The sequence below is a fragment of the Crocuta crocuta genome, unplaced genomic scaffold, assembly GCF_008692635.1.
Source record: "Crocuta crocuta isolate KB4526 unplaced genomic scaffold, BGI_CrCroc_1.0 scaffold124, whole genome shotgun sequence".
NCBI lineage: Eukaryota > Metazoa > Chordata > Mammalia > Carnivora > Hyaenidae > Crocuta > Crocuta crocuta.
Window position 1 is genome coordinate 11,245,597 of NW_027551573.1, and position 72,089 is coordinate 11,317,685.

The following is a 72,089-nucleotide window of genomic DNA, read 5'->3' on the forward strand; positions in this document are numbered from 1 at the left end:
CTCTTTATGTATTTTCAGTATTAATCCCTTGTCAGAAGTATGCTTTGCAAGTATTTTCTCCCATTTTGTAGGTTGTCTTTTTACTTTTTTGATAGCGTCCTTTGAGGCACAAAATTCTCCATTTTGATGAGGTCCAACTTACCTAATTTTTCTTTGATTTTTATTGTTAATTGTGGTAACATACAAAAAATATAAAATTTACCATCCTAATTATTTTTAAGTATATAGTTCATAGTATTAAGTACCTTCACATCTTTGTACTGTGGATCTCCAGAATCTTTTCATCTTCCCAAACTGAAACTCCCATCACCTTGGTGATGGCAACTCCCATTCCTCCTTCCCCCACTAGTCTCTGCTAACCTCTATTCTACTTTCTGTCTCTAAGAGTATGACTATTCTAGCTATGCCCTTTAAGTAGAATCACACAATATGTCTTTTTGTGACTGTTTTATTTCACTTACCATCATATCTTCATGGTTCATCTGTGTTGTAGGATGTGTCAGAATTTCCTTTCTCTCTTTTGTTTTTTAGAGAGAGAGATAGCAGGGGAGGAGCAGAGGGAGAAAGAGAATCTTAAGCAGGCTCCACTCTCAGCATGGATCCTGATGTGGAGCTCAATCCCACAACCCTAGGATCAAGACCTGAGCCAAAATCAAGAGTCAGATGCTCAACCAACTGAGCCATCCAGGCACCCCAGAACTTCCTTCTTTTTAAGGCTGAATAATATTCCATTGTATGTAATTACCACATTTTCTTTATCCATTTATTGGTTGATAGACACTTGGGTTGTTTCCACCTTTTGGCCATTGTGAATAATGATGCTGTGAATGTGGGTGTATAAATACCTCTTTGAGACTCTGTATTCAGTTCTTTTGGATATATTCCCAGAATTGGAATTATTGGATCATATGGTAATTCTGTTCTTAATTTTTGAGAAACCAACATGTTTTCCATAGAGGCTTGTATCATTTTCTGTTCTCACCAACTGTGCCCAAGGGTTCCACTTTCTCTATGTCTTTGCTAACATTTGTTATTTTCTCTTACTAGTAGCTGTCCTGTTGGGTGTGAGTTGATATCTCATTGTGGTTTTGATTTGCATTTCCCTAATGATTAATGATGTTGAGCATCTTACCAAATCCTTGTTGGCCTTGTGTATATTTTTGTTTAAGAAATATTTATTCAAGGGGTGCCTGGGTGGCTTAGTCAGTTAAGCGTCCTACTTTCGCTTAGGTCATGATCTCACAGTTTGTGGGTTCGAGCCCCGCTTCGGGCTCTGTGCTGACTGCCAGCTCAGAGCCTGGAGCCTGTTTCAGTCTGTGACTCCCTCTCTCTCTGACCCTCCCCTGCTCACGCTGTCTCTCTCTCTGTCTCCTAGAAATAAATAAACATTTTTAAAAAAATGAAATATTTATTCAAGTACTTTGCTCATTTTAAAATCTGGTTATTTGTGGGGTGCCTCAGAGGCTCAATCGGTATGGCATCCAACTTTGGCTCAGGTCATGAATTTGCGGTTCGTGGGTTTGAGTCCTACATTGGGCTTTGTGCTCACAGCTCAGAGCCTAGAGCCTGCTTTGGATTTTGTGTCTCCCTCTCTTCTCTATTCCCCCTTCCTGCTTGTGCTCTGTCTCTCAAAAATTAATAAGCGTTAATTTTTTTTTTAATCTAGCTATTTGTATTTTGTTGTTGAGTTGTAGGAGTTCTATATATATTCTGGATATTTATCCCTTATCAGATATGTGATTTGGAAATATTCTATTCTGTAGGTTGCCTCTTCACTATTAGTTGTGTCTTTTGCCCTGAAGTTTTAAATTTTGATGTAGTCCAGTTTACCTATTGTTACTTTTGTTGTCATATCCATTAAATTGTTGCCAAATCCAGTGCCATGATGATTTTCCTTAAAGTTCTCTTAAAGACTTTTGTAATTTTAGTTTTTACATTTAGGTCTTTGATCCATTTTTGAATTAATTCTTGTATAAGGTCTGGGTTAGGGTCCAACTTCATTCTTTTACCTGTGGATATATAGTTTTCTCAGTACCATTTGTTGAAAAACCATCCTTTCACACTGAATGGTCTTAACACCCTTGTTGAAAATCAGTTGACCATATGTGTGAGGGTTTCTTTCTAATCCATTGGTCTTTATATTTGTTCTTATGCCCATACCATATTGTTTTAATTATTGTGGCTTTGTAGTAAGTTTCAAAGTTGGGAAGTGTGAATTCTCCAACCTTACTCTTTTACAAGATTATTTTGATTATTCAGGGCCCCTTATGATTCCATATGAAAATGAGGATCTGCTTTTCCATTTCTGCCAAAAAGGCTATTGGACTTTTGATAGGGATTACGTTGAATTTGTAGATTGCTTAGGTAATACTGACATCTTAATGATGTTAAGTCTTCCTATCTATGAATATGATTGTCTTTTCATTTATTTAGATCTTAATTTCTTTCAGCAGTGTTTTCAGCATAAAATCTTACCTCCTTGTTTAGAGTTATTCGTAATTATTATTTTTGGTGCTGTTATAAGTGGAATTACTTTTTTAGTTTTCTCTTCAGGTTATTCATCACTGGTGTATAAAAGCAGAACTGATTTTTATTCTTGTATTTGACAACTTTGCTGAACTTTGGAAAGGTTTTGGAAACTTTTTTTTGGAAATGATCTACTTTTTTTCATGGAACAATGAATGATCCACTTTTAGCATTTCCCAAATGTCTACCCACTTGTCCCTGCACTATTATTAAAAGAGCCATCTTTATCCCCCACTAACATGAGTTAATTCCTATATGGTTGGTGTGTAGGCTTGCTAACTGAGACTTAAAATCCAGAAGCATTAAAAGAAAAGATTGATAAATTTCACTAAATTAAATTCTTGCATAGAAAAAAAAATCCCATAAGTAAAAATTTGTCAAAGAGAAACTGGGGGAAAAATTCACAATGTATACCCTTAAAAAGGACAATATTTTTTATATTTAAACAGCTCGTAAAATTTGAGGGACAAAAGCTTTTCAGGTTGCAGTGTCAGGCAGTGAGGAGCTCTTGTCCACACTGGCAGCCATGCAGTCCAGTGGCCCTCTGCAGTCCATGCAGGTCCTTGGACACAAGAAGATGGCCAGTGCACTTCTGGTGCATTGCAAACAGGGCAACAGCCTTATCCAGATGAACGGACAGCCCCTGGAGATGATCTGTCAGTGCACACTGTAGTACAAGCTACTGGAATCTGTTCTGCTTCTGGGCAAGGAATGATTTCCTGGGATGGATGTTTGAATCTGCGTGAATGGTGGTAGTCATGTGGTCCAGATTTGCACAGTTCACCAGTCTCAGCTCCAAAGCCCTGGTGTCCCTATTACTAGAAATACGTGGATGAGGCTTCCAAGGAGCCCACAGACATCCCCATCCAGTATGACTGGATCCTGCTGGTGGTAGTGGATCCCCATCACAGCAAATCCAAAAAGTTCGGAGGCCCTGGTACCCATATTTTCTACCAGAAATCCTATTGATAAGCCCATCATGAAGATTAGAGTTCACCTTGGTAATAAACAATGGTTATGAGATTTAAGGTTTCAAAATAAAACAAAACAAAAGATTTGAGGGACAGAGTTCCAAAAGCCTGATATAAAAATGTGAATCAGACATGAAGAGACAACTCAAAAAAATAAGACATGGTAATGGCCTGAAGTATATTAAAAAAACGTTCAAATTCACTCATAATTAGAGAAATGCAAATTAAAATAATACCTATCAATGAAAAAAATTGTTGAATATGACAGTATACTTTGTTGGTGAAGCTGTGGAGAAATGGATACTCCCATACATTGCTGTTGAGAACGTGAATTGTTATAATCCTTTGGAAGGGAAATTTGGTAATAACTAAAAATATGTATTTATTTACTTTCTTTAATAATGTTTTTATTTATTTCTGAGAGAGAAAGAGGCAGAGTGAGCAGGGAAGGGTCAGATAGAAGGAGATACAGAATCCGAAGCAGGCTCCAGGCTCTGAGCTAGCTGTCAGCACAGAGCCCGATGTGGGGCTCGAACCCATGAACTGTGAGATCATGACCTGGGCTGAAGTTGGACACTTAACTGACTGAGCCACCCAGGCGCCCCCGTATTTATTTACTTTTGACCCAGGAGGAAATGTGAACCTGGACAAACAGTTCTTTCATATACCTGAAATATTATTTTTATTCATTTACACCCAAAATTATGTATGAAGCCAAAGAAAGTGAAGCAATAAATTGAAAGAAGGATAATTCCATAGTAAATAAGGATTTAGAAAATGTAAAGAACACGTGAAGTAGCAGTCATTCAGATCATGTGAAACAGGGAAGAGGACACCTAAAAATACTTCTGTAAAAAAACATAAGAAACAGGTGTTTATGAGCCCATATGGGAGAATTTTTTTCTAAGCATTAAACTTATCTGAAATCTTAATTTGATAGTACAGAAAAAATTAGTGTGGCATTGAGTTCCTAGACTGAAAAGCACAACTTATATTTTAGTTCAAAATCATTTATTTTAAAGTAATATTTACAAAATTACTAGAAATTGTATTCTTATTGTAAAGTCATCTGCTTGATATAAACTGATGGCAGCAGAACACAGTGGTAAAAAAACGTGTGTTTTCCAGATGAAATTTCTAAGAACGTGTGTTCACCAGATGAAATTTCCGACATTTGACTAGTTGAAACTTGACCATGATTGGTAAAGTTGATATCAGGTCTGTTTTCAGGTATGTTGTTTAGTATTCATAATGATATTATGGTCTTCAGTTTTCTTCGATGGCTGAGTTTTTATTGTTTGTTTCCCCCACAGAAGTGGACTGTACCATATCTTTGAAAGATTTGCGAATACTGTTTTTATATGAATTTAAACTAGGACATAGTGCAGCCACGGCAAGTAGAAACATCAATTCTGTGTTTGGAGAAGGCTCTGTTAGTGAAAGGACTGTCCGGTGGTGGTTTGAAAAATTTCGTTCTGGGGATCTGAGTCTGAAAAATGAGCCTCGAGGGAGACCCAAATCTGTTTTAAATGAAGATCAATTGAGAGCCATGGTGGAAGCTAACCCCAAAACAGCAATTAGAGGCCTTGCAGCAGACTTAGGAGTTTCTGCTACAACAATTTCTCGACATCTGGCTGCAATAGGAAAGGTGAAAAAGTTGGACAAATGGGTAGGTACCACACCAACTGATGGATGATCATAAATGGAGATGATTAGAGATGTGCTCATACCTTAGGATTTGAAAGAGCAGAGACCTATTCTGGGGAGGATCATAAGCTTTGACAAAAAATGAAAGTGGTCTGGACAATGGCTGGATGTTGATGAAGTTTCCAAACGTGTGAAAATCATCATTGCAACCAAAATGAAGGTTCTAGTAATAATGGTGGTCTCCAAAGAGAATATTTATTACTTTTAACCCAGACAAAACTAACAGTAGCATCTTATTGTCAAGGGGTTGAAGTTATGTATAAAAGTGGACGTAAAAGCACTCTGCATTCATTAACAGACATGGACCTATACTTTTTGATGACAACATTTGACCACTGCAATTGCAGACCACCCTAGGGAATAACTGAATTAGGCCAAGAACTTTTGCCATATCCCTCACACTCACCTGACCTTTTTTCATCAGATTACCACCTTTTTCATCATTTGGAAGTCATCATTGGAAGAAACAACATTCTCCAATAGAGAACAAGGATTTGTATAACTGTTAACAATACTGAATTTTATACATATATAATTTAATATTTGGAGAAACTTGTCATTTGGAGAAAGCAGTTATGTGCTAACAGCACATATTTTGGTTGAATAAAACTTTTTCTGAAAAATATAACATTTTCATTTTTATATAAAGGCATATTCATATGGTTTAACCTAATAGCTTCCCAGACCATGGCAGAACATGAAGACTGAAAGGTACCAAATGTCCTGGAAAACTACAAGCTGTCTCTCAGTTTTGGGCAGTTTCTACATTGGAGGAATGTAGAACAACCCAAAGTGTATATAAGTTTGAAAGATGCTTAGGAGTCAGCCATGCAAAGATCTGGGTGTAAAGAGGGTTTTAGAGAGATGAGAAGCCTCATCAAAAGCTCTCAGGCTCTGAGAAAATATTTTCTGAATAAAGAAATGAAAGCATGTTTCTAACACCAAAACCCATGCACACAATAGACATGGCACAATAGTGCTTTTGAATGATAATACTTACTGTCACATAGAGCCAATCCCTTTCACATGTTTTCCATTCTTATTCTTTATTTTTTGATAAATAAAATATGACCTATTCTGGAGAGGAAAGTGTGACCATTATGTCAGAGACTATAATTAATGGGCTTTTTATGGTTTTGTAGCTAGGTTGCAGTTACTCCTTGGGGCATCCAGGGATTAAGTTGGGATAAAGATACTGATGGTCCTCTTCCTGATGTTCTCCCTTCTGACAACCGGCTATGTCTACTCCCTGAGGGAGAGTTAGGGAATCCTAAAAGCTAAGAGGTGAGAGAAGGATATCCTGGAATGGATCTTACTTGGAGAGAGAGACAGAAAGAGGGAAGAAGGGAGAGGAATGGAAGGAAAGCTGGAATGGAAATTCCCTAAAGTAGAATTGACTATGAGCCAAAGAATTAAAGACCATGGGATGCATTACTGCAAATTTAAAAAAAAAAAAAAAAAGTGTCCTTTTCTTTGGGTTGCAGCCCTGCACTATGACAGAGGCTTTGTGAGCAGAGTGCCTTTCAGTTCTAATTTACTCTCCTGGCTGGATGCCCTGGTCTGAAGTCACCTGCTCATTTTACTGCCCCATCCTTGGATTGTCCAGGAATCTATTTGGTGTTTTTGTGGGCTTTTGCTTACTCTCAAGAGAGAATGAAGCCTAAGATTTAGCTCAAACTGATAGGGTAACCAGGCTGAAACCAGTAGTATGGGAAGGACTTTATATGAAAGGCAGCAAGTACAAGGGTGAGGTCAAATGGTCACAGAGGATTGCCCAATGTGAAAGAAAGTGGTGTATAGTTACTTAGTCTGAGTAGTAGTTGCTTTATGGCCATCCACCCTTTCCTCATTTCTCAGACCCCTTGTCAGACTTCCAGAGCTGGATCCTAGACTTTTGTCTAAAACAGCTAGTAGATATCCTTGTTCAGCCCAAATGAGTGGTTTGGGGATGGGTAGGCAACCCAAAAAGAAGCAGTGAAATGTGATGAGACATGGAAAGGAGCAGTTACAGAATGTTCAGTTATCCTAGCAATAATCCTTACCACCTCCAAGAAAGGGTATAGACTTGAGAGGCAGAAATGACTCCTGGATTGAGTTGTGCCTTTAGTGGCACACAGCTATTAGTGTATTTTGGTTATGTGAGATGGCAAGTCCTCTTTTTGCTTAAACTATTTTGGAGAGCTGGGCTATCTATTTTGGCAGAAGAAAGTTTCCTGACTCGATACTCTCCCCTGAGCTTTACTTAACTATAAAATGAAGTTCATGATACCACCTTGCAAGGTTTGGGGATCAAGAGGGGACAATATAAAACACAGACATGGAGTAGATGCCCAATAAGTAGTATTTAATACTATGAAAAGTAAGAGCAGAAGAAACAAAGTAAGGTGTGTGGGATACCTCTGGAGGCCCTTCTGTGTCCAGGGTAGCTAGTTGGGCTGAGTTCAGTGCTCACTGAAGGCTGGTGCCTGGCTTGGACTGTCCAGAGTTACTCAGCTATAGAAGAGGGCTGACCTTTTCAGTCACTTTGAGCCTGTGGCTTTTCTGTAAATAGCAACTACAACTTTTTTGTTTTAAGATTATTTTGAGAGAGCACAAGTGGGGGAAAGGCACAAGAGAGAGGGAGAGAGGGAGAGAGAGAATCCCAAGCAGCTAACAGGGCAAAGTCCAACATGGGACTCCATCTCACAAACTGAGATCATGACCAGAGCCAAAATCAAGAGTTGAACACTCAATCAACTGAGCTACCTATGTGCCCGAAACTACAGCTTTAAATTTGTAACTAGGAGCTATATTAGATTTTCAAGAAAAATGAGTAATTTTATACACATAAAGTCCTGCCAAGCATCCCAGCATGCTTATTCTCCTTTCCACTTGGGGGGTGGGAGGAGCTTTAAGAGGTTCCTTGGTAGAAACTTTGGTTTGAGTGTCAAAATAAAGGAATGAGATGGAAGCTGCTACATCTCATCTCCCTGTCATGTCCCTGAAGTAGCTTGGGTCCTGATTATAAAAGGGAATATTTGATTTACTTATGTGACTCTTGATCTCAGTGTTGTGAGTTAGAGCCCTGTGTTGGGGGTAGAATTTACTTAAAACAAAAAACAAAGTGGCTTTGAATAGCCATTTTGGTTTATTAAGTATGTAATTGCCATTATTAAAGAAGCTCCTGCCTAGTCTGATTGCTTCTTGTGAGACTAGAGCACCTACAGTTACTTTAATAGCATGCATGAAAGATCTTGGGTAAAGTTAGAGATAGGATCAAAGACCAGTGGAAAGTAGACTCTCTTCCAGGACCTGTCAGTAGGTTGGACTCTCCTTTCTGTTGGTGCTTTGGTCACAAAGCCTCCTTTCACTTCCTCTTAGCTAATCTGCCCATGTTGCTACTGTTCTTCACCTTATTACCTCTACCCATCATGCACATTTCCCCCATGATGCATTACCTGATTACTCCACCCCACTACAGGTCAGGTCTCCTTGTCAGTGGCCTTAGAGCCCCAGTATGTTTCCTTGTAATTGTCATCACAGTAGTTACATATTTATTGGTTTGATAGTATGTGTTTGTCATCTCTGCTAGATTATAAGATTCACAACAATAGGGACTTTTTTCCTCACAAGATCATAACACCATCAAGAGCACAAGGTCCAGCACATGGTAGGTACCTAGTAAATGTTTGTTAAATGAATGAATAAGTGTTAGGGCCAGTGTCATTCACTTTATAGAAAATCCTTGTTTTCGAGTGCCTGGGTGGCTCAGTCGGTCAAGCTTCTGACTTCGGCTCAGGTCATGATCTCAGGGTTTGTGAGTTTGAGCCCCTCATCAGGCTCTGTGCTTACAGCCTTGCCTTGGAGCCTGCTTTGGGTTCTGTGTCTCCCTCTCTCTCTACCCCTCCCCTGTTCGTACTCTGTCTCTCTCTCTCTAAAATAAACATTAAAAAAATTTTTTTAAAATCCTTGTTTTGGTATCAGTGTAAGGAATATGTTGATAACAAATTGAAAATGTAATGAACGGTGGCTCAAATAAATTGGTTTTGTTTCCTGTAACTTCTGAAAATTTTCAAACATACAAATTACCTAAACTTTGCAGTGAACACCTATATGCCAGCCACCTAGATTGACATTACTTTACTTTATGATTATACTTTATCACTTATCTACCCATGTAGCTATCCTTTATTTTTATGCATTTCAATGTAAAGTTGCAGGCATTAGCACATTTCACCCTTAATACTTTATCATACATATCATTACCTAGAGTTCACTATTTGTTTAAGGTTCTTGTTCTCATAAATTTAAATTTGATAAAATGCTCAAATCTTCATTGTACTATTCAGCATGTTTTGATAAATGCAAACACAAACCTCTCTGAAGATACAGATTATTACTATCAGCCCAGAAAGTTCTGTCATACCCCTTTTCATGTTATCCCCTCTCTTACAAGACCCCAAGAGGCAAACACTGCTCTGATTTTCTTCTACCATGGAATAGTTTTGCCTATTCTAGAATTACACATAAGCAGAATTGTACAGGATGTGCTCTTTTGTGTAAGGCTTCTTTTACTAAGCATAATGTTTTTGAAATTAATCCATCTTGTGTATATCAATATTTCGTTCCTTTTAAAAGCTGATTAGTATTCCATGAAGGAAATATAACAATTTATCTATTTACCTGTTTGATGGATATTTGTGGGGGTTTTTTCCACAGTTTGAGCCTATTAGGAATAAAGCTCTTATGAACATTCTTGCACAAGTCTTTTTGTGGAATATCTTTTCGTATCTCTTGGATAATTATCTAAGATTGGAAATACTGGGTCATAGGCATATGTATATTTACTTTTCCTAGACCTTTTCTCAAAGTGATTACACTATTTTATACCCCCCCCACACACACACACACACAACATTTGATGTCACTCTTCTGGTGGGCATGGAGCTGTAACTTATTTTGAGCTGCTTTCCTCTTTTCACATTATAAGGAAAATAGGGAGGCAAGCTATACTGGAGTAGGCACTTAACAGTGCTCCTGGAGACCCACACACTTTCTAGCTTTTTGTTCATCCTTAGTGGATTTTGATATAGTTCTATGCATGGCTTCTAGGGTAGTCAGCCCAGTGAGTGTGGGCTGGGTTTCGTGACTAGCTTAGTGACTAGAATATAGCAGAAGCAATGGGATGCCATTTCTGAGATTAAATTATAAAGTGAGTGTGGCTTCTGTCATGAGCATTCTCTTTTTTGGATCACTGATTCTAGGGAAAGCCAAATTGGTATATTGTGAGGCAGGTCACAATTGCCATGTTGTAAAGGGATGATATGATGAGGGACAGTATAGTGTGCCAACAATCAAAAGAGTGAGCTTAGAAATAGATCTCCCCCTTGTTGAGCATTCAGATGAGACTGCAGAACCACTCCTGGATTCCTAACCCAGAGAAACCAAGATAATACATGTTTGTTTCTTTGTGTCACCAAGTTTTGGGGTAGTTTGTTATGTAACAATAGATAACTAATACAACACCTCATTGTCTCATCCTAAGATGCTTATACCTTCAGGGTCTCTTATTCATGCTCCAGATAGTACGAAAAAGTATGAAAGGCAAATGACAAAGTTTGGTTTTTTTTTTTTAACATGAATCTGTTCATTAAAGACATTTTTTTAAACATTTATTTATTTTTAAGAGAAAGAGGCAGAGTGGGAGAGGGGCAGAGAGGGGGAGACACAGAAGCAGAAGCAGGCTCCAAGCTCTGAGCTGTCAGCACAGAGCTCGATGCAAGGCTCGAACTCATGAGTGGTGAGATCTTGACCTAAGCCAAAGTTGGACACTCAACCGACTGAGCCAACCAGGCGCCCCAAATCTGTTCATTTTTATCAGGAACTCAGAACCTTTTCAGAAAATCCCACTCAGCAGAATTTAGTTTATATTTTATTGGCCAGATAACGCCACATGACCACTCTTAGCTAGAGGGCATCTAGAGAGAAGTGGGGACCTAGATGGAGTTTGTGTCAGCCAACTGTCAGTGTCTGCCACATTTACCATTTCGGAAACTCCACAGAATTAAAGACGTTAAAAGACCTCTTCATTAACACCTACTCCAGCCAAGTGACCTTTTGAGGAAATTTCCAGAAAAAGGAAATGAAACTTTCAGAAAACTCCTCAGGGCTTGGATTGCAGGGCCTCGGTTTCTGACTCATGCTCCACACCATTCATGGAAAACTACAGCACTATCTTCCATTGCTACTTCTAGTCCTCCAGTCCTTTGTAATAGAAACTTCACAGTCATCCTGGAAATACCTCTGATAACCCCTTGCCACAGCAAAATGTCTTCTCAAGTTTTGCTAACATTATGGCCTTAATATTTTTTTAATCCCTCTCCTCTCCTTTACTGACCTTTCTTTCCTCCTGCCTTAGGTCTGATACTTGCCTTTTGCAGGACCAAACATTCCCAAATTCAAATCTAATGCTGTTATTCTCCAACTTAAAACCCTTGTTGCCCCATTGACCTCAGGATGAATCCTGAACTTCTTCCCATGGTAGCAAAGACCCTGCATAACTGGATAAGGCTCACCTCCCCAGCACTTTGCCTTGCACTTGGTGTTCCCACACCAAATTGCTGACTTCTCTGTCTTTGCTTACAGTGGCCCACCTGCCTGGTAGACCTTCACTTTTGATTGAGAACTCCACTTGACATCCTTAGGGATTCAACTTTGGAGACAACTTTTCTAGAAAACTTTCTAGAACTACTAACTCCCTCAACAGTGGGGCAGATGGCTTCCTCAGTAGCTCAGTAGTTGTTACAAATCCTTTTCTCTTTATGGGGGAAAAGGCCATACTAGGTTGATCTAGTAGGAAATTCAAATAATACAATAGGATATAATGAAAAATAAATCTCCTTCCTATTCCTGCTGTCGTTTATTTTCTCGTTTCTTAATGAATGTGCAAGTATAAATTCATTTTCATATTATTTTTACAAGGTGTTCTGTACCTTGTTTTTCCAACTAACGCTGTATTTTGTTGTTTTTAATTTTTTTTTTAATATTTATTTTTGAGAAGGAGAACACGAACAGGAGAGGGACAGAGAGATGAGACAAGGAATTCGAAGCAGGCTGCAGGCTCTGAGCTGTCAGCAGAGCCGTACGCGGGGCTAGAACTTGTGAACCGTGAGATCATGACCTGAGCTGAAGTTGGATGCTTAACTGACTGAGCTACCTAGGAGTCTCAACATGGTATTTTGGAGATCATTATATCACTTCATACAGATACAACTCATTCTTTAAAGAGCTGCAGCGATATTCTGTTGCATGCATGCCTTAATTTGCCCAAGCAATTTGTTGTTGGACACCTGGGCTGTTTCCGATTTTGCTCTGAGAAGTAGTGCTGCAAAGTGCAACATCTTTTCACAAATGGATTTGAGTACAGGTGTAAAATACCTTTTCCACCATTTCTTAGGGGTGAATTGCTAGATTATAAGGCTAGGTCAATGGCAATGTGGATTTAAAACTTTGATATGAAGCTCTAAATAGCCAAACGATTTACTCTTCCTATCAACAGCCCAGCTCTGCTGTATTCTAATATTAGGCCATGTACCACAGTAGACTGCATATTTTTTTTAGGGCAGGCACTTCCTAGTATTCACATTTGTCTGGCTGGCAGAATTTGCCTTCAATAAATCTTTGAGTTAACGTTGAATTTTATATCTCTTAGCGCCTATTCCAGGCTTGTCATATAGCAGACTCAGCATGTATCTAATACAATTCCTCAATAATTAGAGTGGCTAACACGTACTGAAGTGTATTAAATGCCGGGACTTGTGCTAAGCGCTTTGCCTTCCACCACTTTCACTCAAGTTCTCCTTCCTCCGGGGGGAGGGCGTGTCCAGCACCACGACCCGCCCTCTCTGTGCATTCGTTGGTCGAGCCCGTCGCCCGTTACCGCCGAGTCCCGCCCAAACCACGCCCCCACGTATTCCGCAGGGCCAGGAGAAGGCGTGGTCATTGTGCCGCTGGACCATCAAGACGGTCTCCTCTCGTGAGAATCGGGACGTTCTCGAAGACCGGCACCGTGAGGGTGGGAGCGCGTGCCGCGGTCCCGCGGAGTCAGCGCTAGAGGTCTGCCGTCGCTGCTGGCGCGTGCCGCGCCCCATCCCGCCCCGGCACGCAGGCTCCGCGCGAATTCGCGCACGCGCGCGCGCACCCGCCCAAGCCTCGGTCTGGCCCGCGGGGACTCGGCTGGNGCCGCCGCCGCTGTCGCCGCCGCCGCAGTCGCCGGAGAGGAGCATGTCTGCAACTCGAGCCAAGAAAGTGAAGATGGCCACCAAATCGTGCCCCGAGTGCGACCAACAGGTGGGCGCCGAGGGCCTGGCGNCCGGCCGGTGCCCACCTGGCGGCGTCAGCCGGGCGACTGTGTGTGTCCCGCGGAGCGGGAGGGAGGCGTGGGTTTGTCTGGAGCAGATGAGGCGCCCCGTCTGGACCCTCCCCGAGTCGCCTGGCAGGCTCCTGGTGACAGCGGCGGGAGTGTGGGGGCAGCGGCCCAAGTGGACAAGCACAGCCCGTTCAGCTCCCTTCTACCCCGACGAGAATTCCCGATGTGCCCGGCTCCAGGCTCCGAAAACCACTCCTGCCGCTCAGGGTTGCTTTGTTCACATAAGATATATATGGTGAACCCCCAAAACTGTTCTACCGCGAGCTAGGCGGACGCTTAATATGACAAAAGGAGCCGCAATGCAATGGTTTCAAGTTTAGGTGAATTTGAACCGTTTTTTTTTCTTCTAAATATATATTCCTTATATTTTTGACAGAAATAATCGTGAATCTTGACATTGTTTTGTGTGGAACATTATTGAATAACGCCCCCATTGAAGCCCTTGCCTTCAGGGCACGCTTCACTTCCCCCGCCCGCCGTCGTATCGGCTGTTAAAAATTTGGCGTTTCTGCTTCCAGATCTTTTAAAAAATGTATATGTGGTTTTAGGAGTTTTAAATGACTTCTTTCTGCACAGAATTAATAGTGACAGCTGTAATTTTTAAAATCTCATTTTACTGTTAGTTTTATGCATACCTCATTCTTTGCTAGAATAATGGACGTTGCTATAAGTCTTACAATCTGTTGAGTTAAAACTCTCAATTAAAACCATCTGAAGGCCCTTATTCCATGCCAGTGTGCAGATCTGGGTGTGATTTTTTTCTTTTCTACTGAGACAATTTTTTCAAAATGGTTATCTTTCTCTTCACCTTTTCTTTAAAAATTTTTATTATTTTTTTTTAAAACAGGAGTAATTTGTCTCCAGTAAATAGCTGGAGAGCTTTTTAAAAAAATAACATGCTGACATTAAGAGCATTCTAGTACGCTGATAATCTAGTAAAAGAAATGTTACAAGTTTCATTCGGTATATTTTTTGTGGGCAGTGATAGAAATGCAAGGAAGATTGTGTAAGGAGAATTACAGTTTATTCATCTTTTGAGTTTATGGAGTATGCAGTATAAAAACAATTTAGCCATGTTTTTTGAAGTAGAGTTAAACTTCTGTTCTTACCATTAAAATTTGTTAAATCTGACAAAATTGGATTTTGTGATTTAAGTCTCTTTGCAGGAGATTTTATCCATATTTAAATCATTTCCATTTGTTCCAATTAACTGCAGTATAAAGTTTACATGGTATGCTTCATGCATTCCAGTTTTTGTAGGGCACAAGTTATTGCAAGTCTTGACCTTATTTTACTTGGCATAATGGAACCTTTTGGGAAAAATAACCTGGTTTTAATATTCTGGTTAAAGAAAAAGGAAAGAATAATAAACTTGTTAGGAGTCCCTGTAATTGTTCAGCAAAATGGGATCAGCATTTTATTTGGAAACATACATTAATTTTGTTATACACACACAAAACTTCCCCCTCTAGCTGCTGTTACAAAATACCATATATTAGGTGGCTCAAATAGTAGTAATTTGTTTTTTCACAGTTCTGGAGGCTGGGAGTAGCACATCCTGACAGAGAGTGAACTTTCTGGTACTGTTCTTTTTTATAAGGGCACTAATCCTATCATGAGGCCCCACCCTCGGCATTTTAAACCTGATTATCTAATTTCCAAATACCTTCAAATTGAGGATTAGGATTTCAATTTATGAATTTTTGGAGGAACATGATTCAGTCCATGGCAAGCTACTACATAATTTAAAATGTTGGTTTTGTTCTTTATTCTAAATATACACAAAGACTAATTAAAATTTTTGGTGATTCTTGGGGCTTCTGGATGGCTCAGTCGGTTAAGGGTGTGACTCTTGATTTTGGTCCAGGCCATGATCTCATGGTTTGTGAGTTCAGCCACGCCTCAGGCTCTGCGCGACAGTGAGGAACTTGCTTGGGATTATCTCTCCTTCTCTCTTTGTCCCTCTCCTGCTTCTGTGCTCTCTTAAAAATAAATAAACATTAAAAAACACTTTTTGGTGATTCTTAAAAATAATTTATCTTTTACTAAAGGCAATTGGATTGAAGGAAATAAAAGATTAATTTTAGATTTCTGTTTATTGGAGAGTACAAGCTTTTTATAGTTACAAATGAAAAAAATTATAACCTAGAAAGCCATTTAAAAAAAAATGTTTATTAATTTATTTTGAGAGATAGTTTATGCATGCGTGTGGGGGAGGGGCCCAGAGAGAGAAGGAAAGAGAAAATGCCCAGCAGGCTCTGTACTGTCAGCATGGAGCCCGACTCTGCTCCAGAACTTTCATGACCTGAGCGGAAATCAAGAGCTTAACCGACTGAGCCACCCAGGGACCCCCAGAAGACCATTTTTTAAACATCATTAGACTACGATTCTAAGTTGTTTGATGAATATTAAAATAGAATTTAGGTATAGTTTATAAAGATAAATGTAAAATCTTTAAACTTTGAGATTGTACCACTTTAATAGATTCCATATGTTCTTTGTCTGTGTATAAGTTTAAAAACAGATCAGCGAGCAAGAAAGACCTAGATTTTCATTTGCTTTATAACATCCCCTTTGTATCCTGTATTGAAAATAAGATTCTGAAACATCTAAACCGCAGTACTTTTCATTTTCGAGAGGTTTCACATCCAGTAGCTCAAATTATTGAACCATTTTATATATAGGAATATTCAAGATTCTTATTAGTTGTTTGGTGTCTTTTGTGAGTCTGTTTTTGCCTTAAAATTTTTAATAGAGAAGGTTTTTTTCCTATTTATAGGAAATTTTATGTGTTATGTAGCAAACATGTCCAATATAGGTCACTTTGGTTCTGTTAGCAATGAAATGTAAATAAGTTCTCTATAATGGGGTTATTTTGAACTTTTGGAAATGAATGAAACAATATAGGACCAGGGTCTTGTTTTTTGCACTTTTTTTTTTTTAAACTTTAACCTAATGGGGGGCTCAAACTCATTAACTGTGAGATCATGACCCTAGCCAAAGTCAGAGCCAAAATCAGACGCTCAACCTACTGAGCCACCCAGGGGCCCCTGTTTTTACCTGTAAACAATCTGAATGCACTTTTCAAGGGATAAATTGAGGGGCGCCTGGGTGGCTCAGTTGGTTGAGCTTCCGACTTCAGCTCAGGTCATGATCTCACGGTTTGTGGGTTCGAGCCCTGAGTCTCTGGTTCATCCTTATGGGGTATTGTCCATGCTGGTCGAGAAGGCTCTTTCTGTTTCTCTTAATATCAGTCTCCATTTCATGTCATCTTTTTCATCTTGCACCACACATTCATTCATTGCAGACCTCAAACCCATGAGCCATGAGATCATGTCCTGAGCCAAAGTTGAAGCTGGATGCTTAGGGGTGCCTGGGTGGCTCACTTGGTCAAGCGCCAACTTTGGCTCAGGTCATGATCTCATGGTTTGTGGGTTCGAGCCCTGAGTCGGGCTTTGTGCTGACAGCCAGCTCAGAGCCTGGAGCCTGTTTCAGATTCTGTGTCTCCCTCTCTCTCTGACCCTCCCCTGCTCTCTCTCTCCTCACGCGCTCTCTCTCTCTCTCTCTCAGAAATAAATAAAACATTAAAAAAATTTTTTAAAAAGGGATAAATTGATGCACAGTAAGTCATCAGTAAACAAAACTTTGGGTTTTTTTATTATTTTTTTTTTATTTTAAAATCCTGAGACAATAGCATTAGAACTTTTGTTGGTATCATCTTTGGCGTTACAACTGAAATTTAAAGGAAATTTAGGATTTTTTGTTTAAAATCCAAATTGTACTATAAAAGATTAGTATTACTAAAGTCCACCCTATTTAATATTATTTTCCTGGGATCTGGGTTGTGGTGGTTGGCTGTGTTTTTATCAGAGTTGCAATTAGGGGAAGAAACTTTCCATTTAAAAGGGACTTTAGGGTAAATTAGCTCAGGCGCATGAATGTTTCTTGATCATAAAACACGTATGAAGGGGTGAAAATCTGCCTATCAATTAGTGTTTGTACATTCTTTATCCCAAAGGCAAATGCATGTATCTCATGTAGGTACAGCCCTCTGTTAGTTAATTCTGGATATGGGTTGGTATTTTTCTTGTGTGTAAGACAAAGACCTAAATTTAAATTTGTTTGGTTTTAGTAACTGGAAGAATATCCTTGCTCAGTAGCAAAGGATCTTTTGAATAAGAACATCATGTTTCTGTGTTTTTTGGATAGCACTAATTTAAAACAGTTTACCTTACAGTGAATGCCCTTAATAGTGTAAGTGTAAAGGAAATGAGTCAGTACCTATGAGGTTAGTTTCTGTGAAGATGTGAAATTTTAAAAATGTCAAACATCTATTTTGGGTACGTTTTACAGTATTAAAAACTATAACATTATATTTTCTGTCCTGATTTGAAAGAATTTCATCACATTCTTGATAAAGCATGCTGTTTGACCTATCTGGAGTTTGTTGATTTTTATAGGATTTATTGTTATTTTCCTTAAGTGCAAAGTAGAGAACCTTTGTGTAGTAATTTCATGTAAAAAAAAGATTCTACCAAAATAGTAATTTAGCTTAATCAGATCAAGTATTTATATTTTAGACCATGAAGCGTTCTTTATATACATGGATAAAAAGCAAATTGTAGCTAAGCTTTCACACAAGCAGAACAATGGGCAATGGAATTTATCTTAAAAAGTGAATTGCAATTTTCTGACCATAATTCTGTTAGTACTTTTTATTGAGATTAATTTCTGGTTTTTGATGAACATGTGTTGATTTCAAGGATCATTAAGGCTAATATTAGTGAAACAACTTTGCAAAATCAAACTTTTTAAAATGATTTTTAATAACATTTAGCTTTTGAAAAATCATTATAGACTTGAAATGGAGAAAGCCACTTGTAAGTAATTTACACATTTAGAAACAGAAGTTTGGGGGTGCCTGGGTGGCTCAGTGCTGACTTTGGCTCAGGTCATGATCTCATGGCTTGTGGGTTCGAGCCCCTCCTTGGGCTCTGTGCTGACAGCTCAGCCTGGAACCAGTTTAGGATTCTGTGTCTTCCTGTCTCTGCCCCTTCCCTGCTCGGGCTTGCTGCGGGAGCTCTCTCTCAAAAATGAATAAAAACATTTTAAAAAGATCTAGATCTTGACTCCTATAGTCTCTTTAGTTTGTGCTATACTTTTGCCCCTCAAAGTGATTATTGTAAACTATTCTGTCGGTGGCAATTGGCATCTTGCCCTTTCATTTTAGAACCCAAGTCAACACTGATAAGTTCCCTTTAAAAAATGTTGTTGTTTTTTTTAAATGTTTTATTTATTTCTAGGAGAGAGAGAGACAGCGTGAGCAGGGGAGGGTCAGAGAGAGAGGGAGTCACAGACTCTGAAACAGGCTCCAGGCTCTGAGCTGGCAGTCAGCACAGAGCCCGACGCAGGGCTCGAACCCACGAACCGTGAGATCATGACCTAAGCGAAAGTCGGACGCTTAACCGACTAAGCCACCCAGGCGCCCCTTAAAAAAATGTTTTTAACAGAGGTATATTTGGCAGCATTAAATTAGTTTCAGGTATATGGTATAATATTTGGACAGCATAGGTTAAGATGTGTTCACCATAAATGTAGCTACCATCTGTCACTATACAAGTCTATTCCAGTACCATTGACTGTATTCCTTGTGCTGTGCCTTTCAACCCAGTGACTTAACTTGTTATATAATTGGAAGCCTATACCTCCCACTCCCCTTAATTCATTTTGCCCATACCCCTACCGATCCCCCACCCTCAGGGGCATCAGTTTGTTCTCTTTATTTATGGGTGTGTTTCTGCTTTTGTTTGTTTGTTGATTTGTTTTTTAGATTCCATATTTAAGTGAAATCATGATATTTGTATTTCTCTGACTTATTTCACTTAGCATAATATTTTCTTTTTTTTAAATGTTTATTTATTTTTTGAGAGAGAGGGAGGAGCAGAGAGAGAAGAGAGAAAGAATCCCAAGCAGGCTCTGTGCTGTCAGTACAGAGCCCTTGAACCCACGAGCTGTGAGATCATGACCTGAGCTAAAATCTGGAGTAGGACACTTTATTTACTGAGCCATGCAGGCACCCAGCATAATAATTTCTAGGTCCATCTATGTTGTCACAACTGGCAAAATCTCATTCCCTTTATGTCTGAATAATTTTCCTGTGTGTATGTGTGTGTGTATCACATCTTCTTCATCCATTTATCTATGGATGGACACTTGGGGTGCCTCTTTATAAGCACTATATGTAATAGTGCCTTTATAAACATAAAGGTGCCTATATCTTTTCAAATTAGTGTCTTCCAGTTGGACCCTCATTATTATGCTGGGATTTCTTTAATTACTTTCTAACCATGCTCCCTTTTCTAACTGGTTGTAATAAACTGCTATCAAATATATATTTTAGAAAATATTGCCTTTTATCCTCCATATTTTCCCTTGCTGTGATTCTCTTATGGTGTTCTATGGTCACTCCCATCAGCACATGTTTAGCATGCATTTTCTACACTCATGGTATTGTAAAGCATTAGGACAATGTAAAGATGTATAAAACATAATAACAGTCTCAATTTGTTGTAAGGGGGAGGGGTTTAAGTAAATCTATGACCCCTACTTCAATAATTTATCATTCAGTTCAGGAGACTACATAAACACCGAGAAGTTCAATAGAAGAATAGTAATAATACACTTTTTCTTATTTTTGTACAGGTTCCTGTTGCATGTAAATCGTGTCCCTGTGGTTATATATTTATTAGCAGAAAACTTTTAAATGCAAAACACCCAGAAAAATCACCATCTTCTACAGGTAATTGTGAAAGTTTACCATATATTTAGCTTTTTGATGTAGAAATGTAAAACTAATTTTTGTGAATTTACTATTTACATCTGTTGAATTTAAAAATTAAAACCTATTGAAGTATGCCTTTGGTTCTTATTAGCTGTTGGAAATCATCTTATGACATCAGTTTGCTCTTCATTCCATTTAAATGTTAACTCCCTTGTAATGCTGATGAAATCTGTTTATTTTTGGAAGATGGAGAGCCAGTGAAGAGTGTTAAGCAAGGGAGTGATCTGATCTGATTTTTAAAATTAAATAGTTTAATTAAAATATAATTGTCATTCAATAAATTGCACATATTTAAACTGTACAGTCTGACAAGTTGTGTCATGTGATTACATCAGTCACCAAAATCAAGGTAATGAAGGATGTCCAATCATTCCCAAAAGTTTTCTAGTTCCCCTGTGTTACTCTCTCCTTACTACCCCTGCCCCCAGAAAACCACTGAAGTGTTTTCTGTCACTATTCCTAGAACTTAATATAAATAGAATCATACAGTATGTACTCTCTTTTTTTGCCTGGCTTTCACTGAACATAATTAGGATTCAGCCATATTGTTGTGTTTATCAATAAGAATCAATTACTTTTTACTGTTTACTAGTAGTTTTTGTATGGATATGTGACAATACGTTTATTCACTGGTTTATGGACATTTGGTTTTACCCCCTCAGTGCTGGTAAAATTTATAACAACTTTCAAGTTTTGTTTTGTTTTTTTTAATTAGTAACTGGAAAAATATAACTTGATTTTGAGGTGAATATAAGTTTTAGACATATTGGTTATTTTTTATAATTCTCTGGTTTAGAATGTCTAAAAAATAATTTTGTTGGAGTTTTACTTTCCCATTAATGTAGACAAATTGGATTTATTCAGTGGGTGTATTTATTAAAAGATGAAATTTTGTTATTTATCCTTGCATGAAATCAGAACAGTGATTATCTTCAAATAAAAGTAATTGATTACAAATAAATTTTTAGTGCTTGCTATATACTAGGTACTGTTCTAAGCCTTGGGCATAAAGTAATGAATGAATCTACTGTCAAGAGAGGTTAACTGCTGTCATGGAGCTTACATTCTTGTGGGCATGAGATAGACAATAAACAAACAGGGCAGTTACTGGCTTGTGATAAATGCCTTGTAGGAAATTAAAATAGATTGCTGTCCTAGTATGTGACTAGAAGGCTACTTTTGATTGAGTGACTGGAGAAGGCCTCTCTGAGAAGAGACATTTAAACTGCTGAATTGGAACGAGGGGCTAGCCATGATAAGATCAAGAACATTCTTGACAGATGAAATAGCAAATGCAAAAATTTTAGGGCTGGAAAAAGTTTGGTATATTTTAGGGATGAAAAGGCCAGTGTGGTTGCCGTGTAAACAGTAAGAGTAGGGGGATGTGGGAGATGAGGCCAGAGGGATAAGCAGTGGCCAGATTCTGTAGGGCTTTGTAAACCAGAGTAAGAATTTTTGGATATTGTTCTTAAAATCTGAGGAGAAACTATTCGTAGGATGTGGGATGGAGTGAGGGGAAGGTAGGATGATCTGATTCGCCTTTTAGAAATACCATTTTGGCTGCTGTCTAGAGAAGGGTGCACAAGAAAGGTGTACAGGTGGGCTATTGCAGGGGTGCCTGGGTGGATCAGTCAGTTAAGCATCCAACTTTGGCTCAGGTCATGATCTTGCAGTCTGTGAGTTTGAGCCCCAGGTTGGGCTCCTTGCTGCTAGCTCAGAGACTACAGCCTGCTTCAGTGTCTTCCCCTCTCTCTGACTCTCCCCCACTCATGCTCTGTCTCTCAAAAATAAATAAACATTAAAAAAATTTTTTTTAAAAAGAAGTGGGTTATTGCAGTATGTTAACTGAGTAGGAATATTAAGTTAGAGAGTGGTTAAATTATAGTAGCAGATAATTCAAGCATTATTTATAGTTATGTCTGTGAGAGGTCTGTTTATCCTAGGAGGCAAGAAAATTATTTACTTCCATTTCTGTCTCTCTTTGAGTTTGCTCCCTTTCATTATGAGAATAAAGACTTTGCTGGATTAGTTATATGAATCATCCAGAAAGTTTGTTAAAAAATGGGTTCTCCTTGGTCTTATTCCCTAAAGAGTTTGGTTCAGGTATGGGAACCCTGGAATGATTCATTGACAACGCAGAGTACTAACCACTATACAATCACAGCTAGAATGATTCATTCAATAGATATCTGGGGTGGTGTGTCAACTCAGTTCTGAGTCTTCAAAATGAATAAGACCTAGTTTGTGCCCCTTAGCAGGACAAGCATGTTAATTTTTTTTATTCAGCAAATATTTTTCGCCTCCTCCTGTATACCAGTGGCTCAGATCTGAAATGAGATAAAGAAGAAACACAGCAAGGATAGTGAGAAGGGACAGATGCTGCAAGTTAAGGATCTGGAATCATTTGAACCAGAGGGAAGAATTTTAACAGGGACTCCTAATGACTTGAATTACTTGACAGAAAGGAAATAATAAAAAGGAAGACAAGTTTTGAGGGAAAGATGAAGAATTTAGTTTTAGATGTAGTTATAAAATATCCATGTGGATTATTTTTTTCCCAGTTGGACATAGAGTTTAAAGCTCAGGGACTAGCCTCAACTGGAGATAAATCTTTTTTTTATGCTTATTTATTAATTTTGAGAGAGTGTGTGCACGATCACTCCTGAGCAGGGGAGAGGCAGAAGGAGAGAGCATGAATCCCAAGCATGCTCCATGCCTATCATGGAGCACTATGCAGGGCTCTTTCTCACAATGTGAGATCATGACCTGAACTGAATTCAAGAGTTGGATGCTTAACTGACTGAGCTGCTCAGGTGTCCCTGGGTATAAATCTTTTTCCCCCCATGTTTATTTATTTTTGAAAGAGAAGCAGAGCATAAACATGGGAGGGACAGAGAGAGATGGAGACATAGAATCTGAAGCAGGCTCTGGGGCTGCTGATAGTACGGAGCCCAATGGTGGGGCTCAAACTCACCAGTGTGAGATCATGACCTGAGATGAAGTCGGGTGCTTAACCAACTGACCCACTCAGGCAACCCTGGAAATAAATCTTTTGAGCCATTAGTGAATGGTAGTTGTCATCATGGAAATAGATGAGATTGTGCCAGAGAGTCTATAGGGTAGGAAGAGGAAGGGAGTTCAGAGACTGAACTCTGGCAAACTCATAAATGGTGGAGGTTGTTAGGGAGTTTAAGTCAACTGAGAAGATCTACATGTACATGTCAAATGTAGGGGAGCAAACAAAAGAGAGTGGTGTTACTTAAGTCGCTGTGATAAATAAGAGGCAGTTCATTATTATACATTTGTAGTTTCCTGAGGTTTTTTTGTTTAATAAAAGTGGCCTTGTGACCTCAAAGTAAAGATGAGACATTGAAGCCTAGAAATTTCCTGGAAGAGGAAGAGGAACCAGCAAAAGAAACAAGAAAAAAAATGGAGGAACATCAGAAGTAGACTGTGCCATAGAAACCAAAGGAGGAAACAGTTTTAAGGAGAAAAGTTAAGAATATTCAAAGCCTAGGGGTGCCTGGGTGGCTCAGTCGGTTAAGCGTCTGACTTTGGCTCAGGTCATGATCTCTTACGGTTCATGGGTTTGAGCCCTGCGTCAGGCTCTGTGTTGACAGCCAACTCAGAGCCTGGAGCCCGTTTCAGATTCTGTCTCCTTCTCTCTCTGACCCTCCCCTGCTCACTCTCTCTCTCTCTCAGAAATAAATAAAATAATTTTTAAAAAAAGAATATTCAAAGCCTAGAAAACCGTTTGGTATGGTACAAACATGGAAGTTGGAAACTTTGGTTTCAGATTCCAGTTTTGTCACTCTCTAACAGGTTAATTAACCTCTGAGCCACTGCTGTTTACTTGCATGTAGGGTAGGTTTATAGTATCAACCTTAGAGGATTGAAATGCAGATGAAGTACATATAAAAATGGCTAATGTAAACAAAGTTTAGTATATTATAGGTACTCAGTAAATATTGCATTTGCAATTAAATTTCTTAAAAGTAAGATTTATCCTGGATAGTTTATAGTATGTGGGAGATTGAGAAGAGTATAAGCTTTAAAATCTCTACAGTTACCAAGTACTTGATGAACATTGTCAATGGGATCCAGAGCATTTCAGTTTTAATAAGAAAATTTATGAAAGAAAAAATGAAAGTGGACAATATATATGTGGAAGGATAATGAATTTCACTAATAATTAGGTAGATGCATTTGAAACAAAATACCACTCCTTTTACCCACATTTTGACAAAAACGTAAAGGATTTCCAGGTGCTTTTATGCATATGGTAGAATGAGTACTCATACTGATGGTGAGGTTATAAATCACCACAGCCTTTTGCAGAACAGTCTGACAGTAGTTGATAAAAGTTTTCAATGCATATAACCTATACTCTAGACTTCTTTATCAAGAGGTATGTAACCTAGAGATACAGTTGTTTATAATACACAATTAAATATTTATTAGGATTTTCAGGCAACAGTGTTTATAATAGCAAAAGTGAAGCCAAATATTGGTGGGGAATGATTAAGTAGGGTATATGTTTTAGGGAACAATAGTATATGCCAATTAGAGAGAGTGGTGCAGATTGTTATGTATTGATGTGGGAAAATCTCTAAAACAAAGTTAATTTAAGAAAAAAAAGTACAGGGGGCCCCTGGGTGGCTTGATGAGTTAATCATCTGGCTCTTGACTTTGGCTCAGGTCATGATCTCACAGTTTGTGGGTTCAAGCCCTGTGTCAGGCACTGCTTGGGATTCTCTCTCTCTCTCTCTCTCTCTCTCCTCCCTCCCTCCCTCCTTCTCTCCCCTTCTCTCCCTCTCTCCCCTTCTCTCCCTCTCTCCCCTTCTCTCTTCTCTCCCCTTCTCTCTCCCTCTCCTCTCCCTCCCTCTCTCCTTCTCTTTCTCTTCCTCCTTCCCTCCCTTCCTCCCTTCCTCGCTCCCTCTCTGCCTCTCCCCCATTCATGTGCCCTGTCTCTCTCTCAAAATAAATAAACTTTTAACACTTAAAAAAAGAAAAAAGTACAAAACAATACTTGCATGAACTTTATTTTTACAGAAGTTTTTTTCTTGTAACGAGTACTTTAAAAATTTACTCTTAGTAACTTTCAAATATCCAATAGAGTATTATTAGCTATAGTCACCATGTTGTATGTTACTTGTCATGACTTATTTATATTGTTGTTAGAAACTTGTACTTTATATATTGTATATTGTAATTAGAAGTTTATAGAACCCTTTTCAACCCAATTCACACCACCTCCACAAACCTGCCAGGTCTTACCTCTGGCAACCACCGGTGTCTGTTCTCTGTTATTTATGAACTTAGGTTTGTTTTTTAAGATTTCACATATAGGTGGGATTATATGGTATTTATCTTCCTTTGTCTAACATATCACTTAGCATAATGCCATCCATGTTGTCAAAAATGGCAAAATTTTATTCAGTTATTCTGTCTTATGGATGAATAATACTCCATCAGTGGACACTTTAGGTTGTTTACAAATCTTAGCTATTGTAAATAATGCTGCAGTGAACATGGGGTGCACGTATCTTTTCGAGTTAGTGTTTTCGTTTTCTTTGGATAAATACCCAGAAGTAGAATTGCTATTTTCTATTTTCCTTTTTTTTTTTTAATTTTAAGACCCCACAAAATGATTTCTGCATTGATAGATCACTAAATAAGAAGGGAGGAATCAAGGAAGACTTTTACTTACACAATTAAACATTTAAAACAAGAAAGAGAACCATCTGTAAAGTTCAGATTGCAGTTATTTTAAAAGTGAAATCAAAGCTCTAAAAGATAATTTTAAATTTCAGTGGGTTGAAATTTCTTTTTTTTTTTATTTTTTTAAATGTTTATTTTGAGAGAGAGAGGGAGAGACAGAATCTGAAGCAGGCTCCAGGCTCTGAGTTGTCAGCACCAAGAACTCACAAACGCGAAATCATGACCTGAACTCAAGTGGGATGCTTCACCAAGCTACCCAGGTGCCCCAAAATTTCTGTGGTAATTTTGTGACATGTAGGAGGAACATAAACCGTTAAGTCAAATAGATTTATCTAAGCTTGAATTGCTTAAAACTCATTTTTTCATATATACTAATTACCTTTATACCTTCATAACACAGTAGAAATAGAGAGGTAGGACACTACCTACATAGAACTTTGTCTAGCTGAAAATACATTTAAGTAAAATTTATTATGGAAATTAAAGGATTTTTACAAGTTTTTAAATTTTGATGAGGGGAAGAGATGAGTGTTACAAATAAATCTGTATTAAGATGGGGCACCTGGGTGGCTCAGTTGGTTAATCTTCTGACTTCAGCTCAGGTCATGATCTCCATTTTGAGTTTGAGTTCCATATCAGGCTCTGTGATGACAGCTCAGAGCCTGGAGCTTGTTTCAGATTCTGTGTCTCTCTCTCTCCCTGCTCCCCTCCTCCCCCCCGCTCACACTCTCTCTCTCTCTCAAAAATAAACATTAAAAAATTTTTTAAAAGCAATACTTAGTCTTTTGTATAAGTGCATAGAACCTAGAGGCAATTAATTATTCTTTGATAACTTTCCAAATGAGTTAGGTATATGCTATTCCTTTTATTCTTTTTAGGGGGCCAGTATTAAATAGAGATAGGTTTTTAAAAATTAACTGTCTTGTTCATGTAGGATTTCATTTCTAAATTAAATGCTTGCCTAAGAGATTAAAAAATAGATGTTGGAGAGGATGCAGACAAAGAGGATCTCTTTTGTACTCCTGGTAAGAATACAAATTGGTATAGCCACTCTGGAAAACAGTATGGAGGTTTCTCAAAAAATTAAAAATAGAGATACCCTATGACCCAACAATTGCACTGCTAGGTATTTATCCAAGGGATACAGATGTGCTGTTTCGAAGACGCACATGCACCCCAATGTTTAAAGCAGCACTATCAAAATAGCCAGTTTGGAAGGATCCCAAATGTCCATTGACGAATGAATGGATAAAGAAGATGTGGTATATATATTATACAATGTAGTTTTACTTGGCAATCAAACAGAATGAAATATTGCCATTTGCAACTACATGGATGGAACTAGAGGGTATTATGCTCAGCAAAAGTAGTCAGACAGAGAAAAACAAATACCATATGACTTTAACCTTATGAGGAATTTAAGATACAAAACAGATGAACAGATGAAGCAAAAATAATAAAAAAACAGGGAGTGGGACAAAACATAAACGACTCTTAGAGAATAAACGGATGGTTGCTGGAGGGATTGTGGGAGAGGGAATGGGCCAGATGGGTAAGGGGCATTAATAGGAAGATACTTGTTGGGATGAGCACTGGGTGTTATACATAAAGGGAACGAATCACTGGAATCTACTCCTGAAATCATTGTTGTACTATATGCTAACTAACTTGGATGTAAATTTAAAAAATAAATGAATTAAAAAAGAAAAAATAGCTTTATATTTAAGTCTTAAATTATTAATTTGAAACAGTTTCTTTAAAAAGAGATTAAAGGAGGGACCCCTGTCCTGCTCAGTCGGTGGAGCATTAGGACTCTTGTTTCAGGATTGTAAGTTTGACCCCACGTTGGGTGTAGAGATTCCCCAAAAATTTCTTTAAAAAATAAAAAGAGATTAAATGAGAAATACTGTATTTCCTAAAGTTGAGAGTATCTGTACTGTAGACCAAACCTTGAGCACCAAATATTTGGTCACCAAAAATTCTGATAGAAGCAGTTTTTGGTGAAAACAAACTCTGCTATGTTCCAGATGTTTAAATTTGTTTTTTCTGATGGTTATTCTGGGTGTTTTGTGATATCAGGGGTGCCATTTTGCATTTAATAATTATAGATATGCCTTTTTCCTTTTAAAATTTTAATTATAAAAACTATAAAGATGGGAGTCTAAATGGCTCAATTGGTCAAGTGGCTGTGGTCAAGTGACTGTTGATTTCAGCTAAGGTCATGATCTCACAGTTGTGAGACTGAGCCCCAAGTTGGGCTCCATGGTGGATGTGGATCCTGCTTGATTCTCTCTCCCTCTCTCTCTTGCTTTCCCCCACTCATATGCTTCCTCTCTTTCAAAAAAAAAATACAAAGAAAAGTAAACTGAAATTCTAAATGACATACTGGTTCATAAAATAACTTCCTCTAAAGGTAAGGAAAAAAGGTATAAAACAGTACAAAATTGGAAAAGCTCATTAATATTTAAACTGTATATTTCTGGGGCACCTGGGTGGCTCAGTCAATTAAGCGTCCAACTTCAGCTCAGGTCATATCTCACTGCTCGTGGGTTCAAACCCTGTGTCAGGCTCTGTGCTGACTGCTCAGAGACTGGAGACTGCTTAGGATTCTGTGTCTTGCTCTGTCTGTCTGTCTGTCTGTCTGTCTCTCTCTCTCTCCTTCAAAAATAAACATTAAAAATAAATAAATAAACTGTATATTTCTTTAGGTTAAGCTTAGATAAATAACCTCAGTTTTAATTGGGAAGGAAAAAAATGGATACAAAAATAAACTTTTCAAATTATTCTCTAGGATAAATTAATAGGCAAAGGCTGATAAGTAAGCCAAGAAGTCTATAAATGGCACTCACTTTTAGTTAAGAGAAAAAAGTGAAATGATTATTGCCAATTGATTGCTAGTACCTTTTATAAACCTAGTGATTAAACATTGGGTAGTAAGTGATCCTCAACTCTAAATTGACAATGAATGTTTGGTTTTGTTATTTCAGAAAACATTGTTTCTTACATGCTAATCACTTAAGGTTACTATACATTTATATATGAGACATGGCTTTAAGTTTTTGTTTTGCCTTTTGATGGAAGAATGCATACCTTTACATCTGTACCTGTACATTTAGGTTCTTAATCATATAGTTTGTATAATAATGTCAGTATTCATTTTTAAGACTCTGTAGAATCTTGTGACTTCTTCTAATTAAGACTGGCTGATTTTAAGTCTGCTGCATAGCTGTCATACTAAGATTTCTTTCCTTTGTACTCTTAGGATAATCCCACTTTTTCTTATGTACAATTTTTTTTAACTTGTGTTTTTATTTCTGAAATAAATTTTCCAGAAAATTGTTTTAGGCCTGGAAAAAAATTTTTTTTTTTTATTTTTTTTTATTTCTAGGAGAGAGAGAGAGAGACAGCGTGAACAGGGGAGGGTCAGAGAGAGAGGGAGTCACAGACTGAAGCAGGCCCCAGGCTCTGAGCTGGCAGTCAGCACAGAGCCCGACGCGGGGCTCGAACCCACGAACCGCGAGATCATGACCTAAGCGAAAGTCGGACGCTTAACCGACTAAGCCACCCAGGCGCCCCTGGAAAAAATTTTTTATAAAAGATATGTGGTGGAACATTTCCTGTTTTCCATTGTGTGGAAGCCCTTTACTTTGTACTCCTATTTAAATGTCATTCTCATTCTTCCTCAGTCCTTTCCATATAAGGGCTCAAATCTTCAGTATAGGGCAGTTTTTACCCATTATTTCTTTTTCTCCATTTGTTTTTCCTCTTCCTCCTGGCATACTAATTACATACTTATTGCATAATATATCAGGGTTACCATCCACAGAGACTGACACTGAATTGGACAAATAGAGTTTTTTCCCACTGTATAGTAAAGAAAGATGAAGTTGGCACTGTAAGACTGATTATTCAGTGATACCATCAAGGACCTGGACTCTTCTCTTTCTTCTGTCTTGAGATGGCTTTTCATCTTCAATGTTACAAGATATTGTACCTCCAGGCATTCCATAAGCATTCCAAGTAGGAAGAAGAGGGAAGGGCAGAGGGACAAAGGGACATGCCAGCTATGTGCTTACCCCCTTAAAAATTCAGCAACCTTACCCAATTCCACATACTTGTCAATGGCCAGAACAAAATTCTATGTCCACTTCATCGGCAGGAGAGTCTTGGAATGTGTATATATTAGCTAGGCCCATTGCCCTCTTGAACAGAACATTTCTGTTCTTAATGGATGAATATTAGATTTCTTGGATCTACTTTTCACCTATTCTCTTTTTGGTTTTTGGTGTTCCAGGAAATTTCATGGATTTCCCTTCCTAGATCTGTAATTTTGTCTTCAGACATGCCCGTTATTTAGCTTCTTTTGCATTTTATTTTTATTTTTATTTTACAAATAGTTTATTGTCAAGTTGGTTTCCATATAACACCCAGTGCTCATCCCCACAAGTATTTTGCATTTCAATTTTGAGTAGTTCATCTTGTTTTCTAATTTCTTCTTTTTCATCGAGGTGAATTAAACATAACATAAAATTAGTATTTTAATCATTTTAAGCACTAAGTACATTCATATTGTGTACTTAACCATCACCACTATTAATTTCCAGGACTGTTGTTGTCTTCCCAAACTGAAAGGCCATACCCATTAAACAATAACTCTCCATTCCCCTTCCCCACTGCCCCAGTCAGCCGCTATTTTTTTTTTCTGTACCTGTGAATTTGACTAGTGTAGTTATTTGCTATTTAGAATCACACAGTATTTGCCTTTTTGTGTCTAGCTTGACACAAAAAGCTTTGATGTCTTTAAAGTTCATCCATGTTGTAGTATGTGTCAGAATTTCCTTTCTAAATAATACTTCATTTAGGTTTAGACTACATTTTGTTTATTCATGCATTGATGGACACTTGAGTTGCTTTTACCCCTTGGCTATTGACAATAATGCTGCTGTGAACATGGTTGTTCAAATATCTGTTTGATTTCCTGATTTCATTTCTTTTGTATATATGCCCAGAAGTAGAATTGCTGGATCATATGGTATTTTTATGTATATGGTAATACCATATTATTTTCCACTGCAGCTGCACTATTTTATGTTAGCAGCAGTGCCTAAAGTTTCAAATTTCTCCACATCCTCATCAGCGCTTATTTTGTATGCTTTTGATAATAGCCATTCTAATCCATATGAAGTGATAACTTGTGGTTTTGATTTGCATTTTTCTAATGATTAGTGATGTTGAACATCTTTTCATTTGCCTGTCATCTTTGGAGAAATGTCTATCTAAGTTCTTTGCTCATTTTTGAATTGGATTGTTACTGAGTTATAGAAGTTCTTTTTATTCTGGATATTAATCCCTCATCTGATACACGTTTACAAATATTTTCTCCCATTCCATGAGTTGCGTTTTTACTCTGTTTATAGTATCCTTTGATGTACAAAAGTTTTAAAATTTTAATGAAACCCAACTTGTCTATTTTTTCTTTGTGCCTATACTTGTGGGGTCATGTCTAAAAAATCATTGCCAAGTCCAGTGTTAAGAAGCATTTTCCCTTTTTATTCTAAGCATTTCACAGTTTCAGCTGTTGTATTTAGGACTTCAATCCATTTTGAGTTAATTTTTGTATATGGTATAAAATAAAGGTCCAGTTACATTTATTTGCATGTGGATATCCCCAATATGACTTGCTGAATATATTATCTTTTTCTCCTTGAATCATCTTGGCACTGTTAGTGAAAATCATTTGACCATATATTCAAGGATTTATTGCTGGGCTCTCTATTTTATTCTTTTGGTCTGTATATCTGTCATATGGCAGTACCTTTTTTGACTACCATAGCTTATTAGGAAGTTTTGAAATCAGGAAATATGAGACCTCTGACCTTGTTTTTCAAGATTCTTTTAGCTATTTTGGATTGCTTGAGAGTTCATATGAATTTTAGGATTAAGCTTTCTATTTCTGCAAAAGAATCTTATTCTTAATGATATAAAGTCCAGTCAGATCTCTCTCAAGGTATGCATCAGAATGTTTTAAGATTGTTTTTTCTTGTTTTTTGAACTAACGTTCCTCCTATTTTATCTTGTTCTGCCCCTATTACACTTTTCATTTTCCTTAAATTACTGGTAATTCTTAATTGCCTATTGATATTTATAAATGAAGAACTTGATTTATCAGTGTAGATAATTCACATGTTTTAAAGGTCTGTTTTGACTACTGATCACTTTAGTGTACAACTAGTTGGGAGGCTTTTGGGATGTAAATTATACGAGCTGGGTGATACTGTTGATTTCCATGATTGCCAAAATAAGGAAAGGTTCATTCTGGGAGAGAATGCAAAATCCCTTATAGTATTTCATTTTTAAAATTTTTATTTATTTTGAGAGAGAGATAGAGAGCAAGTAGGGGAGGGGCAGAGAGAGAAAGGGAAACAGAATTCTAAGCAGGCCCTGAGCTATCAGCGCAAAGCCCAGTTCAGGGCTCGAATTCACGAACTGTGAGGTCATGACCTGAGCTGAAATCAAGAGTCTGTTGCTTAATCGACTGAGTTGCTCAGGTGCCCCAGTATTTTATTTCTATGAGGAGTTGCCATTTGTTTCTATCTTCTGTATGTGTTTTGGAGGTTCCTTATGTCAGTTCTTAGGCCCAACTGTTCAGCAATAGTCCTGTAGGTATTCTGATGATTATTCGTGGCCTGCTCTCCCTTACTGTACTTTTTGATCTATCCTGGGAATATTTTGGGAAAAACAGCTCTCCCTTCTACAGGAGCCAACTTTTGTTTCTAATTTGGATAGCAGTTTCTTCTATTCTGGTTTCCTAATCAGAATCTGTGAGCTTGCCAGTTGGCCGAAACTCTGTAATTTCAGATGATTGATAGCATCCTTTCCCTGTTTCCGACACTACAGATTTATTTTCCTTTTTCCCTCTACCTTTTATCCATGTTTATTCTCGTTTTAGTGGGAGTTTTCATAAAGGGGGTGGTAGATGTATGTGCTCAGTCTGATTTTATTTATTCATCACTGCTTAATATGTGTAAGTAATGTTCTCGATTCTGTGAATGAGACAAAGGCATCCCAGCTTTCATAGAGTTTATATTCTAGTGAGAGCCTGAGCATATAAGTAAATAACAGATTATAGTAGTAGTGGATTATAAAAAGTAATATGGACTATGAGACACAGAGTCTTATTTATAAATCAACAATTTAAATAAGTGGTTTCATTAAAAGTTTTGGGAAGAGAGCTCTAGGCAGAAGGATTAGCAAATGCAGAGACTTAAGGGGAGGAAGGAATTTGTTCTAATTAAAGGGAGGTATGTCTGGAGTGTTATGAACAAAGTGTCTAGCAGTATGAGAAAATTGGAGAGAGGCAGATGTCAGGTTTTATAGGCAATTGCAGTCTTTGATAAAGAAATTTAACTGTAGTTTTAATACAGTGAAAAGCTAATAAAAATTTTAGAAGGGGAACTATATGGTTTGAATATTTTAAAGATAATTTTGGCAGCTACAAAATACATTAGGTTTGGATGTTGCCCATAGAGGTAAAGAGATGAAGTAATTATAGACATATTTTTGCAAAGAATGCCTGTGGACTTTTGTGGTGATAGGAAACAAGCTGAGTCATAGATGACTACAAATTATTTGGCTTTTGCAACTGTGTGCTGCTATCTATTAATAAAAGGAGACGTTGGAGGAGGGAAAATCAAGAGTTTTTTAGGTTTTTTTGTTTTGTTTTGTTTTTTACAATTGAAATGCTTGTAAGATAATAGAGTGAAGTTGTCAGGTAGGCAGTTGGAACTTTGGGAAGAGGTTAGAGTTAAAAGTATAAATTTTGGAACTGTTTGGGTTTATGGATTGTCTAGGGTTTAAGTATGAGAAGAGAGCTCAGGTCAGAGTACCAGGGCTTTAATATTAAAGATGAGAAAGAACCTAACCTGGTGGAGGAAAAGACAGCAAAGAAGATAAAGAGGAATGGTTAGTGAGATGGGAAACCTGGAAACCTGAAAATCAAGTGAAGAATAATTTAAGGAAAAGAATAGTCAACTTTGTTGAATTTTCTTTCTTTTATTTTTTAAGTTTATTTATTTTGAGGGGGAGGGGCAGAGAGAGAGGGAAACAGAATCTCAGGTAGGACCTGTACTGTCAGTGCAGAGCCTGATGTGGGGTTCAAACTCAGGAACTGCAAGACCATGACCTGAGCTGAAGTTGAGTGCTAAACTAACGAAGGCAGGCGCCCCATCTTCTTCTTTTTTTTAATGTTTATTTTTGGGGGAGAGACTATGTGTGTGCATGAGGGAGGGGCAGGAAGAGGGGAACAGAGGATCTGAAGTGGGCTCTGTGCTGACAGACCAGCCTCATGTGGGTCTCGAACTCCCAAACTGAGATAATGACCTGAGCTGAAGTCAGAAGCTTAACCGACTGAGCCACCCAGGCACCCCCATCTTTGTTGAATTTTTGAGGGATGGTATTAAGATGATTAAAGAGTGAAGCTGTTAGATTTGATAACACATTTTTGTCCTCCTGGATGATCAGTTTCATTGATTGAGGAACTATATTGGAATGGATTGATGAGGGAATGGGAGTTTGAGAAACTGAAGGCAGAAAGTACAGATACCTCTCTTTTTTGAGAAGTTTGGCTAATAATTTAGAAGTTTGCAGAGATGAGTGGGTAGCTGGAGGAACAACTCTAAATTCATTGTTGAACTTAAAAAGGCACACCATAGCTCTGCCTATCACTATTTGTTTCATTTTTTTTTTTAGAAGTGTTCTAAGGACACACAAGAGACAATGGCCAACCTGTCCCCATTAACACCCACGTCTACTCCTTCCCTTGCATATTATTTTTAAGCAAATCTCATGTAATTTCAATTGTAAATATTTCATTATATGTTTCTAAAAGACAGACCTTTAAAAACAGAAGCACAATTAAAATCAACAGTTTCTTAATATTAAATACCCAGCTGGTGTTGAAACTTTCAGGTATCTCATAAATGGTCTTAAAATTTTAAAAACCAGGTTCCATGTTAAAAATGGGCAGTATCTTTTTTAGCTCTCTTTTATTCATTGTTTTTTTTTGTTTTTCCTTGCAAATTATATGTTAAAGATACTATCACTTTTACATTTGGATGTGCTGTTTGGGTCTTCATAGTATAGGAATGTAGGATAACACATTCCTCCAGTGACTTGTTTTTCTTGTAAATTGTAATTTGGATTCAAATGCTTGATGGGATTTGATTTTCTTGACAAGACTACTTAATAGGTAGGTAATACCTCTTAAAGTAGGTAACACCTTCTATCAGGAGGTGTATAAAGCCTGCTTGTCTCTGTTTTTTCTGATGTTAGCAGCTATGTTAAGTACTTATATCCTTTAGTTCATTTCTGGTTGAAAACGGCTGTACTTTGATTTTATCATTCTTCATTTTTTATCCACAATAATCCTTAAATGAGAAACTTCTCTTTATCTGTTCTTTTGTTGCCCAGTAAGTGGGCAGTTTGAATAGAAAAAGCAGAATAAATGCTTTATTCTTTTCTCTTTAAGTTTTCAGAATAGTGAGTTGGTTTCAAAATAGTGTCTTCCTATTTTAGTGGCCAAGTAGTTTGTGCTTTTGTTTTTGTATTTAATGTCATGTTCTTGTAGTTTTCAGTATGTATGATGTTTCAACTATTACAGTTACTATTTTTATTGATACTCAAGTTGTCCTACAGTGGCCAGGCCTTTTGAAGTTGCCCTTGAATCCTTTAACAAGCCTAGTTGTCTTTGATAACTTGCAATCTGGAATAATGAAGTGTTCTTGCATTATCTGATATATGTCTGAGATTAGAATTAATTCTCTAAAGATAAGGTATTTGGAAGTAATCATTACTATTTTTTTAATTTTACACTAGCCTATTAAGCATAATTATATTACGGTCTTTTAAATTACTCCTTTTACTTCTTGGGAAGTATGAATTTTATTTGTTTGGCCCTTCACTTGTTGTGGTTTTAGGCATTTTGGGAAATTCTCTTTGTTGCTTTTTAATTTTTAAAATATTTTTAATGTTTATTTTTGAGAGAGACAGAGCACAAGTTGGGAGGGGAAGAGAGACAGAGACACAGAATCCAAAGCAGGCTTCAGGCTCTGAGCGGTCAGCACAGAGCCCGACACAGGACTCGAACTCACAAACCTCAAGGTCATGACCTGAGCTGAAGTTGAACACTTAATCGACTGAGCCACTCAGGTGCCCCTTCTCTTTGTTGCTTTTGAGTTCATATTATTAAAACATATTTTTGTTTTTTAAAATTTGTCTTTCCAACATTTTGAATTGTTTGGAATGAGAAGGATGGCTTCTTGCATTATTTAAGTCACCAAATTGAGTAAAGTTCCCTTATTGCTATTCCATTTAGGGATCTACGTGCTCTGAGAATGTCAGAAATGACCTCATCTGTGGCTAAAGTGAAAACTACTTATTACTTCCCTAGTGTTTTTATATTTTTCTATGGATGTTTTCTGTTTGCTTTTTATTGGTAACATTAATTAATATATTATGATTAAGGCCAGTGTTGCTTCTGTGTATTTGACGTATTTCAATCTATAATTTGAGTAGGGGGCAAAAAGGAATGTTTGGGTCTTTTTTTTCCTTTTCTAATACTTTACCATTTTTAGCTTGGCTGCAGAGAGAAGGAGTAAGGCAGAAAGATCTCTATGGAATTGTGTGAACATGTAGGGGCTGAAATTAAAGGTGCCAAGTAAAGAAACTGGTCTTCTGTTAATTCCTCCTACCTCATGAGTTAATGTGGATCTGAATTTGAATTTCTTTTTTTCCTATGTGGGTGTGAGGAGCATAGATGTTACGGTTGTAGTTTTATAAAATATGCCAGACAGCAAACTCTAGTATATTTAGAAAGAAGAAGAAGACAATGAGAACTTGGGCAAACAGTTCTTGGTAAGCCCTAAAATATATCACTTTTATTCATCCATACAGAAAACAAGCATGAGGCCAAGAGGAGGCGAACAGAGAGAGTTAGGCGAGAGAAGATAAATTCTACAGTAAATAAGGATTTAGAAAACAGAAAGAGGTCTCGAAGTAACAGCCATTCAGATCATATCAGACGAGGAAGAGGAAGACCTAAAACTGCATCTGCCAAAAAACATGAGGAAGAAAGAGGTATGAATAAATCCAAGCAGTTTTTTTTTCAAGTATTAAATTTTTCGAGATCTTTAATTAGATAGCAGTAAAGAAAGTGTTTGGTAGGCATTGAGCTCCTGGACTTAAAATCACAACTCATATTTTATTTTTAAAATTTTTAGAAGTTTATTTATTTATTTATTTATTTATTTTGAGAAACAGCATGAGCGGGGAAGGGGCAGAGAGAGAAGGAGAGCGAGAATCCCAAGCAGGCTCTGTGCTGCGCAGAGCCTGACACAGAGCTTGATCTCATGAACTGTAAAATCATGACCTGAACCAAAATCAAGGGTCAGATATTTAACCGACTGAGCCATCCAGGTGCCTCACAACTCATATTTTAGTTTGAAAACATTTCCTCTAGGGTAGATGCTTGTTTTTAAAAAATTACAATTTAATTTTTATTGAAAAGCTAAAGGCTTAAATTAGGTAAAATTCACCTTGCTCTAAACTGATGATAGTAGAGGGGCGCCTGGGTGGCTCAATGCATTAAAGGTCCAACTTTGGCTCAGGTCATGATCTCACAGTTCGTTAGTTCAAGTCCCGTGTCGGGCTCTGTACTGACAGTTTAGAGCCTGGAGCCTGCTTCGGATTCTGTGTGTGTGTGTGTCTCTCTCTACACCCCTTCCCTGCTCGCTCACTATCTCTCTCTCAAAAATAAATAAACGTTAAAAAAAAAAACCAAAAACTGATGATAGTAGAGTTTAGAGATAGTGATTTGTATATGACAATCCAGAGAAGCCTATTAAAATGGATGTTTTTTATTTGTTTTTAAAGATAAATCTGAGTTCTGTCAGACTTACTTCAAACTGTTACACTACAAGTTTTAAAAATTTGCTATTTTTAAAGAATACTGAAAGTATTCTTCAGTATGAATTTTTAAATTGCTCATTGTGTCCTCCCTACTTTGAGGCAGCTTTGGATAGTTAGGTAAATTCTTCTTGGCCCAAAATGTATTTATATTTCTCCTTACATATCTTCTCCTTTCTTCTGATAAGCAGTATGTCTACCAGCAACTTGTTTTCACAGTTAACTAAAACTTCATCTTCTCCTTTCATACATCTTCTAAAAAACTTCTTATCATGGAAAATTTCAGAGGACACAAGAATAGAGAGACTAGACTAGGTGATGAACCCCCATATGGCTATGAATATCTTTTAAAATTGAGATTTTCAAACCTGTAATTAATGGAAAAAGGGATAGTTGCTCTTTTTAATTACTTAAGAAACCTCTATCAAAATAATTGTCTTCAGTGAAATGCATTAATAATTTCTTGTTGGTGCATTATATACTTTTCTTTTTCAGGCATTCAGTTTTAGTTATTCAAGCATAAGCATAAATTTCTCTTATTTTAGACATTTGACCTTTTTTTCTTAACCTGTTTACCATTTCTCTGCTTTGTATGCTTTTTTAAAAAAAGTTTGTTTATTTTGAGAGTGTTAGTGGGGGAAGGGCAGAGAGACGAAGAGACAGACTCCACTCCCAAGCAGGCCCTGCCAGCACCCAGCCTGACCATGAAATCGACCTGAGCTGAGGTCGGACGCTTAACTGACTAAGTCACCCAGCCACCCCTCTGTATGCTTTTATTTCAGTAAAATTACTACTGTTAGGGAAAATAAATTCGCTGGTATAGTTGTCCTTAACTTTTTCAAAGCTAATGGTTTCTTAGCGTTGTATGGCCAAAGGAATAAGGTTTATATCATATTTGTATTCTTTGAAGTATACTTAAATACTCCTTAATTCCATGGGTAATTTTACTCCATTTTCTTTTTCCTTCTCTTATGCAGCTCTTCCAGAGAATTTGAGTTATTTTCTAAATGTGAATGTGTTTTTTAATGGAGTGATCAGAAAATCTGTGCTAAAAACTGTTTCAGAAGGGAAACTAGGTAAAGAAAAGTCAATGGGGGGTGGGGGGGGGAGGAAGAGGGAAATACTGCTTGACCCAGAAAACGGAACATTCTTTTCCGTTGAAGTAAAGGGAATATAACCCAAAGAATGGAGAAGGAATGTTTCTGGTGGTGAGAGGAGATGAGAAAACAGATAATGAGTGTCTTTTAGTTGGGGAAGTGAAGTCTATAGATAGTGTGCTAGGACTCTATATGTACAACAGGTCTGAACTTTTATTTCATGTTAAGTTGAGAAAATAATTTAGTTAGTTATAAATTCTTTTTTCAGATATTTTTAGCTTATGGTAGAAAATTTTTGAGCTATTTCTAGAGTAAGATATGCTTTTGATTTATTTTTAATACAAACAGGAAGATGCTCAAAGCAGTTTTTGTAGAATAAACTGGATCTTTTAATGTAGGCCAAGGGGGTTAGGGGGGAGGAGGTCAGTAAACTTTTTCTGTAAAGAGCCAGATAATAAATATTTTAGGCTTTGTGGGCCATACAGTCTTCTTTTAAAAGCTACTCTGCCTTGTCATTGCAGCTGGAAAGCAGCCATAGACAATATGTAAATGAATGGGCATGGCTCTGTTCCAGTAAGACTTTATAAAAACAGGTGGCAGGCCAGATTTGACCTTGGGCTGTATTTTACCAACCCTTGAGGCAGACCATGTTCCCTAAATATAATAGGGGTAAGAAATATAAACTTTTGAAATATCTGTGTATTTTAGAATAGACTTCTTTCATATGCTTCTTAGTGTTAAGTAGCTATTTAATTCATTTTAATTGATTCTTTGCTTATGGGGTGCTTGAAAACTTGGAAGCAAGCTTTACCTTTAATAAGGAAAACCTGACAGTGTGTCTAAAAGCTCATTTTTAATTGACTGTGTTTTCTGTATTTTGAAAAAGAATAGGAAGAAAGTGGAAAAAGAAAGCTTATTAAACATCTAGATAACAGATTTCTGACAATCATAAAAACAAACCATTAAACTTAAGCATTTATTGGTTGGTTTAAGATAAGGTTTTATTTTATGAAGGGAGTATGATTATTTTGAATATTAGTAAAGTTGAGTAATATTTTTATTAAAATATGGGTAATTCCAAATATCTTATTAATGAACATAAAAGATTAATGTAGAGTTCAAGTTAAAGTTGCTAGATTGGATAACCACACCTAACTCTCCACCATCTCCAAATGCTAGTAATATTATAGTAAAGGTACTTTTTTTTTTAAAGGACCAAGTACCACAAGGACAGTGGGAAAAGCAGCAGAATTTTGGAAAGTGATAATTGCTTTAGTAGACCCATGAAACCTAAATTGTAAGCTCCTTTCGGGAAAACAAGAAACTGATTTTTATTACACAACTTCCTTAAGGTCAAGAATTTGTGTATCAGTTAGGTCTGGAAGTGTAGAGGTGAAGGTAAGGCTAAAAACGAGATTGCTTGGAGGTCTGTTTCTTTAATGGCCTGCTAGGGCTGTTTACATCATTTTCCCCTCTTTCCAAATATCCTTTGAAAAAGGTAAGACAAAACAGAGTATCTGATTTAGGGAACACCAGGTGTCATTGAGGGCAGGGTACTGTATTAAGATCAGGAAGATTATGTGAGAATTGGAGATGGTAAATACTGAGTTCTGTACTCAGGCTTTTATCTTCCAGGTAAGAAAGAGATTAGTAGTATCTTATGTGAAAAACCCAAGAGAAAAAGCCTAAAATAAAGGTACTTCATTAAGGATTTCACAAAGAAATGGCCTAGTCAGATCATCTTAAATTAGTGATCACAGTCAGGCTCCACAAGGTATATGAGCTAATCAGCTTTTTGGATCCTACTCCTAAATATGAGCACATTATCAAGAATTACCCAGGTTCAGGGGTGCCTGGGTGGCTCAGTCGGTTAAGCATCCGACTTCAGCTCAGGTCATGATCTCACGGTTCATGGGTTCGAGCCCCGCATCGGGCTCTGTGCTGACAGTTAGCTCAGAGCCTGGAGCCTGTCTTCAGATTCTGTATCTCCCTCTCTCTCTGACCCTCCCCTGCTCATGCTATTTCTATCTCTCTCTCAAAAATAAATAAAACATTAAAAAAAAAAATTACACAGGTTCGGGCGCCTGGGTAGCTCAGTTGGTTAAGTGTCCACCTCTTGATTTTGGCTCAGGTCATGATCTCATGGTTTGTGAGATTGAGTCCTGCGATGGGCTCTGTGCTGACAGCAGGGAGCTTGCTTGGGATTCTTTTTCTCCCTCTACTCTGCTTCTTCCCAGCTTGTGTGCACACATGTTCTCTCTCTCTCTAACTAAATAAACTTTAAAAAAAAAAAAAAAAGAAAAAAAGGATTACCCAGATCTGTAGAAGAAAGCATCTATATGAAAAACTAAGACCAATTGAATGGGAAAAAAACAATAGCTTGGATAAAATAAGTTTTTGCACACAAGACAAAAATTAAAACTATCATTAATGTTTTAATTTTAAAACAAGAGGAGATATTGTAGTCATGAAACAAGAACAAGATATTTAAATGGAAAAGCAGGTGAAAATGAACTTTAAAATACGAATCTAAAAAAATATGTGTATAAAGATTTGCAGATGAAAAACTTTAACAAGTTTATTGACAGAATTAAAGAATTGCACTAAAACATAGAGTGGTAGAAAAAGAGATGAAAAAATAGAATGGGAAAGATAAGAAATTTAGAGGGCCAGTTTGAGATCAGTATCAACAAATAATTGATGTTCCAAAAAAGAACATAGAAGATGGAGGAGAAGGAAGTCATCAATGAGATAATTCAAGACATTTTTCCACCTAAAGGACATTGAGTTTCTACATTGAAATGGCCCACCAAATTCCCATACCAGCTTATGGTTAAAAGTAGAGATCATGCTGAAACATACTATCATAAATCCTAGCTCTTTGCTTAAAGGAAAACCCCTTCAGGTGCTCAAGAGAAAAAGAGGAAATTGAAATGGTATTTGGAATTAATATAATGGAATACTACCCAGCAAGGAACAAACTCCTCATATATGAGCAGCATCAGTGAACTTTAAAAATGTGTTGAATGAGAGAAGCTAGACACAAAACAGTTCATGCTGTATAATGCCATATGTAAATTCAAGAGCAGGCAAATGAATCTCTGGTGTTAGAACATCAGTTGCTGATGAGGTGGGGAAGCATTGACTAGAAAGGAGCATGAGGAATTTACTGTATCTTGATTGTGGGTGTGGGTTATGTAGGTGTATATTTTGTTAGAACTCATACAATTGTACATTCAAGGTCTGTGTATCTCATGTGTATGTATATTTAGCAATAATTTTTTAAATAACTGTTAAAAAAAAATAGTGACACCATTAGTTAGAAGACATACTAAGAGGGAATCTATGACTTTTTAGTCCCCCACACTGTGAGTTAGCATGAAGATAGACTAAAGACAATTTCTAACATTCAGGGTATCAAAAATTTTGCTGCCTGTACTCCCTTTCTCAGAAAGCTACTGCAAGATACATGGCATCAAAAGGAGGAAGTAAACCAAGAAAGTGTCCTGGCACCCAGGACAGAGTCCAACTCCAGAGAAAGATGGTTATATCCAGAATGATGTTGAAGAGAGATCTTAATGATAATTAATTATGTAGCAGATCTAGAAAGCAGCCATTTCAGATTGGAGCTGAAGACTTGCAAAGATTTCTTCAAGAAGATAAAATTGATATAATGCCTAATACGTGTAAACATTCTGAAAGATCTATACAATTGATTTTGAGTTCAATTAATAATGAAAATTAAGCAGATGGAAAAAGGGAATCTCATAAGGGAAAAAACAATGTGCAGGAAAAGTGAAATCACTTACATAGTTAGAATAATGTAAACATTAGATATTGGTCTCACCAAAATTATGATACAACTGAATTCTGACTTTCCATGGTGCAAGGTCAATTAATCATGCCTAAAACCAAGAAGTAGCATCATATAAAAATGTTGCTTAGAGAGGTAAAAACAAAAAGAAACAAATAAAATAGTGTTTGGAGAGTGAGAGATGTGCATGTGGGGAGGAGGACTTCTGTTTTTTGTGAGAAGCTTTAGAAAAGTGATTTGACTCTAAACTTACGTGTTTAACTTTGCTTTAAAAAACCAAAACAAATGAATTAAAAAAAAAAAAAAAAACAGACAAAAGTAGAATCTTCGAAGTCCCCAACAAAAGAATTTGACAGAATGTGCACAAAGATCTTTATTGTGATTTTATCTGGCTCATGAGATAACATATAGGTAGTTTTTATTTTTTTGTTAATCTGTACTTTTCAGTTTTCTCCCATGAACTTGGATTACATTTGTAATTAGGAGGGGGAAATTAGAATTAAATGTTGGTTATTCTTATTTTCTATAGCAGGGCTAAGGTGAAGAAGTTAGTATATTCATAAAGGTACTGTTAGTGTTCAGATGGGAACATCTTTAGGATGAGAAAATTTATTTTGATTGGGACAGTGAGCGCTCATCCTAGTGAAGAGAAAGAAATACTTGAGATTTTTACAAAAATGATATAAATATATAAACAGTGTATGTAGAAAATATATACAATTGCCACTTAGTTCATGGCATTTCAGTAACTCCTTTGTGTAATTTCTAAAAATTTTAAGTTTAGTAGCATGATACTGTATTATATTTAATATACATTGTTAGTATTGTATATAATGTTTATTATCATCTAAGGAAATACTTGAAAGCTTGAAGCTTTTTTAATGACTGCATTTACTGCCTTTATATTAAGCTTTCTCTTTTTCTTTGTTTAACAGAGAAACAGGAAAAGGAAATTGACATCTATGCTAACCTCTCTGATGAAAAGGCTTTCGTGTTTTCAGTCGCCTTGGCAGAAATAAATAGAAAAATTATCAATCAAAGACTTATTCTCTGATATTTGTCTGCACAATGTGTTGAAACTTTCTCCAGGATTACATCAGCAAATTCTTAAACAGTTATGGACTCTCAGGAGCATTCTGACTGCATCAATAAGGGCCATTGATTGTTTTGTTTTTTTCCTGTCATTTAGCCTGTGCCACACTTTGGGAGCAAAGCTGTAGGCTTGGACTGTTCTGGGATTTCCTTGTTTACCAAGGAGTTTTGTCAGTGTTTTGTGTTTGGGATATAAGTAAGTATATTTACCAAAAACAAAAACAAACAAACAAAAAACAATGGATGGCTATTAAAGGATAAAGGGGTAGAGGTGGGAGTGGAAGAATGAAAACTAGGGAAATAAAATGCTTGTTAGTTTTCAGGTTTGCCACCAGAGATGCAATATTTTAAGTACTTGGAAAAAGAGTGACTTTTAAAAATATATATTTCAGATTTTCAGCACTAACAGATGCATATATACAGTTCATTTACTTTTAATAAATTGGCAATTGGTATTTTATTGAATGGGGAATTAAGAATATAAACTGTAAATTTTGTCTTAAATTGATTTTTTCTTGGCCTTTATTTTTATGACTTAAGGTATGAGTTATATTTTGGGAGATACTTTCTAGACATTTGGGAAGTTTGGGTGCTATATGAAGAAAAACATTTAAGGATATATCATACTTCAGATATAAACATCTTGTTTTCTTGAATGTAATTTATTTATTGGTTTAAAAAAACCCTTTTCTCCTCTCAAGATGGTGCCTGTTAACCTAAACATAAAATATATTTATTACATACAAAATATTTCTTAGATAGCCACTTTTAAGCTTAAGCAGTAATGTTTTATCTGAATGGACAAAGATTTATACATCCTGATAACTATTTAAATTGTTACTCACCCTCTGGAAAAAAAAAAATAAACCTTAATATTGAAACTAATAGATTAATAGTGTGGTATAAGTTTGTGCTCTATGAGATTGTGAACTATACTTAAATTCTTAATTTTTTCTAGTCATAAATGATAACTGTTTACAGTTGTTTATTTTATACTAAGTGCTTTTGCATATCAATTTAACATTCAAACTTGACCATAACTTCCCTTGTATCAGGTACCTCCCTTTCCTACCCCAGTGACCAAATCTGTTTGGAAGTCCAGAAGCCTTATTAGTGAAGTCATCAGCTAGATTTAACCTTAAGAGAATTTCCCTTTCAGTTTCAATAGTAACATTTGCAGCTTCAACCTGCATCTCCCATCACTTTCCAAAAGAAAAAAAGATTCACATTTTTTCCCATTTTATTTAAATGGTAGCCAGCAGAGGGAGCTTAAGAGGTACTCTTGGTAGGATGCAGAATTACTCTTAAGAATTTTTTAAGAATTCCTTTACCCTCAAACCCCCTATTTACCTGCAGGTACTACTACAATTATCTTGTATGCATTTTAAAGCTCTAGTAATAAAGTTTATTCCCAAGCATGCTAATGTGATTTTATCTTTGAAATATAAGAAAACTATTTTTAATTTGACAAAAAATAAAAATAATTAATATCTAAAAATGCTTGTGAATATATATATGTCCTCAGAAAAAGGGAGAAAAGCTTATAGAGTAGGCATCTCTTTAAAGAATTATCAGTGTCAGAGTCTATCCATTTAAAGCTGAAGACCTTAGAGGAAAGTCATGTTAAAATAGTCATGTATATAATAAGGGTGGAGCCTGGTGACTAGGCTGGAACTTGTTATTTTAAAGAAATAGTTTATTTCAGATGCTCATAAGGATAAATCATTGGCTTATTTAAAAAGTTCTTTGGCAGAGGGGCAAATTAAGCTTCCCCTATTTGTGATGTAACCTATTTAAGAAATTTCTCTAAAAATTGTATTCTCTGCTATGTTTATAATCTATCTCCTTATAAAGCTGAAATTGTCTAAAAATGTTGTAAAGGCCTCAATATATTACTTGTTATTGATGTTTAAGAAGGCTTTCTTAACAGCAGATATCCTAAGAACATAATTATAGTGATTTAATTATATAATCCAAAATTTGTTCTGCTCTAATATCTGTAAGTGATATGATTATTCAGAATGGCCTAAAATGGTTCCATAATTAGATTAGGTCTGTTGAAGATATGCTTATTCTTAAATGTGAACAAAATTAAATATAAGGTATCTGGGAGTTGTTAGGCTAAACTATACAAATTTGTATGTTTACCTCCCCCACCCAATCCTATTGTGTTGCAAAATGTTTTGGGGGGCGGGTGCCACTTAAATTTTTGAGATTTAATTTCTCACTTCTTAACATATTTATGGGCAGAGAAGCCTTAGGTTATACTTAATGTAAGTTACTTAAGGAGATACTGCAAATTATTTCTGTAACAGTCAGTGGAGATGATCAAACAGCTTGAGACAATTTATATCATGCTGACTTAAAATTTAAAATTACAAATGACTTAAAAATTTAGCCAGAGTAAATTCATACTTTTTGAAACTTCAAAAGTACTTTAAAAAATAATGCTCAGTATGTCATGACATCTGTGGTGTTTGCTAAAAGTAATATATAGGCGTTTTTTTCTGAGATAAGAATTAAAATTGAAGAGTGTGTGACTTTCTTAACTATGGTAATTGCATTTGATTCTCTGATTCTGACTGTAAAAATGTCTTCGTAATACATCTGCTTTTTACTTTTTTTGATAATTTTTATATTCAACATGCATATGTTTATCCTTTAAATTTGGAGAAATTAAGTTCTCACATACTTCATATGAAAGTATTAATCAAATTTGTTTGAGTCTGCATACAAAACTAAGTTGCAGATAGAATTTTTAAATTTTTTGTGCAAAAATATAGCTTTTTTTTTTTCATCTTTGATTACTGTTTTTCTAAGCTTTGTTTTTACATTTGGGTATATGTATCTACATGTACATGCATGTTTATTTTAGTTTTTATAATCATTCTTTTGTGCTTTTTTTTTTTTTAATGTTTGTTTATTTTGAGAGAGAGAGAGAGAGAGGAGCACAAGCAGGGGAATGGTGGAGAGAGAGAAGAATTCTAAGCAGGCTGCGCCCTGCCAGTGCAGATCACCACCTGAACTGAAATCAAGAGTCAGACACTTAAACTACTGAGCAACCCAGGCACCCCCTTTTGTGCTGTTTTAATCCACTTAGTTTATTAGTAGTGTTCATTGCTCAAGGATTACAACTATAGTAATAGTGAGTATCATAACATATAAAGCAAACTCTCTGGAATGAAAAGTATGAGACACATAATAGGCTCTAGGCTGGACTGGAATAATTCTTTTTAATCACAGTCAGAAATTTTCCTTTGTATTATTAAGGAAACTTTTATCCTCTTATTGTTAAGGGTGTCACTCCCCTCCCTCCCCCTTAACATTTTATCAGTGTGCTTTTTATTTCTTTGCCTTATTACACTGGAGGGGACCTCATACAGTGCTGAAAAAGAATGGTAAGGGAGGAAGATACTTGCCTCGATTCCAGCCCTGGGGAAAACATACTCATAAGACCTTAATGGTGTTAGACCATTAATACGGTGTTTGCTATAGGCTTTGTGTTGTAGAATGTCCCTTATTAAATTAAGGAAATTCCCTTCTTACTGCTTATTATGAACATTTGTTGAATTTTGTCAGATGGTTTTTCCATGTAAACTGATGATTTTTCCTTGAGAAAAATTATTTTTTCCTTCAGAATATAAATATGGTGGGTCACATTGATATTATTATTTTTTTATTATCACTGTCCTTTTTTTTAAATGTTTATTTTTATTTTTGAGAGAGAGAGAGAGAGATGGGCATGAGTGGGAGAGGAGCAGAGAGAGAGAGGGAGACACAGAATCCAAAGTGGGCTCCAGGCTCTGAGCTGTCAGCACAGAGCCCAATGCAGGGCTCAAACTCACAAAGACATGAGATCATAACCTGAGCCAAACAAAGTTGGACATTTAACCAACTGAGCCACCTAGGTGCCCCAAGGCAGGCAGTTCTTACAGCACACTAAAAACTCCTTCACTTCCTTCTGGTCTCCATGACTTATGATGAGAAATATGTAGCCATTCAAATAATTTTTCATCCTTATAAAGCATTATTATTTTTGGACTGCTTTCAGGACTTTTGTCCTTTTTATCAGTTTGATTATGATATGTCTGGATGTGGCTTTTTCTGTTTGGGGTTTTCTGAGCTTCTTGAATGTATAAGTACATATCTTTCATCAAATACATTAAATTTTTAGCTACTCAGATATTTTTGCTATTCTACCTCCATTTACCTCTCTGTGACTCCAGTGATTGTCTTACCGATCCTGGGGGCTCTCTTCACTTACTTTTTTTTTTTTTTTTAACTGTGATAGGGAAAAATCTGTTACAAGATTTTTGTTGTGGTCAACAGGACTGATAAGGAAATTCCTGTCCCTAATCAAAGACTTCCCCTTCCAGCTGCTTCTTCTAACCCCTGCTTGTCATGTGTCAAATTACTACTAATGAGGAATGCAGAAGTAACAGACTATAAATTGTTCTGTCTGCTTATGCTCCGGGCTCAGACCTCTGGAGAGTGATCTCTGAGCCCACTGGTATAAAATAAACCTCCTGCCTTCCAAGATCTTTGAGTACCGCTTGGTTCTTCTGCCGGGTAATTCAGACTAGTTTCTGTAACAACTGCTCAGTTTGGATTGGATAGTTTCTGTTGATCTATATCAAATTTACTGACTCCCCTTTTATCTCAAGTCTGCTCAGTTCATCCAGTGAGTTTCTTATTTTTAGCTTTGTATTTTTTTATTTCTATAATCGCCACTTGGCTTTTCTTTATATTTTATGTTCCCTTTCTGAAACTTTCTATCTTTTCATTTGTTTCAAAAATTATTGCTTTGGGCACCTGGGTGGCTCAGTCAGTTGAGTGACTGAGCCTTGATTTTGGCTCAGTTCGTGATCTCAAGGTCATGAGATTGAGCCCCGCGTTGTGGAGCCTGCTTAAGATTCTGTCCCTCTACACGCTGGTGCGCGCACACTCTTTCCAAAAGAAAAAAAAATCACATTTAGCGTATGATTATAATAGCTGCCTTAACATCTTTTCTCTGGTTATTCTAAAATTTGTGTCTTATCATAATTTGTTTTTGTTGATTGTTGAAGTTTTCTTAGTTCTTTGTATTGTAAATAATTTTGGACTTTATCTTTGATATTTCAAATATTGTATATAAATCTCTGGGTAACTAAGAACAAGAGCCAAGTGGTTCAGGCTGCACACTTTGTGCCTCTGTGACCTGTGGTTCCAATATCCATTCAGTTTCTAAGTGATTGCAGTACTATTTAGATCAGTTCTGCATGTGTACTACTCTAGCAAGTCAGACCTACTTCTACCCTGTAGCTTCCTTCTCAAAACTTGTGCTGTGTTATTTAGGATCAGATCCATTGCATGCACAGCTCAGAGGTAAGCCCAATAAATCACATAACTCTGTGATCACACTCTTCATTTTCCTACTTTTTATAGTCTTGACACTGTCTGGCTCATTAGAACCTCCCTTCCCTGTCTTTTCTCTAAAAAAAAGCTTTTTTCTTCCTTCTGCTGTCCACTTCCTAGGACTGCATTTGTGGTGAAAAGGTAACAAAACAGGGAAGAAAAGCAATGGGGATTTATCTACACTCTTGGGATCATGACTCTTGGTTCAAGAGAAGGGATCCATTTTCTGTGAATGCTCTGAGATTTAAGTCCCTTACCAGACGTGGTTGCTGTGTGTGGTATATCATCTGGGACCTGGAGAAGTGAAGGGAGAGAACAAGGGGAAAAAAAAAAAAACATGACCCACCGTCTCTGACCTTTAGGAGTTTCCCACTCTTCAGATCCGAAAAGGAGGGCTTCTCGGCTTCTTTTGTGTGCATTTGGTGCATACTTCCATGGAAGTTCACATTCAGGCTGCCTTTGGCTGCAGGATAGGCAGTAATTATAAAGGCTTTGCCAGTTCTGTGTAATTTAGAATTTGGGTCTGCTTTCCTAATTTGTCTGCTACTAGCATTTATATTTCAGAGTCTTCATGATATGCTCAATGCATTCTTTCCAGGATTTAAATTTACATTCAGTGGGAGAGGCAGATGTGTCTTTACTTTAACCGCCTTAGAATTGGAACCTCACCGTTCTGGTTTTTTGTTTTTGTTTTTTAATTAAAATAAGATCAGGGGTACATGGGTGGCTCAGTCGATTAAGTGTTTGACTCTTGGTTTTAGCTCAGGTTATGATCTCACAGTGATGAGATAAAGTCCCATGTCAGGCTCTACACCCAGCACAGGGTTTTCTCTCACCCTCTCCCCAACTTGTATTCATGTTCTCTCTCTTAACAACAACAAACAAGATCGTATGTCACTACCTACAATATGTCTGAGAGTTCTTCCTGTGTCTCATAGAGTTCTTTACTTTGGAATTTATGAAGATAATGTTTTATTGAGTTAACTGGACTCCCTCCATAAATAAGAAATACATATGTGTGGAGAAATGTAGCCAAAGGATAATAGATTCAGAAACCGCTTTCCAATTTTTCTTCAAAAAAATCATAATTTTTGACTGTGGTAAAAAAGATTTATTCTGGTCCAGTCTGCAGTCTCTATTATATAACAAACTCATGCTTTACATTCTAGAGTGTTTGTTTTATATGTTAGGATACTCATAAGTTACAATCTTTGAGTAATAGCCAGTATTGTTGACCTCCAATATGCTTTGCAAAATGGTAGCTATATGATGCTGCATCTCTAATCTGAGTGTTCTGTGTATCTCTTTGGTGACAGTATGTGCTATAGCAGTGGTCTTCAACCTGGGAAATGAAAACACTTTCCACAGGGATGCACAGGTCTTGATAACTTTTTTTATTATTAAAATTTTTTTTTATTTTTTAAATTTATTTCTGAGAGAGAGAGAGACAGCACAAGCAGAGGAAGATCAGAGAGAGGGAGACACAGAATCTGAAACCGGGTCCAGGCTCTGAGCTGTCAGCACAGAGCCTGACGCAGGGCTCAAACCCACAAACCGTGAGATCATGACCTGAGCCGAAGTCGGACGCTTAACCGACTGAGCCACCCAGGCGCCCCAGGTCTTGATAATTTTAAAATATATTTTGAGATAAAATTCACATATCATACAATTCACCCAAAGTATACCTTTGGTATGTTATAAGAAATTGTGGTAAAATATGCATAACAAAACTTGCCATTTTAACTTTTTTTAAGTTTATTTTCATTTGAGAGAGAGTAGGGGAGAGGCAGAGAGAGAATACCAAGCAGGCCCTGCACTGCTAACTGCAGAGCCTGACATGGGGCTCAATCTCACGACTGATCTCACATGACAAGAGCTGAAGTCAAGAGTCAGGTGCTTAACCAACTTATCCACACAGGTGTCCCTATTTTAACCCTTTTTAAGTGTACAGTTTAGTGGCATTACATTCAGTGGCAATCATAAAACTTTCATCACCTCAAATTAAAGCTCTGACTATTAGGCAATAGCTTACCATTCCCCCCTTCCCTAACCCTTAGCAAGCATTAATCTACTTTCTATCTCCAAATTTGCTTATTCTAGATATTTCATCTGAGTGGAATCATAATATTTGACCTTTTTTTCTCCAGCTTATTTCACTTGGCACAATTTTTTCAAGGCTTATCCATGTTGTATCATATATCAGAACTTTATTAATTTTTATGGGTGAATAATATTCCATTTTGTGTGTATACTACATTTTCATTTATCTATTCATTTGTTGATAGATCCTTTGGTTCCATCTTTTGGCTATTGTGAAAATGCCATTACAGAACATTGACATACAAGTTTATGTTGGAGTCCCTCCCTCAGTTCCTTTGGTTATAAGCCTACGGGTAGAATTATTAGATCATACAGTAATTTTATATTTAGGTTTTTTAGGCACTGCGAAACTATTTTCCATAGTGGTAATTGGCTGCACCAATTTACATTCCCATCAGCAATGTACACAATTCAGCAATTTCTTCACATCCTTGCCAACACTTGATTTTTATTTTATTATTATTACAGCTATCCTAGTAGTAGTATCTTGCTGTAGTTTTGATTTGCATTTGCCTAATGACTGATGATGCTGAAGATCTTCATGTGCATATTGGCCATTTTCATATCTTTGGAGAAATGTCTGTTCAACTCCTTTGCACATTTCAAACTGAGTTGTCTTTTTGTTGTAGGAGTTCTTTATATCTTCTGCATATTAAACCCATATCAGATAGGTGATCAGCAAATACTTTCATCCTGTAGATTGTCTTTTTACTTTTTTTGTCTTTTTACTTTCTTGATAGTGTCCTTGATGCATGTATTTTAATTTTTTTCATGAAATGCCTGTTTAATTTTTATTGAAATATAATTAAGATACAATGCCATGTTAGTTTCAGATTTACAACATTGATTTGACAGTTCTTTACATTACTCAGTGCTTACCACGATAAGTGTAGTCACTATCTCTCACGATATGTTCTTACAGTATTATTAACTAAATTCCCTTTGGTGTACTTTTTATCTTCATGACTTATTTATTTTATAACTGATGGTTTTTACCTCTTAATCTCTCCCCTTTATCTGTTCCACCCTTCCATTCACCCACCTCTCCTCTGGCAACAACAGTTCTCTGTATTAAAGAGTGTTTGTTTTGTTTGTTAATTTGTTTGGTTTTAGATTCCACATGTAAGAGTAATCGTGTTGTCTTTGTCCAAAGATTTTAAATTTTGATGTTTAGATTATCTGTTTTTTGTTGTTGGTGTGCTGTGCTGTCTTATTTATAAATCCATTGCCAAATCCAAGGTTATAAAGATTTACCCCTATGTTTTCTTCCAAGTACTTTATGGTTTTAGCTCTTCTGTTTAGTTTGTTGATCTATTTTCAGTGAATTTTTTTTAATATTTATTTTAAGAGAGCGTGCAAGTGAGGAGGGGCAGAGAGAGAAAGAGAGAGAATCCCAAGCAGGCTCCATGCTCAATGCAGAGCCCAGTGTGGAGCTTGATCTCATCACCATGAGATTAGCCTGTAATTTTCTTGTAGTGTCCTTTGGTTTGGGTAATGCTAGCCTTGTAAAATGACTTTGGAAATGTTCCTTCTTCATATTTTTGGAAGAGTTTGGGAAGGGTTGGTATTAATTCTTCTATAGATGTTTGGTAGAATTCAGCAATAAAGCCATATGGTTCTGGAATTTTCTTTGCTGGGAGGTTTTTACTGATGCAGTAATCTTACTAGTAACTGGATTGCTCAGATTTTCTATTTCTTCATATTCAGCCTTGGTAAATTGAATATTTCTAGATATTTATCCATTTCTTCTAGATTGTTCGATTTGTAAGTGTATAAATTGTTCATTGCAGTCTCTTCTGCTCTTTTGTACTTCTGTGAAATCAATTGTAATGTCTCCTTTTGAATTTCTAATTTTATTTGAGACCTCTCTCTTTCTTGGTAAGTCTAGCTAAATGTTTCTCTGTTTGTTTTCAAAAACCAGCTTAGTTTCATTGATCTTTTTCATTGTGTTTTAGTCTCTAATTTATTTCTGTTCTGATACTTAATTCCTTCCAACTTTGGGTTCCGTTTGTTTTTTCTTTTTTCTCCCTAGTTCCTTGAGATGTAAAGTGGAGTTGTTTGAGATCGTTCTTGTTTCTTAATATAGGTGTTTATTGTTATAAACTTTCCTCTTGTAACCATTTTACAGCACCCATAGGTTTGATATGTTTTGCTTTCATTTTCACTTTTTCAAGAAACTTACTGATTTCCCTTGCGATTTCTTTGACTCATTGGTTGTTCAGGAGCATGTTTATTTTTTTTTTTTAATGTTTTATTTATTTCTAGGAGAGAGAGACAGTGTGAGCAGGGGAGGGTCAGAGAGAGAGGGAGTCACAGACAGAAACACGCTCCAGGCTCTGAGATGGCAGTCAGCACAGAGCCTGACGCGGGGCTCGAACCCACGAACTGCGAGATCATGACCTAAGCGAAACTCGGACGCTTAACCGACTAAGCCACCCAGGCGCCCCTCAATATCTACATATTTATGAATTTCCAGCTTTCTTCCTGTAAACTGATTTCTACCTTTATACTGTGGTTGGAAAAGATACTTGGACTGATTTTAATCTTCTTAAATTTGATAAGACATATTTGTGATCTATCTTAGAGAGTATTAAGTGTGCTTTTGAGGATAATGTGTATTCTGCTGCTGTTGGCTAAAATATTCTGCATCTGTTTGTTAGGTCCCTTTGGTCTATAGTATGGTTCAAGTTTAATGTTTCCTTGTTGGTTTTCTGTCTGGATTATCTATCCATTGTTGAAAGTGAGGTATGGAAGTTCCCTACTATTACTGTATTATTGTCTGTTTCTCCTTCAGATCTGATAGCATTTGCTTAATGTGTTTAGGTACTTTGATGTTGGGTGCATAGAATGATGTTATGTCTTCTTGATGAATTTACTGCCTTATTATATAATGACTAGCTTCGTCTCTTGTTGTTTTTGGCTTAAAGTTTATTTTGTCTGATATTAGTATAGATGCCCTTTCTCTTCTTTGGTTTCTACTTGCATGGAATATCTTTTGTCATCTTTGGTTTCCACTTACATGGAATATCTTTTGTCATCTTTGGCAAGATGACTTTTGTCATCTTTTCACTTTGAATCTATATCTGTCCTTAGAGTTGAGGTGAGTCTTTTTATTTTTTTTATTTAAAAAAATTTTTTTAATGTTTCACTTATTTCTGAGACAGAGAGGCAGCGTGAGTAGGGGAGGGTCAGAGAGAGAAGCAGACAAAGAATCTGAAGCAGGCTCCAGGCTCTGAGCTAGCTCGAACCCAGGAACCGTGAGATCATGACCTGAGCTGAACTCTGACGCTTAACCAACTGAGCCACCCAGGCACCCTGAGGTGAGTCCTTTAAGCAGCATATATAGTTGGGTCTTGTTTCTTTTTAATCCATCTAGCTATTCCATGGCTTTTGATTGTAGAAATCAATCCATCAACATTTATTTTCAATCCGTCAGCATTTAGAGTAATTATTGATGAGTAAGGACTTGCTAATTCCATCTTCTTACTTGTTTTCTTGCTATTTTGTAGTTCCATTTTCTTCATTTCTTACTAACTTCGTCTTGTAAATTGATGTTTTTCCACAGCATGCTTTGATTTCCTTTCCTTTATATTTTGTGTATCTATTATACGTTTTTGTTTTTCGGTTATTATGAAGTTTACATAACACATCTTATAGATCTAATAGTCCATTTTCTGTGAATATTTGGTCATATACAAATAGTCTATCCTTTTGCTCTCCTCTCCCCACTCCAACCCCCCCCCCCCNGCTGGAAGCCCCAGGCAGCAAAGACATGACAACAAGGAGGCTGGAGCCCTTTCCCTCTGCCTCTGTACATTAGGGAGACTGGGACTACATACTAAACCCCAACTAGAAAAGGAGGGTACACAGACCCCACCTAGAAACCCTGTAAGGTCATGTAGCTCACAACCTAAATATGCACCTTTGCCACTGTCCCTCAAAAGCTCCCCTATTATATTTCTGATACCACTATTTACATTTTGCTTATTGTATATTCAATAAATTGTTTAAGCTGTAGCTATTTTTAATACTTTTGTTTTTAAATCTTTATTCTGGAGTTAATTAGCACATACTACAGTATTAAAGTATTTTGAATCTGTCTTTACTTTTGCCCCAGTGTGTTGTATATTTTCATATGTTTTCATGTTAATAATTAGTGTCCCTTTCTTTCAGCTTGAAAAACTTCTTTCTAATTTCTGGTAAGGCAGGTTTAGTAGTGATAATTCTCTCTGATTTTATTAGGGTAAGTCTTTTTGCCTTCAACTCTGAAGGACAACTTTGCTGGGTAAAGAATTCTTGACTGGTGGTTTCTTTCCTTTAGCAGTATGAATATATCATCCTATTGTTCCCTGGCCTGTAATGTCCCTGCTGAGACATCTGCTGATAGCTTTATGGGGGAATTCCCTCGTATGAGACCATTTTGTTTTCTCCTGCTGCTGTAAAAATTTCTCTCGTGGTGGTAGTTTGTTTGTTTGTTTTTAGACAGTTTTATTACTCTATGTCTTGGAAAAGAACATTTTGGATTGACATTTTGAGGTGACCTTTTTGCTTTGTGAACTTGAATGACCAAATCTTTACCCATATTTGGGATGTTCTTAGTCATTATTTTTTGAAATAAGTTTTCTACTTCTTTCACCTTCTCTTTTAGGACTTCAGTAATGCTCATTATTTCTTTGGATGGTGTCTCATAACTTCCAAGGCTTTCTTCTTTCTTATTCATTCTTTTTTCTTCTGTTTGTATAATTTCAATTTATCTGCCTTTTAGGTCACTGATTCCTCTGCTTGTTCAAGTATTCTCTGGAAACTCTCTCTTCAGTTCTCCATTCCAGTCATTGTATTCTTCAGCCACAGAATTCCTGTTTGGTTCTGTTTTTATGTTTTCTGTCTATTGAATTTTGTATTTTGTTCTTGTTTTTCTGATGTTAATTTTTTTTTTACATATATGTTCTCTTGTAGCTTCGCTGAGCATCTATAGAACAATTATAATACATTCTTTGTTGGATCTGTTAGGTCTCATCAATAGTTTCAGTAAAATGCAGGATATAAAATTAATAGACCAAAATCAGTAGCATTTCAGTACACTAACAATAATTTCTTAAGTTTTTACATAAATTCCAGTTAGTTGACATGCAGGTGTACAATATAGTAATTCAACACTTCCATACAAAACTCAGTGCTCATCACAGTGAGTGCTCTCCTTAATCCGTATCACCTATTTCCCTGTTGTCCCACTCACCTCCCCTTTGATAACCATCAGTTTTTTTCTCTATAGTTAAGAGTCTGTTTCTTGCTTTTCCTCCCTCTTTTCCCCCTTTGTTCATTTGTTTTGTTTCTTAAATTCCACATATGAGTAAAATCCGTGGTATTTGCCTTTCTCAGATTGACTTATTTTACTTAGCATAATACTCTCTAGCTCCTTCCTTTTGTTGCAAATGCCAAAATTTCATCCTTTTTTATAGCTGAATAATATTCCTGTGTGTACACACACACGTATACACACACATGTATATATACACGCATATATATATACCGTGTCTTCTTTTTTTTTTTTTTTAATATTTTTATTCTATTTCTAGGATAGAGAGAGACAGCGTGAACAGGGGAGGGTCAGAGAGAGAGGGAGACACAGACTCTGAAACAGGCTCCAGGCTCTGAGCTGGCAGTCAGCACAGAGCCCGACGCGGGGCTCGAACCCACGAACCGCGAGATCATGACCTAAGCGAAAGTCAGACGCTTAACCGACTAAGCCACCCAGGCGCCCCTATACCGTGTCTTCTTTATCCATTCATCAGTTGATAGATACTTGGGCTCTTTCCATAATTTGGTGATTGTAAATAATGCTGCTGTAAACATCAGGGTACATGTATCTCTTTAAATTAGTATTTTTGTATTCTTTGGGTAAATACCTAGTAGTGCAATTGTTGGATCATAGGGTAGTTCTATTTTTAACTTTTGGAGAAACCTCCATACTGTTTTCCACAGTGGCTGCACCAGTTTGCATTCCTACCAATAATGCAAGAGGGTTCCTCTTTCTCCACATCCTTGTGAGCAGCTGTTGTTTCTTGTATTGTTAATTTTAGCCATTCTGACAGGTGTGAGATGATAGCTCATTGTAGTTTTGATTTCTGTTTCCCTGATGACAGTGATGTTGAGCATCTTTTCATGTGTCTGTTGGTTGTCTGTATGTCTTCTTCGGAAAAAATGTCTATTCATGTCTCCTGCCCATTTTTTAATTGGATTATTCATTTTGGGGGTGTCGAGTTGTATAAGTTCTTTATATATTTTGGATACTAATCCTTTATCCAATATGTCATTTGCAAATATCTTCTCCCATTCAGTAGGTTGCCTTTTCATTTTGGTGATTGTTTCCTTCATTGTGCAGAAGCTTTTATTTTGATGTAGTCCCAATAGTTTCTTTTTGCTTTTGTTTCCCTTGCCTTAAGAGACATATCTAGAAAGAGGTTGCTATGGCTGATGTCAAAGCAGCCTGTGTTCTCCTCTGTGATTTTTATGGTTTCAGGTATTACATTTAGGTTTTTAATTCATTTTGAATTTACTTTTGTGTATGATGTAAGAAAATGGTCCAGTTCCATTCCATGAGTTGACCATACAGCTTTGGAATACAGCTTGAATTCCGGAATTGTGATGCCTCCATCTTTGGCTCTCTTTTTCAACATTACTTTGGTTCTTTTCTGGTTTCATACAAATTTTAGAACGCCAGCTCTGTGAGGAATGCTGGTGTTATTTTGATAGGGATTGCATTGAATGTGTAGATTGCTTTGAGTAGTATTGGCATTTTAATAATATTTGTTCTTCCTATCCATGAGTATGGGATGTTTTTCCATTTCTTTGTGTCTTCTTCAATTTCCTTCATAAGCTTTTTATACTTTTCAGTGTATAGCTCTTTTACCTTTTTGGTTAGATTTATTCCTAGGTATTTTATGAATTTTTGCTGCAATTGTAAATGGATCAGTTCCTTCATTTCTGTTTCTGCTGCTTCATTTTTGGTGTATAGAATGCAATCAATTTCTGTATGTTAATTTTACCACATCCCGCGACTTTACTAAATTCTTGTATTGGTTCTAGCAGTTTTTTTGGTGGAGTCTTTTTGACTTTCCACGTAGAGTATCATGTCATCTGTGAAGAGTGAAAGTTTGACTTCTTCCTTGCTGATTTGGATGCCTTTTTTTTCTTTTTGTTGTCTGATTGCTCAGGCTAGGACTTTCAACACTATATTCAACAACAGTAGTGAGAGTGGACATCCCTGTCATGTTACTGGCCTTAGGGGGAATACTGTCATTTTTTCTTCATTGAGGATGATATTAGCAGTGGAGTTTTCATATATGGTTTTTATGATCTTCAGGTATGTTCCTTCTATCCCTACTTTTTTGTGAGTTTTTATCAAGAAAGGGTGCTGTATTTTGACAAATGCTTTTTCTGCATCTATTGAGAGGATCATGGGGTTCTTATCCTTTATTTTATTAATGTGATGTATGATGTTCATTGATTTGCATATATTGAACCACCTCTGCAGTTTAAGAATAAATCCCACTTGATTGTGGTGAATCATTCTTTTAATGTATTGTTGGATTTGGTTTGCTAATCTCTTGTTGATAATTTTTGCATCCCTGTTCATCAGGGATATTGGCCTGTAATTCTCCTTTTTAGTGGAGTCTTTGTCTGGCTTTAGATTCAAGGTAATGCTGACCTCATAGAATGACTTTGGAAATTTTCCTTCCTTTTCTTTTCTTTTTCTTCAATGTCATGATAGATGATTCTCCATCCCGTTACTTTCAATTTACATGTGTCCTTAAAATGAGTCTCTTTGCAAGCAGCATATAGGTGGGTCTTGGTTTTTTTTTTAATCCATTCTGTTACCCTTTGTCGACTGAAGCATTTAGTCCATTTACATCTAGAGTGATTATTGAAAGATACGAAAAATTTACTCCATTTACAGTTAGAGTGATTAGTACCATTGTGTTTGTGTTTCTGGTGATGTTCTCTGGTCCTTTCTAGTCTTTGTTGCTTTTGATCTTTTTTGTTTCTCCACTCAAAGGGTTCCCCGTTAAAATTTCTTGCAGGGCTGGTTAAGTAGTCACAAACTCCTTTAGTTTTTTTATTCATCTGAGAAACTCTTTATCTCTCCTCTTTTGAATGACAGACTTGCTGCATTTCTTTACTTTTTTTCATTCTTTTTTCTTTTTACTCCTCTGACTAGATAATTTCTAATGTCCTATTCTCCACTTCAATGATTCTTTCTTCTGCATGCATTCAATAGTTTTTAAAACTATTGAATTCTTCAGTTCAATTATTGTATTTTTCAAGGCTAAGATTTCTGAATTTTTAATGCTTTCTATAGCTTTTTTGCACTTCTTGTTTGTTCATACATTGTTTTCCTAATTTTCTTTAGTTGTCTATGTGTTCTTATAGTTCATTAAATTTAAGAGGATTATTATGAATTCCTTGTCTGCATTCTTCATATGTCTCCATTTTTTAAAAAGATCAATTATTAGAGCTTTGTTAGCTTCCTGTAGTGTATCATATTTACCTGTTTTTTTTTTTGTGATCCTTGATTTCTGACATTGGTATCTGCACATTTGAGTAATTAGGGTCCTGAACAGATTTCCTTTGGCAGAGACAGATCTTCATTAGTCACCTCATTTTGGTTTTCTGGGTATATTTACTGATAATGTCGTTAGGTCATTATGGTCTATTTTGGTCTGTTTGGTCTATGCTATTATGGTCTATTTTTGCTTCCATTTCTGGGGTTGATGATGGCAGTAGTTTGTGCCAGTTGCTGAGAGCAATTAGATAAATTGGTTTGGTTCCCTACCCAAGTGAAGCTATAAGATGGGCTCTGTGGTTGCCTGAATTCTCTGGTCAGGCTTGCCAGATGGTCGCAACTGAGATCTATATTTGGTAGTAGATTGGGCCATGGATCAACTTCTCTGCCCTGGCAGGGCAGAAGGGCCTGACTCAGAACCTTTATGGCTTATTGTTTGGGGACCCAAATTATGCAAGAGTGCATACTGAATTCCATGGTCAGGTGAGGCCACTGGCTATCCTCAGCAGATGAAGAAAGCCATAGGCTGTGTTCTTTGTTCAAGTACCACCGTAAGCAGGGTTGTTGGACCAGCTATGCAGCCTCCTATACGCTCTGGTTAGTTTTTCTGGTCAGGTAGGCTCAGGACTGTATTCAGCAACAAGCAGTGCAATGAATTAATTTCTCTGCCTAGGTGCAGAGGAAGAAGTAGCTCTAATGCTGGTAGAGATCTTTGTTGTCAACCCACATCAGCCTGCAGCCCAATATCCCTAGCCAAATAGGTTCACTGGCTTTGCTCTGAGTGCCACCGGGTCATACGGATTGCAGGTATTCTCACCAGCATTTCTGAACAGATGGGGCCAGGAAAGTAAAAGGTCTTTAATGTGAGGTTTTATATTAATCACGTTAGGAGTTGGGTTATGTTTAGTGTTCACCGTAGTTGTGGATGCTAGAGGCTTCAAAGTCCTATGTTGTCCTTGTTTTTATCTCCATCATTAAATTCCCAGAGAATGTCACCTTAAATAGAACTTGTACCTTGTAGTTCTTTCACCGTAATCCAGTGTTCTTGTACTGGTGGTAAGGTGTAGGAGAGGGGAAACATTCTTGAATCTTTTAATTACATTTCAGCCTTTTAGTAGTAGGACTGTGTTCCTGGGTTGTTACCTTCCCAAGTGTTTCTTGGTTTTATTTGTCCCCTACTCCTCCTCCCCACTTAAATGAGACAGGAAGGCTAGGGAGGACTGGAGTTAGATAAATGTCCTTCCTTCTAGGTATATAAGTCTCCAGAAAAGGCTTTTCTGTTGGAAATTAGGTCTTTATTATGGAGAATAGTGGGTGTATTTCAAAATGGTTATTTTTACCCTCTTGCTGCCAGAACTATGAGGAGATTTTTTTCTTGGTTCTTAACCTGGTAGGATTCTTAAAATACCCATGAAAATGTGTCCCCCTCCCTCGCTGGCAAGAATTCAGTCCCAGGAGCTTTTCACTCTCACATTAGTTAATCTTGCTTCCAGCATTCATCAGAATTAGTACATAAGTGTTCCTTATTTATGGCTTCAGAAGTTTCTGCTCAGGTAAACAGATCATTACTGTGATTCTCTGCATTTTTATATCTCTCCGGATTTTAGGGTGCCAGTTTGTCCCACAGCCTCAATTCTCCAACCAGTCCAAGAAGTCATTGATTTTTCAGTTTCTTCAGCTCGTCTAAGGATGGGAGTGATGATCTCCAAGCTCTTTACATGTCAGAAACCAGAAGTCTGCTTATGGACTTTTACCATATCTATGAAATAAATGCCTTTCATAGGTTTTGGAATGATGGTGATATTCAGAGTCGATGGCCAAAAAAGAATTCTTGAAGATGTCTTTGGTACAAAAAGGTGACTTTATTAAAGCATAAGGACAAGACCTGTGGGGAGAAAGAGCTGTACTGGGGTTGTGAAGAGTGACTGGTTATATACTGTAGAATTGGGAGAGGTGAAGTCAAGAGGAAATATCTTTTTTTTTTTTTTTAATTTTAAAAACGTTTATTATTTAAGAAAGAACATGAGCAAGCAGGGAAGAGGCAGAGAAAGAGAGGAAGACAGAATCTGAAGCAGGCCCCAGCTGTCAGCACAGAGCCTGATGTAGGGCTTGAACTCACGAGCCATGAGATCATGACCTGAGCTGAAGTTGGATGCTTCACAGACCAAGCCACCCAGGCACCCAAGAGGAAATTTCTTAAAGGGATTTTCATGTGCTAAAGAAGACTCACAAATTACTGAAGGCCTAGCTATTGTCAAACTAAGGTTTTTTCCTTTAACAAAACATTAACATTAAGATAGTAAGGAGTTCCTGGAGATTAGATAAGATTGCCTTTTTTTTTTTAATTTACTAAAATGTTTGTAAACTGATGAAGACTCTTGTGTCCTGCATGTCTGTGACCTCTATCAGTTAACCATTGGTTTTCTTTCCCTTTCTTTTATCCTTGGGCAGTCAGGAGTGCCTGAGGAATACCACATATATCTCACCTTGGGTTTGGGGTGGGAGGGTTGGTATGATGTTGTTAGCTTGTGTACTTTACCCTCAGCTTGCCTTATGCTTGTTCATCACCTTCATAGCAATACCTAAATTCATACCTGTACATACAGAGCACAGTCCACCCCTTGTTAGCTTGCTACTCTTATTCATCTCAAGCTATATTTAATCTCAAATAAAGGCAATAACAAAGTTATACTTCTGCCTAACATGATACTGATTCAAGGACGTGGAGTCCAATGGTCAAGAAAGAATTCTTAAGATAGTTCAACTTAACAAGTTTATTTAAGTAGCCTGTGGACAGAATCTAAGGGCAGAAAGAGCTGCACTTTTTGCTGTGTGAGGCTGGTGGTTATATACTAGTAACCCAAGGGAAAGGGAGAATGGAAGGAGTATCAGGTTACAAAAGTTCTTTTGAATTTCTTTGAATTTCTACTTAAAATTCTACTTTTGCAAGATTCATCTGGTGCATATTGTAGAGGCCACTTTTAGGTAATCATCAGTCTTGAGCAATGGAATGTAGAAAGGGCCCACAGCAACCACCTGGCTGAATATAGACAGGCCAGCAGGGACCCACCTCAAAATAGCTATAGTCCCTAACTGACAAATGGGTTACTTTTGTAACCAGGCACAGTTACCAAAAAAGGAAGAATTTCATTCATTGCCATACCCACATTTTCCCCCTTTAAAAAACAGCCCCTCGGGGCGCCTGGGTGGCTCAGTCGCTAAGCATCCAACTTCGGCTCAGGCCATGATCTCACAGTTCGTGGGTTCAAGCTCAGAGCCTAGAGCCTGCTTCCGATTCTGTGTGTGTGTCTCTCTCTCTGACCCTCCCCTGCTCACGCTATTCCCTCCCCCCCCTCTCAGAAATATATAAAACATTAAAAAATAAATAAAAAACAGCTCCTACCCACTGCCTCATTGCAGACAGCCTCTCCTCTGCTGTCCTGCCCCAGCAACTCCTTTGCAGTGTGTTCAGTAATCTTTGTTCTGCCTTAGGTGAATTCTTTCACTGCCATGCCACCGGCTTCCACCTGATTGTCACACACATTTGATGACCCCTGTCCAATCAGGACAGATACCCAATTCAGTTTGATAATACCTATCAATGAGATATATAGGCAGTCATGATACACTTAAAGAATTTCACCACCAGCGTTTGTTTGATCTTTATCGAAACTATGCAGGTTTTAGGTCAGCCTTCTAGGCTAAGGGTAAATAAACATTTTCCTGCTTTTGTCCCTCATCAATACAACTTTATACAACTGAAAACATGCTAACCTTTACCCAGAAGAGCATGCAAGAACAGTCATTTTCTCCTTTGATCTTATAACTTAAATTCTGTGATTTAAAGTTAACTATTATTAATATATCTCATGTTTGTGATGATAACAGGAAAAGAGAGGGAAGAAAATAATATCTCTTAGCTTTTGCATATTTTCCTTTATAGTATATCAGGGCAGTTGATAGCATACCAAGGTAAGTTTCACCTTCATCTGGTGTAGTTGAAATCTTTGGATCTGTGGTTCAGCTGACCAACCAATTAGATCCTTTTCTAACCCTCTTGAGTTAAAACATTGAATTCAAAATCCCTGTTTAGCAGACCCATATCAATATAGTCAGCCTAATCCAACTTTATATTCTTTCTACCATGATCCCACACCATTAAGATCTATTTCCACCATATGACCCATATTATATCTCTCAATCGGAAAAAATTATGCAAGTCTTTTGGTGTATAGTACGTCTTTTGGTATGTGGGTCACACTTTGTAACTCACCCTTTGGAGCCTGCTGGGACTTACATCAAGTGCTAGGTCTAGAAATAAGTAGGGGGACAGGTTCTGAGGAGAATCAGCAGTGCCTTGTAAGAAAACTTCTTCAGGAAAAGAAAGGCTAACCTTAAGCAGGGGTCAAATTGCGGATTCTGCTGGCAAAGAGGACCTGGGAGAATTTAGAGATTCAATGTTCCTTGTTTCATGTCCCCATTGCAATTTTCAGGATCCCATTGCTTCCCAACTGGTGTTCACTTTAACAGAAAACACTCTGTTAGGTTGAGAGTTCAGTTTACATTGTAATTCAGCCATTTGCAGGAAGAGCCACTAGGCCACAAGAGAGATTTCCTCCAGGGCAGATTAATCTTTCAGGTCAGTGTGAAACTGAAACTGGGAATCAGAAGCCCTGAGATTATCCTTTTCTTTCTCAACTTTCTCCTCCACAGTTAGGATAATCAGCCAATCCCTTTACACTCCTTAGTTTCACTAAAATATTCTAATATAGTAAATACATGGTCACCTAGAATCTCACTTTCTCTAGGTATCTGATTAGGAGTATCTAATGATATTTTGCATATCTCTTGCCACATCATGTCTTGGACTACTGGTGTCCTCTTTACTGCTAGAAATAGTCAGTGTCTTTGATGAGATTTGAGACCAATCCAGAAAACCCAGAATCAATTTGGAAAACTCATCTTTAATATTCTGTTCCTCTAGAAACACTCCTAGTATCAAAATCTGTATCAGTTAGGATTCAACCAGGGAAAGAGAACCAGAAGTAGATAGTACATATATTAAGAAAAAAAAAATTTTAATGTTTAATTTTGAGAGAGGGAGGGAGATAATAGAATCTGAAGCAGGCTCCAGGCTCTGAGCTGTCAGCACAGAGTTGGACATGGGGCTTGAACTCACGAGATGTGAGATCATGATCTGAGCCAAAATCAGACACTTAACTACTGAGCCACCCAGGTGCCCCAATATATTAAGAAATGTATTAAAAAGAATTGGCTTACATGATTGAGGGGGCTGACCAGGCAAGTCTGAAATCAATAGGACAGACCATTTTGAAGGTCAGGCTAGAACTTGGGCATGGGGTGAAGAAGCTGTCCATAAATGAAATTTATTTGGAGAAGCAAGGTATATAGCATAGTTTCTGATAGGTGCTCAAGGAATAACATCTGTAATTATTACATAAAAGAAGGTAGAATAGAGGAGCAAAATCAGCCTTTTAGAGTCTTGAAGTTAATCTTTTTTACCAGTATAACTACATTACATCTGTCAGTGCTCAGTTGCAAAGCCTGACATGGGGCTTGATCCCATGTCCCTGAGATCGTGACCTGAGCTGCAATCAAGAGTTGTTCGCTCAAGTGACTGAGCCCCCAAGCACCCTGATAGATATGTATTTATTGTTATTGTATTACTTGGGTTTCTTTGGGCTGTTACTGAAGATTTTCTCTGAGCTATTCTTGTCTTTCATGTTTTGCTGATTTGCTTTAGTGATACATATTGATTTACATCTCTTCATTCTTTGCATATATATTAGTGGTTTTTGATTTGTGGTTACCACTAGGTTGTATATACCCTCTTCTGCATATAACAGTCTATATTAAATTGATGGTCGCTTAAGTTTGAATCCATTCTTTTCTCCTCCCCATGTTTTATGTATATGTTATTATATTTTATATCCTTTTTTAATGAGTTCCTTGACTGATTTTTTTTACAGAAATACTCTTTTTCTCAGGTCAAATATTGGTAATGTGCCAACGTTGTAACAAGGTTTAAGGGTGGCACCGTCACACAACAACATGAACACCCAATCATCACACTTATGAACTACAAAAGGATCATAGAGAAATATTCATTTTTATTTCGTTTGTGTTTTCCTACCTGTATACTGTCACTTTTGGTCTCTCTTTTCCACTCAGAGAGCCTTCTTTAATATTTCTTGCAGGGCTGGTTTAGTGGTCATGAACTACTTTAGTTTCTGTTTGCCTGGGAAACTTTTTATCTTTCCTATCCTGAGTGATAGTCTTTTTTTTTTTTAATTTTTTTTAATGTTTTATTTATTTCTAGGAGAGAGAGAAAGACAGCGTGAGCAGGGGAGGGTCAGAGAGAGAGGGAGTCACAGACTCTGAAACAGGCTCCAGGCTCTGAGCTGGCGGTCAGCACAGAGCCCGATGTGGGGCTCGAACCCACGAACCGCGAGATCATGACCTAAGTGAAAGTCGGACGCTTAACCGACTAAGCCACCCAGGCGCCCCCTGAGTGATAGTCTTGCTGGTTAGAGTATTCTTGGCGGCAAATTTTTCCCATTCAGCATTTTGAATATATCATGCTAGTCACTTCTGTCTTGCCAACTTTCTGTTGAGAAAAATTCCAGCTAGTTTATGAATTTTCCTTTATAAACTTGTGATTCTTTTTGTCTTGCTGCTTTTAAGATTGTTTCTTTATCACTATATTTTTCCAATTTGATAAAATATGTCTTGACGTGGGTCTGATTTTCTTGATTTTTAAAAAATACTTAATTTTGAGAGAGAGAGAGACAGTATTGAGTGAGGGAGGGGCAGAGAGAGAGGGAAACAGGGAATCTGAAGCAGACTCCAGTCTCTGAGCTGTCAGCGTAGAGCCTGATATAGGGCTTAAACTCCTGAAATCCAAGTTCATGACCTGAGCGAAAGTCAGACACTTAACTGACTGAGCTCCCCAGGCATCCCTGATTTTGCTGATTTTGATGGGAGTTCTCTGTGTCTCCTGTAACTGGATATTTGTTTCCTTCCCCAGATTAAGGAAGTTTTCCGCTGCTATTTTTTCAAATAAATTTTCTGCTCTCTTTTCTCTCTCTTCTTCTGGGACTCCTATAATACAAATGTTATTATTTGGTAGAATCACTGAGTTTCCTAATTCTATTCTTGTTTTGTATAATTCTTTTTTCTCTCTTTTGTGCAGCTTGATTACTTTCCATTATGCTATCTTTTAGGTCACTAATTCATTTCTCCTCTTCTTCCATCCTGCTGTTCATCCTATCAAATGTGTTTTGTTTATTGAGCCCTTTATCACTGTTGTTATCTGTGTGTTAAGGGTCTCTCAGTCATGTCTTCCAGTCTTTTCTCAAGCCCAATGAATATCCTTATGATCATCACTTTAATTTCTTTGTCAGACATGTTACTTATATCTATTTTGTTTAGATTTCTGGCTGTGGCCTTGTCCTATTCTTTTACTTGGATACATTTCTCTGTCTTCTCATTTTCTCTGCCTCTCTGTGTCTGTTGCTGTGCATTAAGAAAGTCAGCCACGTCTTCTGCTCTTAAAAGTAGTGACTTTATGAAGAAGAGTTTGTAGAGTGCCCTGCAGTGCAATGTCCCCTGTTCACCGAAACCTGGCACTTCAGGAGAATGTCCTTGTGTGTTGTTTATGTCCTCTGTTGTGTCTGAGTCACTTTTCCTTTCAGTATAGTCATATGCACTGACTCTTTGACTATTGTGGGCTGTGCTTGCTTTCTGTGGTGTTAGTGGCACCCAGGCAGGCCAGCTCTGTGGGGGGCGCCCCCTGGGGAATTTGGGAGTGAGGTGAAGATGTTAGCAAAATTTGCACTGGTCTACTAGTCCTATGCTGGATTTCCCAAAGCACCGTGGTGTCTGAGGTCTGTGAACCAGGGTAGCCAAGAGTGAGTGGCTAGGTGTGTGAGTTCTGCAGTGGCAACTCTGCATCCAGTGATTGAATGTGTCCTGTGGCAGCAGTTGTGATGGCTGGGTGCATGGTGCATACTAACAAACTTTGCTCTGAGCCCAGGGTGAAGGCTAACAGACTTGAATGGGGTGAGTCCTCAGGAGAACTTGTGGCCATGGTGCACTGCTCACAGGTTAAGTAGTGATTGTGTGTGCAATGCCACCTCCCACAGGCAGTGCTATGTTTATGCTGGGTGGCAGGGGAGGAAAATAGTGCCTCATCTTCAGAGAAGTTGCCCTATAGGCTCTGAAATTGATAAGAATAGATCAGTCTCTTATTTGCCACTGGAATTGTATTTTCTGCTGTTTTTGTGTTTCTTCCCCACACAGGCTGCTGTCTTTTTAAGGGTAGCAACCCAGCTATCACTTGCCTTCCCTGCTCACCCAGTGCTTTGCAAGCTGACTTTTAAAGCTCCAGGTTCCAAGTCCCACTGGTTATACAAACTCACAGAATTCAGCTCCTCTTGGCAAATGTTATAGGGATTAATCTCCCCACTGTGAACTTCCTGGTGTGAGGGCCAATTTCTCTGCCCTCTCTGTTTGTGTAGCTCCCTCCCTCCTGAGGGTCTCCTCCCTTTGCCTTTCTGATCTTCCTAACCTTTCAGATGCAGCTTCTTCTCTACATTTAGTTGTGGAGTTTGTTCTGCCAGTCTTCACATTGTTCTCTGTTCTCCAGTTTATTCACTTGGATGTGGATGATATCTAGTTGTAAATATGGGGCAGATGAGTTCAGGGTATCTGCTATCTTCTCAAGCTCCCCAGGGATTCAATTCTTTACATAAATTTCAAGTACTGGTATTAAAGCCCTGGGAATGTGAGGTGTCACTGGGATTGACTCTTGTCCTCTTTTCTCCTCTTTCTGAGACAACAGTATGATGATTGGGACAGATTTGAATCCCAAGAAGAAAATCTATCAGATCCTCAGAGGGATGCTAGGGCCCTTGCTTGAATGTCTTCACCTTCACCCACTCAGTCTTAAATTTTACGTACTTGTAATGCCTGTTCAAATGATTATTCTTTTCTTTGGGTATCAACTCTGTCAATTGACTAAACCTCGTTTAAGGTACAGTACTCTAAGTCTTCTCTAAATCTTTTTCCTAAGAGTTTCATAAGCTCTGGTTGTCCCTGACTCAATTCTCCACATTTTTTTTTTTTTTGCAGTTGACCATTTTCACCTGGTTGACCCTCCACTTAACTGTATTGACTAGTGGACTGGACCCTCCATTTGGCTGCAACATGCCCTCCACATACAACGTGTTATGGAAAACTTTCTAGGTATTACTACTACAAAGAATGTGCTAACCATGCAACCCGCAAAAAGTCATTCTTATTGGCCATATGACTTTGAACAAGTTACTTAACTTTTATGCACCTATAACGTGGACATAAAGATAGTACCCAATTCACACAATTGTTGGAGGATTTAATGAATTAATATAAAGTACTTAGTGCCTGATGTGTTTTAGGTGCTTAGAAGTAGGTATGATTATGCTGTACCTGCTACTGCTAAATACTTTGGATTAAAAAACTTATACTTTCTAGTTTCTCTCATTGACACTAAGCCATTGCCTGCAGAGTCCTTTCTTTTTGTCCCATTATCTTTTTTCCTCAGGGTCCCCAATCCTCTGGTATGTTGAGGAAGGGAAAATTCCTATTATTTTATTATGCTGAGTAATGTACCTCCCATATTGGGGGTGAGAGGCTGAAGGGATATAGGTTCCAATCTGTTCATAACGAAAAGGCCAGTGAAAGTGTCTTCCTAAACAAAATATGGAGCTTCATTGCATCCGAGACACCACCAACTGTAAGAAATAAATAAGCCAATTAACCTTTAGAATTTTAATTTTATTTATTTAAAAGTTATTTTGACAGAGTAGAATGGTGGGTACCAGGGGCTGGGGGGGTGGGAACTGGAGACATGTTGTTTAAGGGTACCAACTTAACAATTTGTAGATAAATTTGCAAGATCTAATGCCCAATATTATAGTCAAACTGCATTGCAAACTTCAAAACTGCTAAGAGGCTAAATCTTATCTATTCTCAACACAAGAAAATAAATGATAAATATGTGACATGATAAGGGAGTTAGGTAACACTACTGTAGTAATCACATTGCAACATATAAATGTATCAAACCAACACATAGTACACCTTAAACTTACACAATGTTATAAATCAATTATATCTCAATTTTTTTAAAGAAAAAAGACATGAAAATATTTTAAAAAGTTATTTTGAACTTATTTGGAAATAGAATCAAGCCAAAATGAACAGCTATGGCCAAATTCACTCATGCGCGAACAATGACAACTACATCACAAACTGGTTAGACACCATTGGTTGTGAAATGCATGTAAGTTTCAGGGATGTTAAAGTGTGAAAATGAAAAAATACATCTTTTTAAAAAATTCTTTTTAATACTTATTTTCGAAAGGGAGAGAGAGAGAGAACGAAACGGGCAGGGGAGGGGCAGAAAGAGGGAGACACAGAATCTGAAGCAGGCTCCAGGGTCTGAACTGTCAGCGCAGAGCCCGACTCAGGGCTCAAACTCAAACTGTGACATCATGACCTAAGCGGAAGTTGCATGCTTAACAGACTGAGCCACCAGGTGCCCCAATGAAAGAATACACCTTAAAATAAGTGGAATATGTCTGTTTTCCTTCAGCCAATCCCCTAGAATGTAGAAATTTCATTTTTCTTGGTATAGTTTCATGTGTTTGATACATGAATTTCTGTAAAATAATTTCTCTCTACCCAAGACTTCAGATGTTTAAATATATCTAGCTTTTAGGGTACTTGGGTGGCTTGGTCAGTTAAGTGTCTGACTTCAGCTCAGGTCATGATCTCGTGGTTCATAAGTTCAAGCCCTGTTTTGGGCTCTGTGCTGACATCTTGGAGCCTGGAGCCTGCCTCAGATTCTGTGTCTCCTATCTTTCACCTCCCCAGCTCACACTTCTCTCTCTCTCTCAAGAATAAATAAACATAAAAAAAATAAAGTATTAGAAATCAAACTTCCTTATTAATATATACGTGTGTGTGTGTGTGTGTGTGTGTGTGTGTATACATATTTTTTTTTTAAAGAGAAAAATACCTTAGCTAAGGCAAATGTTTCTTATTGATTCTCATTTCTGGCAATAGCAGAGGCCCTTAGACTGAGTTGCTGAGCATACATATTAATAATTTGTTCTTTTTCTTTTTAACAGATGGAAAAGAAGACTGAAAATGTATATCCCTCCTGGCAAGATGAATGCTGTTTTAATACTTAGCTACAATTTCACAACACCTTAAATTTCATCTTAGTGTGGTTTGAAGAACACTTAGAGTCAGACAGACTTGGTTTTATATTCTGGTTCTGCCACCGACTAGCCATGTAACTGAGTACATTATTTCACCTTCCTAGGCCTCAGTTTCTTCATCTGTAAACACATCGTAGGTTAAATGGATAATGTTTGTAGTGTTTTCCAGTAGTAGTTGTTTAGTAAACTGTCATGATGACTTGATGCTCTACTGTATAACTGAGAGTACAGTCTCTGGAGAGCTGCATGTCAAACCTGGTGGTAGTGTTGCCAGAGCCTTACCTGTAATCAATCTAGCCTGGAAAGATTATTTTCTTGTAGGTCATTCCTCAAGAAATAGTGAGGTGACTTAACCATTAGGCAAAATGAATTTGCACTAATAATTGCCATATGATTTACAAATTAGTACCAATATAATGCCCTATTATATAGTCTGGGAGCAAAAGGAAATGTTGGGAATACAAAAAGGCTGGTTTTGATCATTTGAGAAGGATTTTGAAGTAGGAATTTATTCCTGAAGGTTAGGAATGAATGAAGTCATTAATTAATTCCTAAGATATGTATTGAGCATCTTCAAGTGCCAGGCTCTGGGAATACAGTGGTTTTG

General features: G+C 37.2%; 2 protein-coding genes, 2 non-coding genes and 1 pseudogene across 5 annotated transcripts in view; 3 read left to right on the plus strand and 2 right to left on the minus strand.

Annotated features, from left to right (window-relative positions):
• Window positions 1-5,651, plus strand: part of LOC144221013 (histone-lysine N-methyltransferase SETMAR-like) — an 18,291-nt gene extending 12,640 nt beyond the window's left edge. Inside the window, exon 3 of the mRNA XM_077751391.1 lies at window positions 4,811-5,651. Within this exon, the coding sequence (XP_077607517.1) occupies window positions 4,811-5,193 (383 nt within the window). The 3' untranslated portion in view covers window positions 5,194-5,651. The remainder of the gene's footprint in view (window positions 1-4,810) is intronic.
• On the plus strand, window positions 3,053-3,782 carry LOC144220996 (small ribosomal subunit protein uS9 pseudogene; annotated as a pseudogene).
• A 7,770-nt stretch (window positions 5,652-13,421) lies between the features above and the next one.
• LOC144221018 (UPF0547 protein C16orf87 homolog) lies at window positions 13,422-44,641 on the plus strand. 2 transcript variants are annotated; one of them, XM_077751394.1, is made up of 4 exons: window positions 13,422-13,532; window positions 20,314-20,410; window positions 37,124-37,306; window positions 43,981-44,641. In XM_077751394.1, exons 1-4 carry the CDS (start codon window positions 13,467-13,469, stop codon window positions 44,097-44,099), a joined length of 465 nt encoding a protein of 154 aa, XP_077607520.1. In that variant the 5' UTR covers window positions 13,422-13,466; the 3' UTR covers window positions 44,100-44,641. The 2 variants fall into 2 exon arrangements, with proteins under 2 accessions (XP_077607520.1, XP_077607521.1); XM_077751395.1 differs by lacking the exon at window positions 37,124-37,306.
• Window positions 44,642-55,369: 10,728 nt separating this feature from the next.
• LOC144221050 (small nucleolar RNA SNORA57) lies at window positions 55,370-55,493 on the minus strand. The gene has a single exon (XR_013331943.1). It is a non-coding gene; the product is annotated as a small nucleolar RNA SNORA57 (small nucleolar RNA).
• Window positions 55,494-66,201: 10,708 nt separating this feature from the next.
• Window positions 66,202-66,306, minus strand: LOC144221053 (small nucleolar RNA U13). The gene has a single exon (XR_013331947.1). It is a non-coding gene; the product is annotated as a small nucleolar RNA U13 (small nucleolar RNA).
• Window positions 66,307-72,089: the final 5,783 nt, after the last annotated feature.

Bases quoted from the DNA above. Each gene is read 5' to 3' on its own strand.
- LOC144221018 (XM_077751394.1), top strand. From the start codon at position 13,467: ATGTCTGCAACTCGAGCCAAGAAAGTGAAGATGGCCACCAAATCGTGC. The intron at 20,411-37,123 runs GTAATTGTGAAA...TCATCCATACAG, and splicing joins AAAATCACCATCTTCTACAG to AAAACAAGCATGAGGCCAAG. The intron at 37,307-43,980 runs GTATGAATAAAT...TTTGTTTAACAG, and splicing joins AAAACATGAGGAAGAAAGAG to AGAAACAGGAAAAGGAAATT.